The 72,089-nt window shown below is 37.7% G+C and overlaps 1 protein-coding gene and 1 pseudogene across 1 annotated transcript; one reads left to right on the top strand and one right to left on the bottom strand.

Annotated features, from left to right (window-relative positions):
* The first annotated feature begins 5,202 nt into the window (after positions 1 to 5,202).
* LOC101602065 lies at positions 5,203 to 10,953 on the top strand (annotated as a pseudogene).
* A 2,220-nt stretch (positions 10,954 to 13,173) lies between these two features.
* On the bottom strand, positions 13,174 to 40,196 carry Slc5a7 (solute carrier family 5 member 7). The gene is made up of 9 exons (XM_004651798.2): positions 40,160 to 40,196; positions 38,700 to 38,932; positions 35,888 to 36,001; positions 34,842 to 34,997; positions 28,484 to 28,632; positions 25,085 to 25,228; positions 19,647 to 19,800; positions 17,120 to 17,337; positions 13,174 to 15,472 (listed from the first exon to the last, which is right to left on the bottom strand). Exons 2-9 carry the CDS (start codon positions 38,875 to 38,877, stop codon positions 14,843 to 14,845), a joined length of 1,743 nt encoding a protein of 580 aa, XP_004651855.1. The 5' UTR covers positions 38,878 to 38,932; positions 40,160 to 40,196; the 3' UTR covers positions 13,174 to 14,842.
* Positions 40,197 to 72,089: the final 31,893 nt, after the last annotated feature.

The following is a 72,089-nucleotide window of genomic DNA, read 5'->3' on the forward strand; positions in this document are numbered from 1 at the left end:
TAAAACAGTAACAGAGGCCAGTAAGCTAGAAAGGAGATATAAAGGGAATAGAAAGGGAGGGAAGGGGTACTTAAGAGGATTGTATTGTATATATGTAAGTAGAAGTACAGATTAATGGGGATGAAAAGTCCCAAGTGAGGTCAGGGGAAGAGATTGAGTAAAGGAAAGGTGGAGGGATGGCTAATCAAAATCTAAAAGAACATAAATAAATCATATGGAAACCTACTTTTTTGGACAATGGAACACTCAAAAGCCATAGATTGTTACTAGAAAGGTTTCAGTGCTAGGGATGGGATATCTTCCAGAGAGTTATTGGCCAGGGAGGTCACTGGTACCCCCAAAACATTACAGAGCATTGTCGAGGTCCTTGGTTTCCCACTAGATGGTAAGACCCTATTGCTGAAGACTCCACATGCTTGGTCTGCAATCACTGAGAAATCCTGCTGGAGCTGAGCTGAAAACCTCCTCCATGTAGACCAGCTGACAGAAAGCTGGAAAAAAGCTATGTTGCATGCAGCTCAATGTGGGAGAGAGAAATCACTAGTGGAGATACTCAGCAGTGAACACTGCAAGCCTTATATTTGGCCAGCCAGCTCAAATGAGCCAATGGGTGTAATAGTGACACGTCTGTTATAGGGGAAACCAACTGCCCTCTAATTTGAGTAGAGGCTTATTCCATGGGAGGGAATACACCCCTGATACTGTAAGCCTACAACAGGGGTAGTCATGAGCCCTAGGGTGTAACATCTGCTAATGTTTGGCTAACTGTATATACTATGCTCATCAAACTGCCTAGTAAGCACTTTTGTTAATGTTCATACCCATATATTAATACTAATCTCACTTTTGGTTAGAGAAGCTTCTGTTTTCAGATGGCAGTGACCTTGGGATGACCGGGATGCTGAGAAGAAGTGACAGAGGAGTGCTCAGCACTGAAATATCTCTATCACACCTTCCAAGGTTCAGGGTCCATTGTGGAAGAGGTGGTGGAAAGAATATAAAAGCCAAAGGAAGGATAGGACTCTCCTTACAATGAGATCCTCCAGACACAAAATTGCCTGGATATCCATGACCTCACAGTGCCTGACACTACCTACACATGACCATATGATAGGAGGAAAAAAATCATGACATCAAAATAAAAGAGAGACTGATTGAAAGGAGGAGGTGATATGATGGAGAGTGGAGTCTCAAAGGGGAAAGTGGGGGAAGGGAGGGAATTACCATGTGAATTTTTTTTTTTTTTTTTTTTTTTTGGTTTTTCAAGGTACAGTCTCACTCTGGCCCAGGCTGACCTGGAATTCACTATGTAGTCTCAGGGTGACCTTGAACTCATGGCGATCCTCCTACCTCTGCCTTCCAACTGCTGGGATTAAAGGCATGCACCACCACGCCCGGCTACTTGTGATATTTTTTACAATCATGGAAGTTGTTAATAAAAAATAAAAAATAATAATTAAAAAATAAATATACAAAAAAGCATTGGAATTATTATTGCAAGGGAAAGTGGTAACCTTAAATTATATAAATAAGTATTAGACTAAATAAAAATTTAATAATGGACATTTGTAAACTTTCCATATCTTATCTCCTGGAATGACATAACATGTTAGATGTGTACAGTTATACAGTGATTATATAATAGTCTTACCTAGAAATAGGTAGGTAAATGTAACAGTCTTTGTAATGAAAAAAACTGTTACAACATTTGCATAACAGTTTAGCCTTTCTATGCTTCAAAATAGTATTTAAAGAAAAAACTAAGATGTTTTGTTTTATTTTATACATATTTTAATAAAACTAAATTTTCTTGGGGTGGGAGAGATGGTTCAGTGTTTAAAGGTGCTTGATTTTAAAGCTTGATGGACTAAGTTCAATTCTCCACCCAGTGCCCATGTTAACCCAGATGCACAAAGTGGAGCATACATCTAGAGTTTACTTGCAGTGGCAAAAGGCCCTGGCTTGCGCATATATATATGTATGTATATATATATATATATATATATATATATATATATATATATATATATATATATCTTTTTCCTTCCCCATATTCTAGGTAGGGGTTTTTGTACAAAAGGCCCTGGCTTGCGCATATATATATGTATGTGTATATATATATATATATATATATATATATATATATATATATATATCTTTTTCCTTCCCCATATTCTAGGTAGGGGTTTTTGTAGGTTTGGTACTTTGCTTTGCTGACCAAGGATCGAGAGTAAAGGTACAGGATTGCAGAAGAAACTGATGATTGAGCCTTTCCTAGGCAAGGTAGAGTAGGCACAAAAAGAGGCTGGCCAGAAAGTTTGAAAGCAAGGCTTGGTTCAGGTACTGAGGGGGATAAATTTTGGCTATCTATTCTGTGAAGCATAATTTCCCCTTTTGTTTTCTCTTCAAGGTGGCATATTACATTGTTTAAAAAGTATGTTAGAGTTGAACTTGTCTATGGACATATAGTTTACATCTAACTGCCTTCTAAATATTAATTTGTTGGGCTTTGAGAGGCCCGGACACGAGGCCTAGTGGAACTTCCTGAGCCTAGCTAAAGTTTGGCGACCTGTCTCTAGCCAGCTAGGACTCAGCAGGGCGCCTAATTGCCTCTGGCCTGCTACCTCTGCAAAAAAGTTAGAATTCCCGCAGGTGTTTAGAACCAATCATTTCAAAAGTCATGATATGCTATTGGCCCTTACCCCTCATCCTTTCCTGAGATACTTGCCTTTGTTCTCAACATTATATAGGCCACCGCCGGTAGCAATAAAGCAAGTTCCTGCTTTGACAAGACTCCCAACTCAGAGTGGTTTTTCTCTGGTGACTAGGAGAGGTTCTGAGCCGTCAACACTCATCCTCCTCCTCAACCCCTTGGTAGGAATCAGCGGGCCTGGTCCTTCCTCAGCACTACTTGCCAGGGGAGCATGGCATCTGGTGCCTAATGTGGGGCTACAGGAACCCGGCAGACTAGTGCCCCATGAGAGGCATTCTTTGAGGAGGTCAATTGGTGTGCGGGTGAGTGTACCCTCATAAGTTATGAGGCAGTCTTCGTATTTAATGTGCTAAACTTTGCTTCTATAACAACATCTCTTCATTCTCTTTCTCTTTCCTTTCACTTTTGGTTCGCCAGCAAGCTGCATCTGTGGCTTTTGCACAGCATGTTTACCTATCTTTTGGATCCTTGTGTTTGTGTTGTACTCGTGTGTCTGTGGGTTGCTATTTCCCTAATTATGCGGACATTTCTCTCTCAACTTCATAATATGGGACAGTCTACCTCTAAATCCAATCCTGCCTTAGAATCTCTCAGGGCACTCCTAAAGAGTAGAGGGCTTGATTTGACTGATAATCAGGCTCGAAAGACCTGGGATTGCCTTCTTAAGCTGGCACCATGGCTGCCAGAAGGAAATCTCTTTGATTGGGACACTTGGGATAGGGCAGAGGCCCTTGTTTGTTGGGCACATGTGGAGAAGGGTCAAATACCCCCCTTAGGGGTCCTCTCTATGATCTCAGCCCTCAAAGACTGCTTCCCTCCAAGGCCAACCAAACATAAACAAAAGACAGAGGAAAAAGATACTATACAGCCTGATCTGGCTACTCCTCCTGGAGATACAGCTTTAAAAACCCGAGAAAAGGGTACATCTTTATACTCCTCACTTGATCCCTTTGAGAGTGCTCCCTGGCCTTCGGCGGGACCTCCTCCACCTCCTCCATTGATTAGCCCTTTCTGGGCCCCCTTAGCCCCTCCTTCATATTTGGCTGCCAAGCCACAGAAAATAAAGCTACTTTTTTATTTCCTATCAATCTAAATCCTGGGGGCAATTGCCCTGCTGCCTGGTATCCGTGGGAAGCTCAGGACCTCGAGGAGCTTAAAAAGGCGGTCTCAGAGGATGGACCCAACTCTCCTTGGGCTGAGACCCTGTTACAAGGACTTGCCCATCAACCTTGTCCAACCCAAGATTGGAAAAATATAGTCAGGGCTGTCTTGTCAGGTCCCCTATTCATTAAGTGATGTGCCTCTTTTACAGATGAGTGCCATACACGGGCAGAATGAAACCAAAGTCAACATCCCCCTGTGCCGATAACTTTTGGGATGCTCTCCAGTACCTCTGATCAATATGCTGCAGGCACTCAACAGGCAGCTATACCTTACCTGTATAGGGACCAGGTCAGATTCTCCAATGGAGAGTGAAGTCAACACAGATAAAATGGGCTAACTGTTATTAATTTAGAGAGAATTTGGTGGGTGTAGACCCTCTTATAGATAAGATTAGTGGGAGCTTGATATTGGAAAGCAAAATCACTATCTGGATGTGATTCTGACTTGTTTTCTAGTTCCAGATGTGGGTTCTTTTCTACTGAGTGGATCTGTTAGCCAACCCAAGAGCAGTTGGTTACCCATCATGGCTGTGTGCCACTATTGCACTTGGGTGAACATCTCATTAGGTTGTTTCTGAGTAGCTTAGACCTCAAGTTGCTCAGACAAATGTTGGCCACTTTCCTCTGGTAGCTCATGTAGCACCTTCCAGCACTAGATGGGATAATTGTCTAAGTATTTATTTTTATGCCCATGGTTAGAGCTGTGTCAGCTTTGGCCAGAGAAGCTTCTTATTTCAGTGGGTGGTCATTTCTGCTGCAGATATTCACAACTGATAAAAATACTGAGAATCATCCCTAAATAGAGAAGCTATGCCACCTCCTCCAAGGCTCAGGGAATATTTCAGAAGAGGGAGTACAATGAATATAAGAGCTGGAGGAAGTGGAGGAGTGTTGTGGAATTCTGTCATCCAGATATGACATGGTCATTGTACTATGAAGTCATAGCTGTGGTTATCTGTACAAAACCTACATAAATATAAGACAATACTACACAAGATTATACCTGTCAGTATTCCATCATGAATGGGAGGGGGATCATGTGGTTCTACCCCTTCCTGAGGAGATATTGACAGTTAGTTGTTGCTTGGGAAGGGATTTCATTTTCTTCAGTGGTAATGGTTACAGATAAGCTATCTATACTCTGGTAAAGACTTCTTCCCATCCTCATACAAGCAAGGTAATTATCAAAGTCACCATGTCACCAGAAAAACAAAAATAACATCAAAGTAGAAGGAAGTTCACTGAAGCCATGCTTCAACTTTCCCTCAAGTAGCCCACTTCTACACTTGTGACAGCTACAAAATTCTGAACAACAGATCCTATGCCATGCGCTACTCCCACATCTCTGCTGAAAAGCGAATCTCTTGGTGGAATGGTAAGAAGTTATGAGGGTTCTAGTGTTAGCACAACACTGTATGGTGGTACTGTCAAGAAAGCCAACACATATCCAGAGCATATGCCTACTCTTGTCAGAATGAGTAGCTTGCTCTTTGGAGGGGGTGGGAGTGGGGAAAGGGTCTAATGGAACAGACGTGGCACAGGGTAGCCTCTTGGTTTCCTCAGGAAATGATACCATATTAGGACTCGGTTTTGTTCTCTACCACTAATAGGCTAGACTAGGCAGTGGTGTTTAAATTAGTATGACCAAGAGGAAGTTTGTGTGGTTGGTCCTAGCACATAGTCTCTTTACCCATCTTGATCTTTTCCCAGTTGATTTAACACTACTCTCTATCCTCAGCTACTCTGCTTCCCTCTCACTTCTAATCTTAGTAACTAGAGTCAGCACTGGGGTGTTTTATGACTGTGAATGGCTGGTATCTTATTGATTTGGTCTTTACATCTCTTCCTGGGTGAAACTTTCAGATGGAAAGACACTTCTGAGATAGGACTTATCACCCTTGCAAGAATCCTTGAACATGGTATGAATGCATCACTGGAATGGCTCCTAGAAGCACAAACATTTTGACCTAACTCTATGAAGTAATGTCAGAATTACTATGTTAGATAGGGGATGGAGAAGAGGGGATTGAATATCTGGAAACTGCTGAAATGGATATACTAAATAGTGCTGGAAAGCATCAGATAATGTCCTGTGGGAAGATCCATAGGAGTGACTCTTGGCCTGAGCCATGAAAAATGTGCTGATGAGGGTACTAGGAATGTCAGTGCAGTTTTTCCCGGATGATAACAGGGCTCACTAATAATCAGGATGATTTGATCCCCACACTAGCATCTGGTTCACTCCAGGGTCTTCAGCTACTGCAGATGAACTTCAGAAACATGTGCCACTTTGTGCATCTGGTTTACATGGGTCCTGTGGAATTGAACCTGGGTACTTTAGCTTTGCAGGTTAACACCTTAACTGCTAAGCAATCTCTCTAGCACACTTCCAGATGTTCTTTGTCAGACTATGGTCCAATGTGTTTTAAAACCTTTCAGGAAACTCTAATACACATTTGGATGGAGACCCACTGCTCTGTATACTAGGGTCATTCAACAGATAAGGATGCAGTCCAATCTGACCTTAAGCACATGAACCACATATTCTAATGGCTACTAGCTTCCACCTGTAACTTCATATGAACTGGTCCAATAAGTATCACCAGCTCTCCATGAGTTCTATGTTTTCTATGCCTATGGTGTCAACTGACTGGTGTCATGTTTCCATAAACAAAAGAGTATGACAAGTATTTCTACAGCATTAACTTTGCATTAGATGTTCTCCATAATCTGGAGATGATTTAAATGATAAAGGAGTATGTGAATAGGCTATATGAAAAACACCATGACTGTTTTATAAAGGATTGTTATATCATGGATTTCAGTAAACTTAGAGTGGCAGATAGAAGGAGTTCTGGAAACATTCCCTATGGGACAACTGTACATAGAAAAGCAAATCAACCACTCTCCACTAGTCCTTCCGCACTCATCCTAGTAGGTTTAGGATGTCTTTGGAGCTTATCTCCAATCCATTCTATCCTTCACATGCATAGGGCCACTGCCCTAGCTCAACCTTCCTTCCCTAGGCTCTTATCTCCTTTTATGTTTGTTTCCAATCCAGTATTTGCATTGGTTTCTTCTTTTTTATTCTTACCTGTATTTTCACATAGCACTTCATGTAATTCCTAAAACTTCTCCACCAGGCATGCGAAGTCTAGACAACATTACAAGTGAAGAAAGGTGATCATAATGAAAAGTATGGGAAGATGTTGTAGCTTGATTATAATAAGGTTCAATTAACCAAGAAAGTATGGTGATGCAAATAAATGGAAGAAAGCTTTTCATAAGATTATATAATCAGGACTCAGAAATAGAAAAGTGGCTGTAAGAAAAATAGTGTGAAACAATTGACCACTTCCTCTATTGAGTTGTGCTTTTCCTGTTCTCCACCCTGACCTGTTAGTGTTTGTCCATTTCATCTTTGGAGAGGTGTATTTTTCTCATTCCCACCCTGACCCATCACTGTCTGCACTTTTCAAGGCTGCTTCTTAGAGGCCTCCCATGCTTATCTAGTGCAAAGTGGTCTTTCATCCTCTGTGTAAGCAACTATAAAAATCCGTGCATTTTCTTCATGAATTTACATGATTACTTTGGCAGTTAACTTATTTTTTGCATGCGTGTGTTATGTGTGATGGATGCACATACATCCATATATATGGATGGATAAACATAGGTGGCAGATGGGAGGAGTACTGTATGGGTGTTCTATGTGGTACTAGCTGCAGCCAGAGAAGAACTTTGGCTGCCCCTCTCCATCACTCAACAGCATACTTCCTTGAGACAGGCCTTCTTCCTACACCCAGAACTTCAGATTTTGGTCAGCAAGCACCCGTGATTCTCTGGTTTTCACCTACCTCCCTTGTATGCACACAGAGTGGGATTAGAAACATGACAACATCTGGAGGAACCAAACTCAAGTGGTCTCAGGCAATCCCAGGCCCTCATGTTTATGCTCAAAGCACTCTTAACTACTGAGCCATTTCTTCAGACCCCTTGACAGTTAACTCTTGTCTTTTTTCTCTACTTAGGAAGATTATTACTACTAACTAGAATTCGAACTATGAGGACAAGCACCTTGACATCTTTACATGTGTATCCTCAATTCCTAGAACAGCATATGGCTGGTGTTCAATAAAATCTTGTTGAATAAAAAAATGGAAAAACTCATATTTTTCAAAAGTGTATGGATCTTAGTTCAACTTTGCCTAGGAGGCAGATATTCTAGAACGGAGTAGGATAGGACAGCAAACTTAACGGGGTACCTGTTGGGTAAGTTTGAGTTGTTTAAGATATTATATTTTGTTTGCTGAGTAGATAAGGTGAAAAGTATAGTTTTTCAAGTTTTAATAGCTGCTGTCATCTCCACATTGTTTGAATACATGAATGGACATAAACTGCTCATCTCTATGATGAGAGAGTGGGATGTGGAGGGGAGCAGGAGTGCTTCTCCCTAGTAAGCCTTATCTACTTAGAGGGAAATGTGTGGTTACTTAGGGAAGGCAGTGTCCACAACTGCTGGGAATAGCAAAGGGCATGAGGATGGATATATTTCAAGTCACAGCAAACACTGAATGTGAGGTTTGGAATTAACTCACAATTTTCCAGTATGAATAATGAAGAGTTTCTGGGTGACACGGTACTGAATGAAGTTGTTAAAATTTCAAACTATATACATGTGTTAAAGATTATTTGTAGTAATTTATATATTTACAGCAAGTACTCAAGAAACATCAATTAACTAAACTATCAAATAGTTAAGAGAAAGGCAAGAATTGAGGGAAACATCTAAAAACTAGGTTTAGGAGATAAAAATAAAATACTAGTCTCTCTAGTGAACTCCAATAGGCGAACAGCACTAATGTTGAAAACTTGCTCTTATATTGGATATCATTTTTAAAGATTTATTTTTATTTTAAGTTAGAAAGTAGAATGTATTACATTTAGGTTGTTTTGCTATTTGTTTTATAAGCACATTAAAAATATGTATGGTGTCAGAGCTTCTTTGTTTATAATAGGTACAAAAAGAATAAGAGGCTAAAAAGTAATTTGAGAAGCAGTTGTTGATATGTTTTTATTTGATACACATTTTACTCTATGAATTAAAGGAAATGAAAAGGAAACTGTTATAAAACAGAACCCAATGTAGGTTAGATTTTTCCTATGGGCTGAATTTTGTTAACAGACGCTGGGTTGCATGGTGTCCACTGTGTATGCATGGGTTCTGTGAACAGGAACAAATGTGCTTGGGACTGTGGTGGCTCAGCCCGCATTGTTCTCTGCACTTAGTCACAGCCCACATTTATGCCAATGGCTATCAGTGCCTGAAACGTTTCAACCTATATTGAATTATATGATTTTTAATACTTTCATGACCTCAGTGTTTTCAAATTTCATTTTAACCTTGCTTTGATAGCCATCAGCACTTGTTTCCCACTTTACCACATGCATACACATTTAATGGCTTAAAGTCCAACTTTGGTTACATTAAAAAATTTATGGTTTCAGGCCAGGTGTGGTGATGCATGCCTTTAATCCCAGCACTCGGAGGCAGAGGTAGGAGGATTTCCATGAGTTCAAGGCCACCCTGAGACTCCATAGTGAATTCCATGTCAGCCTGGGCTAGAGCAAGACCCTACTTCTAAAAACCAAAACCAAATATATATATATACATATACATACATATACATATACATATATATATATATATATATATATATATATATATATATATGTAGATAGATAGATAGATAGATAGATATAGATATAGGAGATTGAAACCATATATATATATGGTTTCAATATATATATTTCAATATATTTCAAAGTATGAAACCATATATATATATGGTTTCAATCTCCTATATCTTTATAATTCTTTAACATTTTTGGAGATGGCTGTGATTTAAAGAGCATGGTGTGGGACCCTAACATGGGATCCTCAGATATACCTCAGAATTCCAGTTCTAAGTTGTAGATTTAGAAAAATAAATTATTTATTTATTTATTTGACGGAGCTTTCTCTAGAGACACACAGAATGGGTGCACTAGGGCCTCTAGCCACTGCAAATGAACTCCAGATGCATGCATCCCCTTGTGCATCTGGCTAATATGGGTCCTGGTGAGTAGAACCTGGCTCCTTTGGCTTTGCAGACAAACACCTTAACCACTAAGCCATCCTCCAGCCCATAAGTTGTAGATTTTATACACACAAATTTCCTGAAGTGGCAGATGTAGTGATGGTGAATGTCAGGTCCATTGCTGAAATGGGGGTTTCTGTCATCTTGTTGGAATATAACAACATTGAAGGCATGATTCAATTTAGTGAATTATCCATAAGATGTATCCATTCTATAAACAAACTCATCTGAATTGGCAGGAATGATTGTTTAGTTGTCATTAGAATGGACAAAGGAAAAGGACATATTGATTTGTCAAGCAGAAGAGTATCTCCAGAGGAAGCAATCAAATGTGGAGACAAATTCTTCATCAAATTACTGAGGTGTTGGAATATAAGGATGAGCAGCTGGAAAGCCTGTTCCATAGCATTGCCTGGGTTTTTGATGACAAGTACAAGGGACCTGGGTGTGGTGCCTGTGATGCCTTCAAGCATGCAGTCTCAGAACTATTTTGGGTAGTTTGGATTTGAATGAAGATGAACGTGTGGTACTAATTAACAATATTAATAGGTGTTTGACCCCACAAACTATAAAAATTTGAGCAGATATTGAAGTGGCTTACTATGGTTATGAAGACATTGATGCTTTAAAAAAAGCTTTGAGAGTAGGGTTGAATTATTCTATGGAAATCATGCCCATCAAGGTTAATCTAATAGCACCTCCTTGATAAGTGATGACAACACCTCTGGAGGAGAGAACAGAAAGCCTCTCTGATTTCAGTCAAGCTATGGCTATCATCAAAGAAAAGAAGGGTTTCTTCAATGTTCAAATGGAGCCCAAAGTGATTACAGATATAGATGAATCTGAACATGCAGGACAGCTGGAAAGGCTTCAGAGAGAATATGCAGAAGTGGATGGAGATGATGATGCTGAAGAAATGGAAGCCAAAGTGGAAGATTAACTTGTGGACAACAGTCCAGATTAAGGAGCAGGAAGCAGCACTCGAACTGGAAACACTTAAAATGTTTTCCGGTACTGAAAACTTCAAAGGTGAATATTTTTTATTTCCAAGTATTTAGGTATCCTACAAACTGGAACATGAAAGACCCTTGTAGATGGCACAGAAGCTCAAACACATCAAACATTTTTAAGGGAGTAGCTTGGTTTGACCAAAACCAAATTTTTTTTTTAACAACAATTCTAGAATTGGGCTTATGATCTCCATTTCTGATATCTCCAGATTGGCTATTTGTGGGACTTAATGACGGCCAGTTTGTGATTCCCTGATTGGCTATGTGTCTTGTATCACCAACTGTCAGACAGCTGTACTTTTTAAGGATATGTATTTTTACATTAACAGAATGGATAGTTTCTCTACTGATTTCTTTCAAAGAAAGGCCTGTGTATTGCAGAGGAATGTTTTACCCAAAAAAGATAATATTCAACTTGTTCTGAGATATGGTATATGTCCACAAGACTTATACAAGTTGCAGTTTTCCACTTGACATCTGAATATCCTTCTATAATTGGGATACTTTATGTAAATTTTATTGTATAATTATCTACAAGTACTATTTATATTTAAGAGAGGACCTTAAAAAGTGAAACCTAGACAATAATATCCTGAGTTGCAACAGCACAATTTAATACAATACCATTACATTTAAACACATAAATGTACAGTTGAAAATCTACTTATTTTGAGCATAACTTTATATAACATTTTGACAGACAAAAATATATGTTTTAGAACCATTATGTGCATCTCTCTATTCAATAACAAACATATATAAGTTATATATGATTCTAGAGTAAATTTTCTAGAATGATCAAAAGAAATGATAATTTATGTTTAACATATAATGCTAATTCATTATTTACAAATCAAAAGATAATAGCCATTATATTAAATTCACATATTTCAAAGTTACAATCTTATAATATTCACATAAAATTTATTACTTCTAAGTATAGCAATGAAGTTGGATTTTGATACTGAGTATTTTGAAAGATTGTTGACGTACCACTCCAGCTATAAGCTTGATGTTCTGGATCTATGAGGGGGAAAAAATACCAAGATTACCTAAGGAGCATGTTATGGTCATTGGTAAAGTATGAAAATAAATATCTGTTTTACTTGAATGCTATATCTACAGATATTACCTCCTAAGGAGGATAGGTTTGGAAAATTAGGTCCACTGAATGAAACTGAAAGAATTCAGCGCTGACTCCATGTCAAAACCAAGCAATAATTCTCCATGTTGAAGCTGTGGTTCTTCCTTAGAAACTGGGGAGAGACTGTGCATGGATGTGTACAAATAAATAACGACCTTAGGATTGCTGTTTCATTATTCTGGTTATTTTTTTTTTGTACTTTTAAATATCATTTCACTGACACTTAGGAAATGTTTATGGATAAAATGATTTTTTGCATATCTGGTTTGACAATATATCAGAAATAATAGACTAAATAAAATACATTGTTTATTAGCTTAAATTCATGTATAGTTTTAATATTTTGGATAGCACAAATGTTTATTTTCTAATTACTATAAGTTTCACTTGATTTAAATATGGTTATTTGTTTGGAGAGTTATTGACCAATAACATTGCAAAATACAACATCTGTAAGGAGACTACGTTTTGCTGCTGTGTTCTATGATATGGCTGATTTGCTTAGTAGTGTGCATAGTGGAACGGAGGGAAACCTTAGGGGATGGGCAAGTTATTCTTTAGGTAGGTGTTGGGAAGCCCGGCATATCTGAAATACCATGTTTTCTAGAGGCTGTACTGTCCACCAATTAGTTACATTTATATGTCCAATGTTTTATCTTTTTTCTCATTTTCCTTTGCAGATCTTTTTTCAACCTATTTATCCAGAATCCTGGACTGCCAAACTGACAGTTTTTAAATGTACCTACTCCTCGGAAGTTCTCTAGTACTGAGTTGATCCTAAGTAAACTAGTGAGTAAAAGGAATTTTCTGTTCAGGTAGGAGTATATTTAATAAAAATTTTAAATGCAATGCTATACTCACCTTCAAGTTTTGCTAAAGGATTAAAAATATAAAGTATTGCAATTTGAAGTTACTTAATTTTACTCTTAAACTTATATTAGGAATTAATTTTTTTAAACAAGGGTACATTATCTGATGTTCTGAGATAATTCCAGTTAAATCTATAAAAAAAGAATTATAGCGTTTGGAACACAGCTTTTATACTTAATGCTTGGAATTTAATCAATGCCACTTTATTATTGTAAAAATTACTTTTTGAAAAGTGCTTTTCTTTTTATTATCTAGACTGGTTCCCTTCATTAGTTAAAATTCCCAGATCATTTTTCATTTTGTCAGTTCATTCTGATTTTGTTGACAGTTTTAGTTATTTCTATAATGTGTGACTTGTGGAAAGGCATTTGAAATTCTATAATGAGTACAACCCATTCCATATATTCTTATTTATATTTACATATATTTTCTACTCTGGAAAAGGAGCAAAATAATATTTAATAATTGACCTCTTGAAAGCAATCTAAACAAGTATTAAAAATGATGGCTTTTTCCCTTTAGGACTTAATTTACTTTTTAAATTACATTTCAAAATTCAATGTATACTTGTTTTGGTGGCAATCTGTCTAGTCCCTAAAACTGGCTTATGCAAAAGAAAATCCGCAAAGTAGAGCCCTTAACACCAAACCATCCCATTAACGAGCATCCAAAAGTGTCAGGGGTTAATTTTTCTAGTTACACTGTAAGGAAGTGTTTTGGAAATTGCTGGAAATAAATATTTGATGAGCACATGTTAACTTAGCAATTTCTCTCATCAGCCACTTTTTTATATATGGCTCAATTCAATTTTAATACTGATGTAGATGGTAAGCTAAAACATATGTCTTTTATGTATTTTACCTGGAGATAAATATCTGTTCTACCTGTTCTTTATTGTAGTGTTTTTCCTGATTTATTGCTGTAACAATGCCTGATTATCTTCCCATGCTCCAGGCACTCTTATCTAAGCATATGGCAATTATGCACATTCTCAAGGAGTCCAGTATTCTCCCAAATGGACTCTATTTCTCATCATCTTGCATATTAAAATTTACTATGAGATTGCTTTTGTGTGTTAGTGTTGCTTGTGCTTAGAATAATATATGCCATTGCTAAAAGAATAACAGAATGTAGGGATGGGGTTATAACTCAATGGCAGATCTCTTGTCTCATTGTGCAAGGTCCTGGAATAGAATCCCAGGCACCACTGAGAGGGGCAAATGATAGGGAGAGGGAGGGAGGGATGGCATGTAGGAAAGGATAACACAGTGCATATTTAGAAAATGTAATAATGATTTTAATATATATGAAAGAATGGGCTCATTAACATAGGAAGACTAGTCAGTAGCCTAACTCATTGCGTCATTCACAGGATAATTCATAGACTCAGTGTTACAATTAAACTGGCTTCTAGTATATTATCTAGCAAAATTGGATTAAGACCATCCAACCTCCTTTCTTCCTTTCTTTCACATATAGTTTCTGTGCTCAAAATAAAGATCAATAACTCTGTTTGTTTGGGGTTTTATTCATTTTTTATATTCCTAGAAAATATGTTATCAAAACTGAAATTACTATGGATGAGAAATAAAGTTGCTGCTCTCATAGCTGTTTCATTCTTGCCTGGTGTGTGTTTGTGTGGTTGCGTTTTTTAAATTCCTTCTTTACAACTCATTTTCCTCTCTGAAGAATTTTTGTCTCCCTTAGTTTATGTTTTTATATATATATCTTATATACTACACATTTCTTTCCAAAGCTGCCCTACTATAGTGCTCTGTTTGCAAGAGTATTTTACTCAGATGGGGTCAGTGTAAATTGTCTTCAGTGCCAGACCCTTCTGGACTGGAATCGACATCAAGAAGAGCCTCTTTATTGGTGAAAGTTGAACTGAGAGTTAGGCTCTGGCGAGGTTTCACAGGTGCAAGTTCATTTAATTTGATATTTTCATTTCTGACAAGGATTGTCTTATCCATGTTCTCTTCACTGTGCCTTGCAACAACTGCATCAAATACATCTAATTTTGGTGGCAAAGTTCCACTTTCAAATAGATATTTGGCTAGGTAAGAGACACAAATATTGGTTAAGAATGAGGTAACCATGGAAAGAGTTTTAAATGGGAATCGCTGATTATATATACCATTCTTATCAATGTAATAACCAGGGTAGAAGATCAAGGGCTGCAGGTATAGGTATGGCTCTCCTCCAGTAATTCTCAGGAAAAGTCCAAAAATGTAACCTGCCACAGCCCCATACGTGTTGGTTCCCTTGATAAAGAGTACACAGAGCAGCTGTGGGAAGATGATGATGTAGACAAGGTCTGAGCTGAGGTACCAGAGCCCATAGACAGTCTTTGTCAGCAAGGCCATGGCTGTTGCAGATGCTCCAAACACAAGCACTGTGATCCTCATAACCCAAACAATTTCTTTGTCTGATGCCTGTAAGAAATCGACACAGGTTCAGCTTTACATTCCTTAAATAATGAGCAAGATACATGTCTATGCTTTAAAACTTGTCTAGCAAAGCACCCTGCGTCAAATGCTTCAGGTCAAAGTCAATGTAACCTCTATCACCTGAAGTAGTATGAAGTAGAGCCGTGGAGCCTTTCTCTGAATGCACAGATGGAAAGGTAAGGGGTTATAAAGCAAAGGCAAAATTTACTTGTAAAGGTAGGAAACAGTTCTGTGGCACTGAGAGCTTGGGCATCCTTGCTGCTTCTCTTTGAAGGACCATTGCAGGAACATACCATTATAGGGTATTTTCAGGTCATTCCTTGGTAAAACACTACTGGGCCCATTTTGCTATGATTTTGGAAATTTGGTGAGAGGCCAAGCTTTAATTGAGAACAAACAGATCTCTAGTGGGGCTCCTTGTCCTTTGGGGCCCACAAGAGCAAGCTGGCCTGCCAACATTTGATTCAGTAAGAAAATAATCAAACTGAGCAGGCATTTTATGTCACAGATGTGCTTGGGAATTTAAGTGAAGAGCACTACAGATGTTACAGAACTATGTGTGAGATAATTTGTCATGTTTCCTGGCATATTTAATCATATTGCATGTTTCTGAAGATATTTGAAGCTGTATTTTCTTTAATCAGAAAAATAAGTTTTCTATAGTAACATGGTAACCACTTGGGAATTAGAAATATTGATTTGTTCCCTCTAGTATTAAGACAATCTTTATAACATGCATAAGTAAATTCATTGTTATTTAAACTTTTAACACAAATAGGGCTGGACTCTCAATATGTGTATATAGATTTTTTTTGTTTTGTTTTGTTTTTTTGAGGTAGGGTCCCACTCTAGCCCAGGCTGACCTAGAATTCACTATTGAGTCTCAAGGTGGCCTTGAACTCACGGCAATCCTCCTACCTCTGCCTCCTGAGTGCTGGGATTAAAGGTGTGCACCACCACGGCTGGCAGATGAGTGTTCTTTATCCAAATGCTTGAGATAAGAAGTGTTTGGGATTTCAGGGTCTTAAATATTATTATATTTTTTGGAATACATATATATTTGTAATGTGATATGTTAGGGATGAAGAACATCTAAAAAGGCAGTTAATTTATATTTCATACATACCTTATAGATATAGCATGGTGGTAATTTTATACATTATATTTAATAATTTTGTGCATAAGAATTTCATAGTATAGGGATGGAGAGATGGCTTAGCAGTTAAGCGCTTGCCTGTGAAGCCTAAGGACCCCGGTTCAAGGCTCGGTTCCCCAGGTCCCACGTTAGCCAGATGCACAAGGGGGCGCACGTGTCTGGAGTTCGTTTGCAGAGGCTAGAAGCCCTGGCGTGCCCATTCTCTCTCCCCCCCTCTATCTGTCTTTCTCTCTGTGTCTGTCGCTCTCAAATAAATAAATTTAAAAAAAATTAAAAAAAAATTAAAAAAAAAGAATTTCATAGTATAATCTATTTGTGGCATTGTTTGTTTTTTAAAAGTTTGGAATTTGGGACTTTAAAAATTTAATATTTTCAATTAGGGAGATTCAAAGTGAGATTGTAGACAGACAGTACATACTACAAAAGCAATGATATTATCAACAATAAAAAATGGCTAACTAAGAAACTGATCTTACATTTTGTCTGAAGGAAAGCTGGTAAATGTTCCGAGCAAACATTGAACTTGCTGACAGGATGGAAGAGTCAGCCGATGACATAACCGCAGCAGAAACTGCACCAAGGCCAAAGAAAGAAATGTACACAGGACAGAGGTACTGCAGAACAATTGGGAGAATCATGTCTGCTTCCTCTTTGCTCTTGGGGTCTGGGAACCCATAAGCAGTCTGGTTCCAATCTGTTGAGCAGAAACAACAACCATAATGTCAACTGAGAGCCACATGCTCATCTGGGCCTCATGCTGTTTCCTAAGTATTTTGGGGACAATTCAGAATCCCATTTCATTCTACTTGGGTGGGATATCCACATGTTGGTCATGTGCAGATGTTTGACATGCTCTGGCTCCTGCAGGTATTGGAAGCATTCACTCTTACTCATAACATCTGCCCAGAGTTGGGCACTGAGCTATATGCTTTTGTTCTGGAATTCTGCAACATATTACATTTTGGAGAATCACGGCAATGGATGCTCTTAAGGTGAACCACAGAGTTTTCCTTCAAACCACTGGAGCATAAAGAATATTTGTACTCTCTTCTATAGAGCTAATTATCCATGCATAAAGAAACCACAGTTGGGTTCTTCTCACACCTCCTTCCTGAGCACATGCTTGGCTTTGGAGAAACCTTACATTAATTTTCTTCCAACTACATTGCAACGCACACAGTTTCACCCTTGAGAAACAGGAGGCAAATTATATTCAAGACTGTCCATTTTGATTCATGAGGCTGAGATTTTTGGGAAGTCCTGGACTTTAGTACAATAAGATGACTTCAAACATCAGGTTATCTTTGAATATTTTGTTTCTTTACTGTTTGGTTATGTACTGTGTTGAAGAAGACAAGGGACCTGGAAATGCACATTAATACAGATTATCTTTACATTTGTTGAGTTCCTTGATGTCATGATGATAGAACCAGCAGAAGTGGTTTCTTCTTCTTCCTCTTATTTTCAATCAAAATAGCCATAAAAGCCCTGCTTTGATGATGTGAACTCTAAGGCTTTAACTGAGATGGTATATTATCAAAAATCACAACCAAGAATGTATACCTAATCCAAGAACAACATAAGCTATACACTATCTTTTGTTAACCTGTTGTCCTAACACACACACACACACACACACACACACACACACACGCTTACATACTCACTCTGTCTCCTGCTTATGAAAAAAATCACCCCCCCTTTTTTTTTTATAAAGGCAGAAGCTATACACCACCTTTGTTAGGAACCTTTTAGGTGATTATTTATGTGAGAGATGAACAAGTGGAAGGTGAAGATTATGCTATCAACCATGATTGCTCAAGTAAAAACAAAAATACAAGCCAAAAAACCCCCCAAGATAATCCAATAAAGTACTCTATTAATTGACAAAGTTGTCATGTGGGCCTCAATCTGAATCTTCTCTATAAAATATAACAGGATGAAAGGAGAACACCTTCTCATCTGTTTTCATTACCTTTACACAGAGAACTGTTTTCAATTAGGTTTAATGTGACATGTTTCATTGAATGCTCTTAGAGGTTGTTTTCCAATCACATTAGAATGACCTTAAGGTAGTTCTGAAGTATATAAAAGGTTTCAATGACACAAATATCAGTTCATATCACTATGTTGGCTGTGGTCTGAATGAAGTTCATGCCCCCACTAATTCCTTTAATCTGTAATTCCCAAGATGATGACATTAGGAATTTGACAAGGACATTGTCAAATTGGTCACAAACACAGAGTTCTCATGAATGTAATTAGCATCTTTACAAAAGATCTTACTTCCTCTTTCCTTCATGAGGAATGTAACACTCAGTAATAATTAAGTTGAAATAAATGAAAAGTGAGATTTTAGAAAGGTTTCCCACAGAGTTCAATAGGGAAATAAACATTTCCTATTGTTCTTTTTGTTGTTTTGATATTCAGTTTCTGGTCTGTCTTAACCCATATACTTATTGCTTGGTTTCTACAAGGGTAAACTCTGCTTTGTTAAAGATAGACTCTCAAGTTCATGGGGTTTCTTAGGTTCTCACAGTAATGACAGACAGATTGCTCCTAAACCAGTGGCTGGCAACTTCTGGTGCACTTTGACTCATGATATGCAAAAAGACACTATGCCCATCTCTATCTTAGTTAATAGTTAACTTCACCATGGCATCAGACAGAAATGAGTATTTTTAAGTTCCTCTCCATATGCCAGGTGATGTCAGTGTGCATCATGGTTGAGAACCAAAGTGGACAGGATGCAAACAGCTGGTAACACACCAAAGCTGGTGAAATGTGTTCAGAAATGTTTTACCATCAGGCGAGCAAGCAAAAACCCATAGAGACCTCTAAACTATAATTCAGTATGCTGAATGCCTTCACAAAGGCATAGGTGGAATCATGGATGAAGAATAATTTACTACATAGGGGTGAGAGGCAAGTGGGACTGGGAGGGCAGCTGTAAGGGGTTTGGGAAACTAACTTGCAACTGTGGTGAAGATGCAAGAGGTTTACCTGTTGAAGCTCCGATGGCCCCAATGCATATGGCTGGTAGAGCCATCACCAGACACCCAAAAGCTGCCAGGAAGGACAGCACCTGAGCATAAGCAGCTGAGGATGAAGAAAGGACCCTCTGGAAGTAGGCTTGCCATGGGATTCCACCCAGCATCTGCATGAGAACCCCAGGGAATTCATAAACAGTGAGTTGGGAGCAATTAACATGTTAATTTTTCAAGAGATTTATGATAATTGCACTTAGAAGAGTGATAAGCAGGGCATGAAATATGGACAATACTCTGTAGGCTACAGATTTCAATATCTTTGTGTGTGTTTACCATGTTCTGAACTTTTATGCCTTTCCAAATTTGTCTATTTAAATTCTAATCTCCAATGTGATAGAATTAGGAATTATATGGAGCCACTGGGAGCAATGTAGGTCATGACAGTGGAGTTCTCATGAATGAAACTAGTAGCCTTGTTAAAAACAAAACAAAAAACCAAAGACACCCAAGAGAGCTTGGACCCTTTTCCCTCAGGTGAAGGCATAGCAAGAAGAGGCTGTCTGTAAAGGGATGGCCTTAGACACTGAGCCTGCCAGTGCCTTCATCCAGGTCTTCCTGCTTATAGACTATGAAAACTAAAGTCTATTGGTTGTAAGTCACATAGATTATGGCGGCTTGTGAAAACAGCCAGGACAGAGACAGAGACAGTGTGTGTCAATGTATGGCACTTGTCATTCTTTTGATTATATACATTTCCTCAGATTATTTTCCTTTGTAATTACATAGGGAAGTCCTTTCTTTTCCTTAATATCCCTACTTTTAGCTTCCTTAAAATAACATATAAGCCTTCAGTTTGTTCTAATGCAGAAATTTCAACCATCATATATTTTTGTCAAAAATAATTAAGATTCTAGAAGTAGGAAGGGAAATCTGAATCAATGCAGTCTAATAAATATTTATAGACTAATCACATACTGGGCAATGTAATGGTTGCAAAGATAGAGATGACATCATTCTTGCTCTCCTCTGGGAGAGTCAATGCACTGTGGTACTTTTGCTCAGTGGGGTATACATTTGCTAAAGTGGGGCATTGAAGAGACTATTAAAACTTCTATTTATGCTTATTCTTACTTTATCTGTAAGTGTTAGGTGGTTTACAAATATTAGCATAGCATGAGTAAGCTACTAATAAATTTACATAGGTGTGCTGGAGGTATGCTTAACATTTCTATTGAAGACACATTCAAAAATGTTGGTGGCACTGAATTACAATGTAATTGGTTACATGTAAACAAAAATGAGAAATAGTTAATTTGGGTGACAAATGGGGGTAGCTGCATGGCAATGAAGACATGACATCTGAATTGGTCCTTAGGGATGGAGAAGACATGTCTAGGTGGAGAGCACCTAGGAGAGTTCCTTGAAGAGAAACTAATATGTCAAAAGTAAAATCTCAACAAAACTCAGGCTGCTATGGGATCACTGCACGTATGGTGTGAGCAGAGCTCAGTATGTACTGAAGTGTTTAAGAGAGGAGGCTGGAAAATCACTCATTTTCCCAGGATCATCACCACTTTTCTCATTGGAAAGGAGTTGCAGAGCTGGTCTTCATTAGATATTTATTATATAAGTGAGTGAATTGATAAATGAACTTACTATTTCTCAATGCATTAAAATTTCTTTAATTGCTCACCTTTCCCTTTGGGCCTTAATTTATGAATTCCTGATATGATGACTTTATTTATCATTATTTCATCTGTGACAAACACAGTGTCTGACACATACTGATTCCAGAGCATTTTCCTTCCTGTTAAAGATATGCACATTCAAAAGCAAAAAAAAAAAAAAAAAAAAAAAAAAAAAAAAAAAAAAAATAGAAAACTGAATTCTAAAAATTTATAATTCAAGCTGGGCATGGTGGTGCATGCCTTTAATCCCAGCACTTGGGAGGCAAATGTAGGAGAACTGCTGTGAGTTCGAGGCCACCCTGAGACTACATAGTGAATTCCAGGTCAGCCTGGGCCACAGTAAGACCCTACCTCGAAAAACAAAAAACAAACAAACAAAAAAATCATAATTTTATTCCTTAAGTCTATTGTCTCCCAAAGTCATTTTACTTTTTTTTTTGAAACCTATAAAGCACTATATCATTAATATCTTCCATGTGAATGACTTATATGAACCAATTCATCAAAATTTATAAAGTAATCACCCTGGACTATGTTATATCACCAGAAGTTTTTAAGTAAGATAAAATATGATCTCTGTTTATAAATGGACTGAATGTGTCTGCATCCACCCCATAGTTCATATATTGAAAACACTAATATGAATCTCATGGTACTTAAAGTTTGTGTTTTTGCAAAGATAATTAAGATGAGGGGTGGGAAACTTTCACAGACAGAATCAGAGCCCCTTTAGGAAGGGGCCAAGAAGCTCCTTGCCACTTTCTTCCCTGTGAGGGCACAGTGAGAAGACAATGGTCTCAAAACCTGAGGAAGGCTTTTGCCAGAACCTGCTCTGACCTCATACTCCAGCCCCCAGAATTATTAAACTTAACAGTACATTTTTTGCATTTCCTGACTAAGACAGTGGGCAATTTGGAAAATGAGATTGGAGAAATGACAGGTGGGCAGCTGCCAACAGTGAGACTAGGTGAAGAAAGCCAGGAATTAAATGAAGAACTTAAGTAGGGACAGTGGGGCAGGGCGAGACTTAAACACTATTGTAAGCAGGACCTAGAAATTATGATGTGGGGAAATGTGAAAGACCACTGGAAGCTTAAAGACCATTGGTGGAATAGTGAGGCTTTATTTTTCAATGGATTCTTCCACTTAACATTTGGTATTTGATTTCCATGTATCTTACAACTGGAACCATGAATATGACTTTGAGCTGGAAGATACTTAGAAGTTGTTGGATATAATGTTTTATTTTACAGATAAATGGTTCAAAAACTTAAGTGTGGTTGGGGGAAAGAATAATGAGCTCTTGGCACTCTGCTTTAACCCCTAGCACAGACAAAGTGTGATGGCCCAAAGTTTCCTGCCTTGTTGCCCCTCATCACCTCCATGTAACAGAAACATACTTGTCATACAGGTGTTATTCATTTGCATAGTATTTAATCCATTACTCCTCACATTCATAGTTATCAACTATCCCAAGAAAAGGAAAACTGAGGCATTTCTTCACAATCTTTAGGGAGAGAAATAATCCAATATACTCGAAACATATTCCCACTTCAAATTTTCCTGTCTGGTTACTGAGAAAGACAGATTCATTATGGGCACTGAGGCATTGCTAAAATTCAGCAGAGTGCCACCAACACCAATCATAAAATTATATCAGTCCTGTAAAGACAAGATAAAAATAACCAATTTCTCTATTCACTTTGCAGCAAGAAATAACCAATTTTTTAATGGTGAAATTAAGGGCATTGCATTATTTTCATAGGTAACCTTTCTAACTAGTCAAATAACTTCTGTCATAGCTGATGGCAAACAGCAAAAAGAGAGTGAGCTAAGCTCTGGCAAGTAGCAGCTGGCTATAACATCCCTAAGCCCCATGAGTTTATGGGGGAACATCTAATTCAAGCCACCACATTCTGCCCCTACCCCCATAGGCTCATAGCCATCTTGATGAAAATGCCTTCAGCCCAACTTTTAAAAATCCCGTTTTTTTTCAATCACAACGCTCTCCAAACTTCTCCATAGTGCAAGGTCTATTAACTGTGAGCCTATAAAACCAAAAATCACATAATGGCACAGAGTAAACATTTACACTGCAAAAGATGGCATTGCAAGTAAAAAATGGAACCAATGCAAGCTCTAAAACAAGTAGGACAAATATCAAACTTCTGTAGTTCCAAGCGCAACATCTGTAATGACCGGTGGAAGTCTCTGGGATTCCAGATCCACTTCAACATCTGGGCTACCCACAGCCAGGGAAGGGGGACTCCATTCCAAGCCAGGAACTCTCATTTGCAACCATTCTATAGTCCTAGGAATTAAAAATTCCTGATGTCTCCACTACAGCACACAGTTTGTTCTCATGACTCCCCACCAGAACTCTCACAACTCTGCCCATGGCATTTTCCCCAAAATAAACTGTGTTGCAAATCCAAATCCAATGACCCTTTCTTCTGGCATGTGTTACACTCGAATAGTAAGAGGTGGACTACCAAATTTATTAACCCATGATGAATAAAGCCACCTTTGAAGAATAGGAAAACTTCAGTTTTCCTCCTATGTACTCAGTGAAATTATCTGGCCCAAATTCAATTATGGAAATCTCTCACACAATTGAATGGGTGATGTCTCCTGCCCAAAACTTTCATTTCTTTCTGTGCCATATCTTTCTGCTCACACTGGTCCATTTCTTCTAAACTAAACCCTGCTTAAGTTCTTATGACACAGGCAGAACACAGCAAACCTCTCACACAAACTGCTTCTAGCCAGTCTGAACAAAGCTCTTTATTCCTCTCATAAGTCAACTCTGTAAATCCATTGTTCTTTCTGCATTTAAGACTTTCAACCCTCAACAATCCAGCTCTACTTACAGGATTGCAAAGCATCTCTTAGTCTATAGTTTTAAATCCTTCCACATATTTCCTTCAAATAACTTACAAAAATAAAATAAAATCAAAAGCCACACAGTCATGTTTCTAGAAGTAATGGCCCCAAGCCTCTAGTACCATTTGTTTTTGTTGCAGTTTCCTTCTTGTTCCTCAGACAAAGCACCCAAACAATAGCAGTTGATGAGAGAAAACGGTTTGTTTTTGCTTACAGTCTTGAGGAGAAGCTTCAGGAGAAGCAGGGGAAAGCATGGCATGAGCACAGGCTGGACATCACCTCTGCCACAGCAGGAGGAAAACAACAACAAAATAAGTCCTGAAAAGTAGGAGCTGACTATAACATCCCTAAGTCCACTCTCAAAAGCACACCTTCTACAGCAAGGCTCCATCTCTCAAAATTCCACCAGCTGGGGACAAAGCATTCAGATGACATGAATTTATGGGGGACATCTGATTCAAGCCACCACATACCTCCTGTCCCAACTTGCTTCAAGCACTTAGAACCTATTGCACCTCTAGTTGGCTTGCTCTGTAATTCAAGACTAAGTTACTCATTTTAAAAATTGTCCTTTAATGCCTTAATCCAAGATTAAAATGTTCAGATAACTTTGCTTTCCCATTAGGGAAGGTCTTTGTGATAGGGTATAGGATTTCTAGATTTAGGTGCTTCTTTTATTGCAGAAATGTGAACCTAGTATGGATGTTAGACCTTTAAACCTCCTTTTGCTTTCCACTTTATGGCTCCAATTTTCTAGGATAGGAGTCAATTCAGAAATAGCCATGACATAGTATGCAAAGTTTTTAGGTATAAGTTAGAAAAATGCCTTTGATTTTTAGGAACAATTAGACCATATTTTTCAGATCATGGCATCACTTACCAGTAGTAGAAAATTATCAAGCCAGGTGTACACTTCAATGGATTCAATGGTCCCCAGCCAGGGACTTTGGTATTTGGTATGCACAGCGGTAAACCCGATGTCAGTGACTGCAGGATGTGACAAGGCAAAGGGGACACTGATCCACTGGAAAAAAAGAGCAACATTGGAGCCTTGGCTATAATCTTTAACTGTCCCATATACATAATTTATGATCCTAGTTTATTTATTTATTTTTTACCTCAGTTGGCATAGCTAGATAATTTCTCAGAGAAGGACCTACAACCAAATTCTCTATTCATCATCATAAAATACTGATTTAGAAAAACTGAGATAACACATTGTTTATGTGTGCTTGACTATACCATATCATATAAACTATAGGAGCAATCACCTAATCCTTTGAGAAGAAAACATTACATTTGAGAAACATGCCTACTCAATTTTAACCTTTTTTCCTGTGTGTAAATTGTGGCAATTTATCCAATCATTAAATGGAGATAAGTAAAAAAAAAATTGAGAAGTTTGTGAGAGCAACAAGCCTTGAAGGATGTATTCAGGACAAGTAGGAAGAAGAGAAATTTAGGGTGATGATGGTGGCCAGGGGGCAAGAAAGTAAGAGTAGAAGAATGGAGCTATTACTCAGTTTATGGGAGGCTACAGAATAATCAACTCATCACAAGGTGAGAACACTGTAAGTCAAGAATGCATTTAATCCATGTGACCTATCAAATATTGTAGCTCAGCAACACAACACACTGTAGAATGTCAGTTGTTCACATACATGATTGTGTGGTTGACTGGCAACCGTAGCTCTCTGCCACTGACCAGTGTCAGAGAGGATCATATTGTATTTTGCCAGTCCAGGGAGCTCCGAATTCAAAATTTAAAGATAAGTGTCTTAGCTTTAACACTATTGTAAATTCAAAAAATCATAAGTAGAAGCATCAAATGTTAGCTACTTGCATATGTTTTGTATGTGTAGTGTATGTCCACATCGGCTGGACAGCAAGGCTTTCTGGCAGGGGAGTGACTTAGGGAAATGGAAGAAATAAAGACAGATGTGTGAAGAGGGCCGTAAGCTATAAGCTAAAGTATTTGAATTTTGTTTCGTAGGTAGTTGGAAGCTAGAGGATTTATTTTTCATTTTAATGTCATGGATATAAACAGTGAACTTAGACAAAGGGAAAAAATAGGAATGTCATGGGTAGTGGATGCCTCCTGAATGAAGGTCTGTAGTCCAGCAGTGACACTGGGAATTGAAAAGTTCTGGCACAAGGAAAATGTCGAAGAGAACAAGCAGCCTCTAGACTACTGCAGGGAGAGGAGCCAAGAAGGAAAACTAAGCAGAACTCAGTGTTTTGTTTGGAAAGCCAATGGTGATATGAAATCCACAGAATTATGGAATCTTATGAGGGATGGCTTAATGTATAGATTGCTTAATTGTGTATGCATGAATTGGTATTAAAGCTTGGAAAAAAACATATTTAGTGAGTCAATTCAATAGTACTTTAAGTAAGTAACCTACAGAACTTCATTCCTTATCTATTGTCTATTTTATAGCTGAAAACATTCCAATGTATATTAGCCCTACTATTTTATACCTGCATATTTGACTTATGTACCCATGTGTCTTAAAATTCTAGTTGAGACATCACAGATATCATCAGCAGAGAGAGTTATCCCCTGGGGTTGAGTTTCTTGGAACATCAGTTGTATCAGTTACGGTAGCTGCCATTATCAAACTAACCTTGCTTCTGAGATTCTGGAGGGAGGTTTTTTTCTGTGTTCTTTGTCTCCTTGTAGTTTATGATTATGCTTGGTAAAAATCAGAATTTCTGCACTGTTCGCTTAATTTAAGTAAGTTACAAAATAAAAAAGGTGGGAGTTTTTGAACAAATTAAATTTAATCAAATGGTGAGTGAATGAAATTTCATGACATGTAAATACAAGGTGTAGGAGAAGAATAGGGAATAGGGATATGCAATTTTTGCTATTATATAAACTTATAGTTAAAAGGTAAGTCTAATTTTGGTCAGTTTTTAAAAATTTCTCCAAGATATTACTATAGATGTCAGGAAGTAAAACAGAGAAAGTATATAATTTATCCTTCATTTTTCATATCTAAATGTCTAATGTAAAAATAAAGCTAGAAGGAAAAGTTTTCAGTATAAGAAAAATTAAGAGCATCAAGGAAAATCAAGGATACTTTGACCATGTCAGGGAAAAATAAACATGCTCTTTCTGTGGCCTCTCATAAGGACAACTAACATCTTTGTGCTTGATGGAAATCATGTGCCTATTACAGAGTAGACATACATTTTCACTTAACTTCTTTTGATATATGTGTTGGATAATATGCTTAATTTTAATCTCTATATTTTAACATGTGAACTTACAAAGATTCAGAAATTGACTACCATATAGGTAACACATACATAGATGCTATTATGTTTATATTAATATAAATTGATAATAATGTTTCATAATTACACAGTATTCATTATTCAGTACAATACACATGTGTAATGTAATTTAATATAGGAATTAAGAGAAATAGTTAATCTTTCTAATTAAGCCAATTGTTTTTAAGTACCAGATAGTAATAATTAATACTCAAAACCTATAGCATTTCACATAGGATATATTTTTCTTATTTGGCATGCACATATGTGTGTGTGGTATGTATGAATGAGTTCATATGTGTATAGGTGCATGTGATATATGTGGATATTTGTATATGGGTGTGTGTGTGGAAGTCAGAAATTGACAATGGGTATCCTCCTCAGTCACACTTTTACCTTACTCTTTTTGATACAGGGTTTTTCACTGGGGGATCATAAATTTGGCTAGACTAGCTATAGGGTAAGCCTTTGCTTGCACCACTAGCCAGCATTTTATGATGTTTCTGTGGATCTAAACTCAGGTCCTAATGCTTATATATCAAGTACTTTACCCACTGAGCCACCTTCTCAGCCTCTAATGAGAAAATCTCTATGCTCTATGAATGGTCTAATGGATAATTGAACTAACTTACCGACAGCATAAGAACTTGTCCAGCTTACCACTGAGCCTTAATTAACTTGAGGAAACTTTGTTACCATGGATTCTCAAAGAAGATCACATGAACATTCTCATCCTATCTAAGCATGATGGAAAATGGGGCCCATGTTTTTTCTAAATGTTAGACACTTTTTGTCAACTAAAAAACTGACCAATGTTTTGGAAAACATTCCAGTTCATGGAAAATTTTACTATTCAAATAGTATTAAAATTTACTGTACATTATTCATGAAGAAAAACATTTTTTCTGAGTATACATTGCTAGCTTATCTTTTAAAATGAAGGCAAGAAGGAAATGAATGAATAAAGAAAAGAAAACGTCAAGGTTGCTTTACTTACCAATCCTATAAAAATGCAGAATAACTGGACAACATCTGTGTAGGCCACAGAGTAGAGCCCGCCCACCAGGGTGTACAGAATGGCAATGAGTGCAGAGACGATGACAGATGCATGCACATCCACGTCAATGATCACACTGATGGTGGCTCCTGGAAGAAGAAACAGGTGATCTCTGTGGTCAAGGTGTTCATGTGAATTCTGCTTCCCGTGGAAGGGCATTTTCAAAGTTCAGTGGTAGTGGGTATTTTCCCTGTCTGCCATGTAGCATATTGGATGAAAATTGCTATATTGAAATGTAACACTGAAAATTTTGTACCATAGTAAATTATGCATCTCTCCACATCTATCACTAGATTCTTTCTGAAATTAATGTTTTGCTATGTAATGTAAAACATTATCATAAAAACACACCCTGAAATACCAGTGAATTTAATTTTATCTAAGTACTTGTATTGATTTCAAAATCTGAAATTCTGACTTAAATATATGCAATATATCTACTCAAGTCTATAAGAAAAAATGTCTACATAAGCACTATTTCTACACTGTATAATGAATATTTACTTGCTATTTTGCCCTATGGTATCCCATAATAATTGGCAAATCCTATAGGATATCAAAGAATTGAGACAAATTTGCAGGATAAAATCATAAAATTGTTAAATTGTTTCTATTACCCCTGTCACTCCTAAAGTCATGAGGATCACTTTTATGTTGTTTAAGTAGTGTAATGTCCAAATTCTACTCCTAGAATACCAACAGATTAAACAATCCTGGCTTTGAAGATCATATTTTAAGTCACTTTTATCATCACTTGTTTTTGCCTCTCCTCCTTTATGACACTATTTTTTGTGTTTGTGTCTGTATTTCCACTGAGAGTTTCAAGACACGGCTAGTTTGGAACACTGTAGTTTATGGGCAATGCTTCCTAACTCACTGTTTTTACAAGCCCCTTTCCCATTGGTGTCAGTAGTAATGTTAGATATTGTAAGAATGCATGTGATAAATCTTTGATTTTTTTTTGTATCATCTAATGCCACCTGTTGTCTCAGTTTTTCAAGGGTATGCTAATGGTGTACATCATGGACCAGGATGGACTTTCATTATTTCCGAAAGCAATTCAGATAGATTTCCAATTGCAATACAAAATAATTTTGAGCTTTGGCTTGGTACTAAAATAAAATCATTTCCTTGAATAAAAACCAATTAAAAAGAGAAATGTAATAAGGTGATGTGATTTAAACACAAAAAGGGGTGACTTACTTATGTGATGTTAGACAACTGGCTGAGTTATTGTACAAATATTTAACAGGCTATTTTTTTCCTGAAGCCTTTTTTGATGTTGGAACTTCAGTCATGTCTCTCTGCTATTTTTCTCTTTATATAGATCTTTGCCATTTTCAAGTTATAGTCCCATGAACTATAAGCAGCTTGATCACAGAAGAGAGCTTATAGTACTAAGGTTTATAGTCTTTAAAATGGTTGTATCATTTGGTTGCAACTCAGTGATTTTAGAGAAGTCACCTGCTTTGCTATCACAATTGCATTTGAGTTGAATTTTTTATTAAAATATTTTCTAGATAATAACATTCATGACTGTGAGCAAAGGAAAATTATATTCCAGATATTCTTGGAGAAATATTACTGTTATTCATATCAAAGTAAGCATGCTATAAAATTATGAAACAACTCACTGAGTTTGAACTATTAGAAGTACAAGTACACATTTCTTTCATGTCCTAAGATGTTGTCCAGCCATACTAAACAGATTTCCATATGGAAAAGTGGAATGATAGCTTTTCTTTTAGGTCAAAGTGATGAACAGGCTTGACCTAAGCAGTATGAAAACAGTAGCAGGTAATACTGGAGTTGGAGAAAGTTAAGCAGGGGTGAAGACAAGGAGATGGGTGAGAATAGGAAGTGAGGAATGGATAACTAAATCTTAGGAGATATAAAAAGTACATACGAAAACCTACTACTTTGTAAACTTAATAAAAATGGACAAAATACAATAGAATGAATGAAGCCATTTTACACAGCTGGGTAATGCTGCTCCTAGTAGCCAAGGCTTATCAAACAATAATACCAATGCCAGGGATACCTCTTTGTGAGTTGTGGTTCAGGAAAGCCTATGAGACTTCCATATCCAGGATATTGCCATAAATGCCTCTCAACATCACCAAAATTGCTAAGCCACTATATCCAGGACATAGAGAAATCAAGTTGGATCCAAAGTGGAATCTTCCTTTCCACTGGTTAGTTTTCATAGTGCTATGCAGACTTCTGGCAGAGAAAAGTCATGATGATATCACCCAGCAGCGAATCTTACATCCTACAGTGCCAATGTATTAGGTAAGACATGTCCTTTAGTGCTACAGTGACATGGCTATTATGAAAGTAACCCACAGATCTATTGGATTTGAGGCTAGCTCCACAAGAGGGAACTCTTGTCTGGTATTGAAAACCAGGTCAAAGCCTAAGAGTGGGTGTTATAGGCTTAGGGAAAAATCTACCATTGTTGTTGCTCAACTGTTGTCAAACTGCTTCCTAAACAATTAAGTTTCTACTCATAGGTATAAAGCCCTAATCAGAAAAGCTGTTTCCTTTTTCAGCAGTAGGGGGCAGAAAATTCAAAGAACCATAACTGGTCAAGAACTGAAAATACATAACCAACCATGAATGCTTGGATCTACATGGGACTTATACATAGCCCTCTCCAGAGCTCAAGGAACATCATGGAAGTCGGGAATGTAAAAGTTAGATAATTTGGAGGAGCACTGTGGAACTCTGTTGCCTAGACATGACAAGGTCATTGAGCCCATGAACTCATAGTTGCTGTGGTTATTCCAGAAGACCTATATATGAAAGGGCCAGACAGCATTCTGGGATGGGTAGAGGATGGGCTTGCGAAGTTACTCACTTCTCCAGTAACCTAATGACAGAGGTGAGAAGAAGGAGAAGGAGAAGGAGAAGGAGAAGGAGAAGGAAGAGAAGAATAAGAAGCAGCAGGAGGAGGAATAGAATAGGGCTTAGAGTATAAAAAAAGGATAATGTAGAATATATCAAAATGCAATATATATGCATGAAACAATTAAAAACAATTGAAAAGAATGTCACAATACAGCAGGATTCAGTACTCTAATATAATATGATATGATGCATTTATTGAAGATGAAGGTGCAACATAAGCTATACAAAGGGTTCCTGAGAATTTTTATAATAAGAAGGTGTTTTCATTCAGTGAACATGAGTGTAACCATTAGTCAGATTTTTCTCAAACAGCAGTGGGAAAAATGTGAGAAGGATAAATTCTACCTTGAGCCATACCTGAAAAAGGTTATTTAGGAAAGAGTAAAGAGAGAAGGATGGGCAGATAAGTGACAGTGCAGATAAGGTCTGTAAATGTTGCTGTCTTCACATGTGAAGTTGCTTATATTTGGAACACACGCCTCTAAGCCCAGGCTGACCTGGAATTCACTATGTAGTCTCAGGGTGGCTTTGAACTCATGGTGATCTGCCTACCTCTGCCTCCCAAGTGCTGGGATTAAAGGCTTGCACCACCATGCCTGGCATTTAGAATTATTTCTTCTGCAGTGGTACTGCCTTAGATAAATGTCTATTATATTCATGGTTACAAAGGATTTTACTTTGCTTTCATTCACTATACACAATCACAATGAGGTTAAAATAGATGTCTTCTTAGGTATCCCAATTTATTCTTTATAAAACACTAATTTTGAAATATATCCAGCAATTACATTTAAAGAAAAATAGGCAATAATTTAATACATATATATATTTATATATATATTTATTTTTATATTTTTATATTTATATATATTTAATAAATATAGTCACACTCTTTCTCTCTATATATTTATATATATAATATATATTTATATGTATATTTTTATATTTATATATATTTAATATATATAGTCATACTCTATTAGACATTTTAAACAAGAAGAGTAATATATACTTCTATATATGTGTGTGCATGTGTGTGTGTTGTTTGCTATGTGTGTGTCTGTATAGTGACTTTTAATGTGTTTTACATATGCACTGAAATAATACAGTCACATAAACATATGCAAAAACAACTAATTGTATCCCATTCAGAGCTAGTCACTTTTTTCATGTTTGTAAAATACCTTAGGAGCATTAGCTGGGTAGTTCTATTCACCTTTCAAGGCTCCATTAAATAAAGTGATCTTTATTCAGTCAGAGTGAACATTTTGTATTCTTTTAGATATTTAGCCCACTCCTTTTCTTCATACCTCAGCAGGCAGTTTGTTCTTAAAACTAAAATTTCTGGTGGTAATACCAATGGCAAATAAACTCCCATCTTCTCTGGCTAATGAGAGCAAGGTGGGAGAAAGGTGTATTGTAATATATTATTTCATTAGGGTTTAAGTTGAGAAGGATTGTTATCTATAACCAGAAAAGTACATTTTTTAAATTGAGTTATTATTATAAGTACCAAGTTGTCTTCTATTCTACATTGAGTCACTTCTCTCTATCTATAGCCAGAGAGCAAGAAAATAATACATAGGAAGGTGGGAGAAAAGGGAGACAGAGTTAATGTAAATGAACTTCTGATATTACCAAGACCACCTAGTATGATAGTACAGAAGCCAGAAGATAATGTTTGTACTCTGAGATGTACAAACATGGGAATAAGTTCATCTTATTTGATTTTTTCTCTGATCACATAAAAGTCTGGCTGTAGTCTTAAGCCCTACATTTTAATTTGTAAGAAGAGATGGCAGAATTTCATGTACATGAGTGCCCAGCAGCCAAAAGAGAGTGATTCATCTCACTGAAGGCTGACACAAGTTTGCTCTTGATAAAAAGGTGCAGAGGTGAGTCTGAGGATCTCACAAACTCATGGGATGAGCCCAAAGCAGGGCAGGAGAAGAGGAACAGAGTTCTGGAAGAAGGATAAATGTAGATGGAATAATAGCAGAAAACACAACCTAGGTCATATTCATGGGTCCTGTTACAAAATTTGGTTGTAAACAGAAAAGAGACATGGTAAGATTTGACTTTAGAAGAAGACTATCATGTGGAACCTATAGAGGAAGGCAGATCTGCAAGCAGGTATACTTTAGCATCAATACCTCCTAGGGGCTGAGACAGAGGTGGGAAGAGGTGAGGAGCGTGGCTGATGGAGGAACAAGGTGGGGCAGTGAGCAGTTCAAGATGGTCATAGAGCTGAGTACCCTGAAAAATGAAGGTGGATGCACATGGCAGTTGAGGCTGATGGCATGTTCACATGAGGCTTACATTGCCCAACTGCTTCATTAATCTCAGGCAGGCTCGCCAGACTTCTGAGATTGCAATTCAATGTTATCTCTACAAGGCTCATGCTCAAGAACTGCAATTGAGTAAAACTAATTCACCCAACCTTCTTACAGTGTTTCAAGTAAGCTTTTGATCTTGTATTGGACCACATTCAAAGCTATTCTTGGCTGCAGGTGGTCTGCAGGTTGCCCACTGGATGGACAGGCATTAGCAACAGGAACAGGTGTTTCACCTGTAAACTGCTTCTCTAAGAGCTGACTGGAAATGAAGAGAAGCTCAGGAACAAGGTTGGTGTGAGTTATTATGAAAACAAATTGATGGGGAAATCACTGCTGTGTTTTACTGTACTTACTTATCCTTCTAATCAACCAGAGCCTTGTGCTTTTGCAATGGTCAATATGTTGACACATCTCAAGTCAGATGGCCTTGCTTGAAATAATGGTCTATTTAGTCACCATGTCAGTGTTATCTCATTTTGATCGTATTTACTGTTGGGACTCACACTTGGTTTCATAGTTGTCTTTAATTATATATACTTTATGCAATACTCTAACATCTCTATAAATATTCGTGCTTTAAAAAATTCTTTAAGGTGTTTCATTTTTCACATTTTTATATCAAGTAACAGCAGTAATTAGAAACTAAAATGGGGACAGTTAAAAGTGCTCACTTCATAGAAAGGAAGGAATGAAGGCATATCTCATTTATTTAAATTTATTTTCGTCCCTGTCTCATGGACACAAGTTTAAAATTTTTCTTTGATGTAAACCACACCTTTTAGTTATGCTCAATTAATTAGATTTGATTCAAAATAATATGAAACTTACAAAAACTTCTCACAATCATTGTGATTCATGGTCATCATCTGATGCTACAAGTCAAGTCAGAAACATGAAGTTGAGATTTTTTAACCTCTGCAGCTGTACGACAGTAAATATGGGATTTCCATTGAGATTTTATGAGCATAAATATGGCTGAGGATATGGTTTTAATAATTTTAAGAGGCCAATGCTAATGTTCAGGAACTGGAAGATGCAGCTAGAATCCTTACCTAATGCAGAGAAAATTGCTGCAGCCCAGAACATCTCTCCCATTAGGGCAGGGATGAACAGGAGCCCACCCATGCGCTTTCCATAGACCTGTTGAAATGGGTCTAACATGGTCACATATCCCTTAGAACGCATAGGTTTTGCAAAGAACAGACCACCTAAGAAAAATGAAAAAGTGATTATGAGAAGGAAAATCACAGAATTATATAGCATTAGTCAACCTTTAACTATGTGATAATTTTTCAAGGAAAATAAATTTTTTGAAGCAAATCTGGCATACCTTACCAGAAGTATTTAACAACCTAATATAAATTCTTTAGTACATTTAATATTGTATGTGCCCAACAGGCAGTTGGGTATCAGTGAAGTATGAGAATTGAAAAATAGGGATTAGGATAGTACTCATTAAATACCTTTATGTATTTGCATCACCAAACATAACATTTAGACATTTGATTAAGTACAAGGTCCAATAAAAGAATTTTGTGTGTTGCAGCTGGGCATGGTGGTGCACACCTTTAATCCCAGCACTTGGAAAGCAGAGGTAGGAGGATCCCTGTGAGTTCGGGGCCACCCTGAGACTGAGACTACATAGTTAATTCCAGATCAGCTTGGACCAGAGTGAGACCCTACCTCAAAAAACCAAAAAAAAAAAAAATTGTGTGTCATAAAGACACACAAATATATATATATAATGCTCAAACTTTCATTAATTTGAGTTATAAAAGAAACTCAGGTGTAATGAAGTGAACTCATTTTTAATGATATATCCTTAGTATTTTTGAAAGAAATAAAATGTGATTATGGTAAGAAATTCACTGTTCTTGTAGTTTTTTAAATATATTTCATAATCAAGAGAACAAATAATCTAAGCATTAATATTTTACTACATACCAATTTCTGGTAACTGCTACTTGGAAATTTCTGGTGACATTTTCTCCACAATAGTTATTCACATTTTGTGACTTGTAATTCCACTTGTTATTTATACCCCATATTATTCTTTATGCCTTAGTGAATGAGTCACTGAGATTTAAAACTCACTTACCTACAATCAGACTAAGTGAATATCCAATTGGTGCCTGAGCCCAAGCTAGACCACAACCTGGTCCATAAACTGCTTCAGCTGTCCCATTGATGTAACCTCCTCCAACCCAGGTGGCTGAAATAAAACAAAAAGTGAGGGCTTGCCACCTACCATACCCTAGGCCAAACTGTCCAATGCAGCAGCTGCTGGCTTCATGTGTCTGTTAGGCACCTGCAATGTGGCTGGTCCCCACTGGTTATCCTAAAAGAATATGTTTTCTTCAATATATAAAATTTTGTGGCATAACTTCTGAATGAAAGAAATTTAAAACCCAAAGAAAGTACATTTTGGTTAAACAAAATTGAGCCAAGAATGATCTATACTCTATCATATTCCCTCACAATACTATAATAAGAGTATAGTTAGAATATTCAAATGACCTGTGTTTCTAGTTTATATGAAGTGATGAAGGTACTGGGCTAGTAAGAAGCTTATCAGACAGGAGACGTATTTCTAGGCTGGATCATCCCAGTGAGAATTCAATGTAACTGAAGAATTTTCTTAAATCTCACAGGGTGTATGTAAAAGAAATCATGTCTATGACCCTAAGACAAGTTGTTCTCATGCCAGAATTTTATCTACCTTTTAATTCAACACAGAGCAACAGAGCATTGAGATTAATACCACTTTTTAAAACATTAACTTGAAAAGTCTTTTCAAGTGAGTAGTCAGTACTCAGAAACCACTCTCATTTTCATAGTAGCTTTATATTGACTGTTGACGAGTAACAACAAACAATGGCTTTCCTCTGTCTTTCTCATTCTAAACACTGTTGAAATATTCGAGTTTTCTTCCCCTCCCTGTAACACTGGGTGTGTAAACAAGGACCAGAAGACATAAACTTTTGAAGGTTCAGAATCCATGACTATATCTTCCAGCTAAGGTAACTAAAGCTGCTCAGATGCCACAATGTGTAAAGTACAAGACTCCATGATCTAAGCACAAAGCTGATTAGTGGTCCTTTTTTGTTGTGTAGCAGCTCTGCTGTTCCTTGTCCCCAAAGAAAACTGGTGCCCTAGTGATTATGCTTACTATAATGTAGAAGTGAAAATGGGGTTACTTACTACTATTGAACAAAATATGCTTTTTATCATCAATTTTTTCCTTTCTGTGCCAAAATTTGTTATCCATATTTGTATACTTTGTATCCAACAATGGGTGTGGACACCAATTCTTTTAAACTACATGCATTTAAAAAGGGTCAACATTTTCAACCTCTATTTCTTATGAAATACATGCATATGTGACTCTGTCCATGCTTAAATAATGCAGCTTAGATTGTAAATGAATGGTTAGAGTTACCAAGGTTCTTCTGAGTTTTGAGAAGAAAAATCATTAAAAAGACTTGTAAGCTATAGCATCATTTGGATATTTTCTTTATACTTTAATAGTGTAACAGGTTTTAAAAATCACTGTACATGGCAAAGAAGAAAATTCGGACATGTTGTCTTCATGATCATATTGGATAGAATATTAAACTAGGGTAGCATAATATAATAATTGGCAATGAGTAAAATTCTTTGTTGTTCAGCAGCTCATTTATTCTTATGTTTTTGTAAACTAAGCATCATTATGAAGAAACAGTGTGCCAATGAGAGAGCTACCCACAGCACAGTGTGCCTGAGCCCAGAGTGCAGCTCTGACCTGGCTTTGGTCCTTGCTAGCCATGCATGTCTGGATGTGTCCTTATCCTTGGAGCCCTTTCATAGTGCTCTTGTAAAGAGCACTCAAAACCATCTATAGCTGGTAAAGAGCTCAACACAATGCGAATGACTGAAGGGCACAAATCTGTTGTTCCTACTATAGATTTCAGAGAGCCAAAGTTAAGATATTCAGAACATGGATACCATCTTCATAGACTGGTGAGGTAACTATTTGACATACAGAATTAATCATGTCTAAGCAGTACTTCTGGACTGAAATTGACCATCATTTAGATACAAATTCCAATAAGCTATCTTTCCAGTGAGCACTCAAGAGCTCCTGTTAGCAATGGATCATTCAGCAAAGGTCAAATGCCTACTGAGACTCAAAAAGTATGTTAGTCAAAGTGCAGCCAGTCATAGTAAAGATACAATTTTAAGATATTTTCAAACCAAGACAAACATAAAAAGGAAAGAGATCACCCTGACAGCAAAGAAAGAACCACCCAAAGAAGATGTGAAAGAGAGAGCTGCAGCTGGTGGCTGGGGGTTCCTGTGAGGGCACACCCCAGCCTTTTCCCTTTTATACTAAGGTTCCTGAAAAATCTTGTTTTAACACATGATTACTTTCTATAAGGAATGCATTTCTTAAATGAGCATGCTAGGTTGCTAACAGGGCATAGTTTGTAACTGTACTGCACTGTACGAAGAACGATGTTCTCAGGTTAAAACCCACATCTAGTTAGTACTCATTTGTCACTTAAGAGAACTCAGTCACAACCTCACCTTATGCATCTAATAGATGAGACACCACCACACTACTTAACAGATGCTAAACTTGAAAAGACAGAGTCTTCTCTCTCTACCTTTTTGATTTTATTGTTTTCACCCAGTAACCAGTCCAGGCACCCTTCATTTGTTTCACTCATATTTGATCCAATGATTTATTCTAAAATCATTTTGGTCAAGTACTACTGCGTTTAAACCAATTTGCTTAAAAATGAAACATAATATTATTTTAAAATATGTAACTGGTGAATGTAAAGAATTCCCAAAGGACAAAAAGCATGGTATACTTTGTCTGTCAAACCAAGGGTGAGCCTCCCCAAGCAGGGAGCATGAGAACCTACCTGTCATGGTAAATCCACCCACCAACAAACCAATGTCTCTGCCCCCAACTATTATGGCTTCACTGCGCTCTTCTGCGTTGCCACTGTTCTTCGTTTTCCACGCAGCCCATATTCCAACCAGAAATATAAGGAGGTAGAACACGATGATAGCCACCAGTCCTTCCACATGGAAAGCCATTTTTATCTAAGGCAAGGTGCAGCTCCTTCTGCAGCTGGTTACTTCATTAAGACTTCTGGAAAAAATACAGCAATGCTTTATAGAGCAGCCGAGGACTGTGCCCACACAGGCCGCTAGGTCTTATGCTGCTGGTTCAGGAGATCTCTGTGCCACTTAAAGCAAGCTGTCCTGAAATCCCTGTGAAACTGTCCAAGGCCAACAACTGTTCTACTTAACAAGTTGATAACATTTCGAGTTTAGAAGAAACAGGAAAGAAGTGAGGGGCACTGTTACCACATACAATCGTAGACATTTTGTGTTTAATGAATTCTTTCAGCTTAAAATGAACCCTGGTATTTTAACTTAGTAATTCTGACAAGAGATCATTTTTCAAAGGTTATGCCTATATTAGTGTTTTTCAAAATGAAGTTGCTATTCTAGAATTAGCAGTGTGAGGGTATCATACAGGAACACCCCGAGAATTACACGAAACTGTTCATCATGTCATCCCTCTACTCATCCTTTCAAATGACTATTGGGACTAGTTCCAAAAGTGATCTGATATGGAACTATCTGGGATAAAAACTTCATTTAAAATTAAAAAAAATGCATCAAGTTTATATTTACAAGTTCCTGTGGGAACTAAAGATGCTTTTTGTTGTTTAAAGGAAACATGCTGTTGGTCTTCCTTCATCCTTCTTTCATTTCATACTCACTCCCAATTAATAGTTTTTGTAGGTAAAGAATTAAAAAATCCCATTCTTAAAACACAGCAGCATCAAGGATATTTAAAACGAGACTCTTAGAAATGCAAAGTTCCAAAGCTTTGTCTTCTGGAATTCTTGTTCTCTTTTATTTTACCCTGCTCATGACCAGCGCTATTTCATGCACCCCGATTCACACACATGTTGTGTGTGTGGGGGGGGGGGTAGACATTCGTGGCAGTTGGGTGGTGAGATGCTGGGGAAGAGATCTCACCTCGGGATCCGCCTGCCGAGCTGGCTCCCGTGGGCTGGGTGGGCTCCGCCTTTGTGAGCCAAGGAGCACTCAAGTTCGTCCTCCCGCAGCGCTCAGTCTAGGCGCTTGCTGCCCCTCCAAGCCTCTTGGCCGCCCCTTTCTCTTGCACCCAGACTTACTAGCCGCTAACACCCAGAAGCCACAAGTGCCTCACCAGTGACCCACCCCCCGTGCACCACACCCCGAGGCCAGAATCGCGTCCCTCCGCTCTGAGACTTCGCGGGCTGCCTGCCCAGGCGTCCCCGAGGGCGCGTCCCCAGGCTCGGTGCCCGCTGCTCTCCCCTACCTGCTGCGGTCGCTGCGAGGGGATGCTAGCCTGGGTGGGGCTAGTGCGGGGCTGTGGACCCCGAGGCCGCGGCGGCCGTGTGCGGGATCCGGAGACCGAGGGGCGGGTCCGGGGAACAGGACAGAGGACCAGCGGCCGGGTCGGGGCAGCTGCGGCTCCTGGATTCGCGTGCTGAGTTCCCGCGAGCGCGCTCAGGGGTGACAGGTGGGGCGCTCCGCGGAGGGCGCGCGGCGCGTGGCGAGGATCGATCTAAGTATTGGAAAAGTCCCCTTTATAAGGGTGGCCAGCGGGGGCGATCTTCAGAGCTCCGGAGACACGGACGTCAGAGGAAAGCGGTGCTGGGTGTGAGCTGGGACCGTGCCCTCGCGAGCGAGTGGGATGCGAAGGGAACCTGACCTAGGCTTGGAGCCTTTATTACTATTACTCACTTTGGTATCCCTATCCCGAGGCACGTCACGGGGAGCGCTCCCAGAAAGGAGGGCGCAAGTAAGTCTGTAAGGTCATTCTGAATCTGACTGTCCTCTCTTGTCATCTCCATACTGGAGGAGCTGGAGTCCAGCGTAGTGGAGACATCCCAGGCCCAGTTAATCAGACACCAAGTCTTGAAGTGTCTTTGTGAGAGCTCTGTGTGGGCAGGACCTCCCGAGCTCTGGGTCTCTGGTGGACCTAGGGTCTGCTGATGGGCACATGTGAAGAAGGATTAGAAAGTCCATTTCTTTTTTCTTTGTCTTTTGGTTTTTCGAGGTATGCTCTCACTCTAGTTCAGGACGACCTGGAATTCACTACGTAGTCTCAAGGTGGCCTTGAACTCACTTGGATCCTCCCACCTCTGCCTCCCAAGTGCTGGGATTAAAGGCGTGCACCACCAAGCTGGCTTCTGAAAGTCCATTTCTTTTTAGGTTATATTATTTTCTTTTTATATTCCTACTTGTTGCACTTAAAATAAATGGGGTTATAGGCTGGAGAAATGGCTCAGTGGTTAAGGTGTTTGTTTGCAAAGCCTAACGACCTGAGTTTGATTCTCCAGCGCCTAGGTAAGGCCAGATGCACAAACTGGTGTATGCATCTGGAGTCCATTTGCAGTGGCTGGAGGTCCTGGTGTGCCTATTCTCTCTGTCTGTCTCTCTTCCACATCTCTCTGCTTGCAAATAAATAGGAAATATTCTCAAAAATTATTAAAAAGAAAGATTCTAGCACAAGAGTTTATAATATAAGCCACACAAAATAGCTTTCTTAGCAGAGCCAACCAATTAAGTTGCATGCTCACTTAAAGATTCTGTTCTAGCTTTAGGAAACATTCACTGTCTCATAAGACATATTAAAACCTATCTAAATATCAGTATCTATTTCAGTACACATATCTATGTACTGTTATGCCTGGATTATTTATGTACTTGATATAAAAGTACACATCTTTATAGTTGTTTTTATATATACAGCTTATAGATTGTCGATAGATACAGATACGTGTGTGTGTGTGTGTGTGTGTGTGTGTGTGTGTGTGTGTGTGAAGGATACACAGGAAAAAAAATAGTACAAAAGAATTGCAAATAGTCACTGGAGCCCTGGAGCCACTATTTCACTTCTTTCCATATTCCATCAAGCCTGTTCATGGGACAGTGAAACAGCTCATCTGATAACTGGTGGGATGAGTCTGAGGACTCATTTCATCTCCAAGTGGAGAGGCTGGAGGCCATAGAGTGGTGAGAGCTGTATGTAGGCAGGCTGTTGAGCTGCTGTCTATGTCTCTAGGGCCAAGCTACAGATCAGCTCCCATCTTCTAAACTGGATTTAAAGAGGATCTTTCAAGTTTACATACTACCCCTTTTCTTTGCTCCCTGTGTAAAGCAGTAACTGTGCCCAATTGCCTTGTGTGAAGTGAGAAAGCTCAGGAGAGTTCAAGCAGAAATTAAGGCAGGGTGAAGGCCTGAGTAGACAGTTATCTGGATCGAGTTTTGTGCTTTTCTGGAACAAACAAACAAACAAAACTGGCTTTAAATAACACTATTTGTATGCAAGAGGGGTGTGAATAAGATATCTTACAGGACTGACAGAAGAGAAATGTGGAATTACATATAACTCCTTGAGTTTTTAAATGAGTTTCATTCATTCTCTTATTTTATTTTTGACACTTATTAATCATTTTCTGATTCTGGACTTAGGCCATAGATTAATTTATATTTTTTCCTCTAGAATGTACTTAAAGGTGATGAGCAAGATTTAGTTGCAACAGAGCAGGCATGAGCAACGCAGTGTCTAAAATAATACCCAGGGCTAAGGTCATAGTGTGAGTCAGGCCCAAAGAAGAGGCTGTCCTCAGAGAATGTCACTAGGTGTTTCAGGAGGAGAATTCGGAGTGCCGCCAGGGCACAGGCTTTGGGGAAGGGTGGGAGCAGGGGACTTAATTCACTTTGAGAAGCCAAGCATGCCAACCTCTAGACTCAGTGCCAGATTTGAGTGGGTACAGTGACCTTGAAAGTGCTCAAAAAAATTTCTGTCTTGGCTGAGTAGCTGTCCTTCATGATGAAGAGCACCAGTTGAAAATGACAACTTCTGATGTATTGAGTCTAGTTCTGGGGAGACATTTCCTCATCTGCCGAGGCCTGTGAGCTCCTGTGTCTGCCCCAAGATGACACTGCATGTGCTTTTTGGTCTCAGCCTGCCCTCCCTGCTTCCATTTTTTCCTTGCCTTCACTAGCCACCACTTCCTCTATTTTCCTGAGAATGTGAGCATGCCTGGAGTTAGGGAAATGCATGTCACTGGCAGATGAATTCCAGCTTTAGGAAATGAAAACCACATTTTGCATTTACAATCACTTATTTATTGAACACACATTTCCTAACAGGCTTTTATGTTCCAAACACTGTCCTAAGTTACCTGAGGATAAATGTAGAAAATGATCTATAGCTTCTGCCCTCAATAACGCACCATCTCTGAAAGGAAAGAAGAAACAAACCAAACAAAGCTGTAGTTTGGTGTTGATTGTTCAGGCTGGGAAAGGCACATCACCTTCACACACCCAAATTATTTATTTATGTTGATTATTTTTTATTTATAATTTTTTAATAAGTAGAAAGTTGTATGGATACATCATATGTTAGTACCATCATTTCATTCTCCCTGGACCCATTCCATTGAAGGCCCTCGGTGGGATTGTTGATATTCACCCTAGGTTTTCAGGGTATAAATGTGAGAGTATTAGTCAGTCATTGTAAGGGCAGAGGGACTGCCTCTGGACATCCCTACACCCAAATTTTAAGGGCAGCACAAACAGCTGTTAATTAGACTGAGGTATGTTTCTTGGGGTGTTTTTTTTCATTCAGCAAAGACATGGGAGCAACATATGGGGGAATTGTGACAGGCACTTGATTCCTTGAGTAAAAGAAGCAAAGAAATCCTTTAAAATCATGCTCTTAATGATCTTAAATCTTATGACTTTTCATTGTTTCATTCATGAGACAATAGCATCAGCAGCTCTTTAATTTCTCTGAAATCATTGGTACTCCGAGAAGATCATCACTTGACATGTACATGTTGCATATGACTCAAATAGTGAGCATACCCCGTCACTGAGGTTTGGGTACTTATTTTTCATAAGCCATTACCTTTCCTAGCTTCCCATTATCCCTGTACAATTTTAACTTGGACTGTTCACGATTTAAAATGGCTACAGTTGTCTTTAATTGTAATTGGCCAGTCATTTCAAATCAGGGCAGTCAACAAAATTATAGAATGCTTTAAAAATTACAAATGCTGGGCTGGAGAGATGGTTCGGTGGTTAAGATGCTTGCCTATGAAGCCAACAGACCCAGATTTGATTCCCTAGGACTCATGTAAGCCAGATGCACAAGGTGGCACATGAATCTGGAGTTCATTTCCAGCTCATTTCCAGTGGCTGAAGGTCCTGGTCCACTTACTTACGTTCTCTCTCCCTGCCTCTTTCTCACAAATAGAGAAATAAATGAATAAAGTTTAAAAATGACAAATGCTAAGGTCACAGAGTAGTAATTCTAATTCTGTAAACCTCAGGCAAGGGTCTGACTATCTGTTTTTTTTTTTTTTTTTTTTTTGTAAGCCTTTCCTGGTGGTCCCAATGACCTTTTAGCTTTTAGAGGAGACTGCATTTCAGAGTGAAAAACTTTGAACTCAAGCAGACATTAGGTCATATTGACTGGTTATAGGATCATCATCACAATTATTCTGTCTTCTTAACTACTGATTTTCTTATTTGTAAAACTGAAACAAATGTGTAATGTTAGTACTAACCTTACACATTTGTTTCAGTTTTACAAACGAGATTAATAGGTGTGTGAGAATTAATTAAAATCATACAAAGTGGTGCCTAACTTGTGATGGTTTAACTAATGACTTAAACTTTACAATGGTATTAAAGGCATGCACATTTAGCAGAAACTGAATTTTCAAATAGGACCTTACCCTGAGCTACCAGCTACTGACCTGTCATGTAATCCTGCTTCCTGATGATGAGAAGCAGGAGAGAGACACAGTTCCCAGGATCATGAGACAAACAACTAGTAATACACACTGTATTCAATAGATTTCATGGGGTATGCAACCCTTTACTATTAATGGTCTTTCTGTTAGATGATTTTGCCCAACTGTAGGCGACTATTGATGTTTTGAGAATGTTTAGCTTTAGTTAGGCTAAGTTGTGGTGTAAGATGGGTTAGATGTATGCAATTTTTAATTTATGCTGTTTTTAACTTTCCAATGGGTTTGTTGGGAAGTAACCTCAAGGTAATTCAAGGACTATCTACCCAGTATTTAAGAGTACTTATTCCAACCTGGTTACCGTTCTGGTGTCACACCCTGGCTATCTTAGATCTCCCCTAAAGCAACCTTTTTTTACTTCCCCTTCCTCACCTTTCCCCAACTGAAGAGCTCTATGTAGTCCTCTGTCTGTGATCCCAAGTCGACTGCTCTGCTCTTGAGAGTCAGTCCTGGCAGCTCGTGTCTTTCCTGCATAAAAGCTTCCACCTTTGCCTCTGGGGAAAAATAAAAGAGTACTTAGTTCAATGTACATTTCCTCAGTTGGGCTCTATAATAGATGTTAGACAGTATGCCCATGATAGCCTGTTGTTTATTGGGCTCATTCTTAAATTTGCTGATGTCTCAGGCTTGGGTGCCAGTGTACGTGGCAGTACAGTATATGTCCATGCCTCCTTGTTAATCTTGATTGGTTAAACTTGGTTGTCAACCTGACAGGAGTTAGAATCACAATGGAAACAAATACCTGGGCATGTCTGTGAGGAATTTTCTAAATTATCTTATTGAGGTGGAACGACTCACCTTAACAGTGGGTGGTATAATTCCCTGGGCTGGGTATCTTAGGCTTTATTAAAAGGAGAGAGCTTGCTCATTCATGTCTCCTTCCTGGCTGTGGATATAATGTGACGAGCTGCTTCATGCTCTTGCTGCCATGTCTTTCCTGCCATGGTGGAATTGTACCCTTTGAGCTATGAGTTGAAATAAACTCTTTCTTCCTCAAGGTGCTCATGTGTGGTATTTGACACAGTAATGAGAGAGTAACTAACACACTTCCTTTTAATGTTAGAACTATTTTTATCTCCAATACCCTCAAGGTGTTTCAGGGACATGAGTGCTATATATATATATATATATATATATATATATATATATATATAGTTTTTTTGACAAGTTGGTATCAAAATCAATTTTGTATCTTTGTCAGTTGAGCAAGGAGGAGAAAGAGTGGCAATAACATACTTGAGAGAGATGTTTTTGAAAGACACAAACCGTTTCTATCTCAGCCTTTCTCCTACCCCTGATTAATACTCAGTCCTCACCAACAGTACAAGCTCCTTTTGAGTGACATCCTCTTTGCCTATGCTATGCTCTTTAAAGTTAAACCTTTTCCTTGCTTTAGACTCGTCACAAATATGGATGAGAGAAACTCCCATGAGCTCTGACAGTGCCAGACTGAGTAATGTGCTACTTTTGGTGGTGCTTCTATTATGGATCAGCTTTCTACAGAGAATATACTTGTTTCTCCATTAGTCTGTGAACTGGAAAAGGGGAATTCATGCTTCAGTTATCTTTATATACTAGGTTGTTAGCATCATGCTTAAACTATAGCTGTTTAAAACTTAGTTGAAGCCAGGTGTGGTGGCTCACGATGGCGCACATCTTGAATCCCAGCACTAGCAAGGCAGAGGTAGGAAGATCACCATGAGTTCGAGGCCACCCTGAGTATACAGAGTGAATTCCAGGTCAGCCTGGGTTAGAGTGAGACCCTACCTTGAAAAAACAACAACAACAACAACAGAAAAAAGAAAAAAAACAAAAACAAAACCAAAAAATGCTTAGTTGAACTGAACTGTTTTTTCACAGAAGTAAAAAAAAAAAAAAAAGAGAGAGAGAGAGACTCAAATGGAAGGGAGATCTTGGAAATCATAATCTTAATGAGAAAATTGAGAGGCCATTCTAGAAGAATTTTTTGTGTGTATTTGTAAATTTAATTTGTATTAATTTGCATATGGCTATATAATCAGTTAACAGCAGATCTATGGTTTCTTTTGCCTCACTGATGAATAATTTTTTACTTTATGAAAACTTTATGCACTTTTATACATTCAGCTTGATATTATAGTACCAGGAATTAAACCTAAGGACTTGCATCTGCTAGACAATCACACAGAGCTAGGTCTTGTTTAATTTTTATGTTTATCCATGATCATGCTAATTTTCCCATGCTGGTCATGAACTCACTCTGTAGACCACATGGTCCTTAAACTTGAGTTCCTCCTATCCAGCTCTCAAGTAGCTGGGATTTTAAGCCTGTGGCACTAAGCTCAGGAGGTTTTTCAATTATTGTATTCAAAACTGAAAGAAAAAAAACAAAATTATAAGTAGAAAAACAGTGTGGCAAGACAGACTTAGAATAAATGGTTTAGGTATTCAAGTTAGTAAGGCAAGCTGGAATACTTTTGGTAGGATCAGTTATATAGATCTGAGGATATTATAATAGACCTGCTTGTGCTGGCAATGATATTATAATTAATCACTTGGACACAAATAATTTTGATTCTAATGCAATTGCCCTGCAAATGGCATTTTTCTTGTACTTTTATGTTAAATGGCAAATGATAATTAAATTTTCATATTTTGAAAATAAGCAGTTACTGGTCTTATGTAGTTGTATAACTTCATCATGATTAGAAGTAGCATAGGAGTTCTGAATGATGTATTGTAGGGTGAATGGTTTCTTTCCATTCATGGCATCATAATCATCCTATATAAGCATTGCTATAGTTCTGGTCATCTCAGAGCTTATTTTTCTTTCTAGTTCTTTTGTAACATTTATTATAAAAAATTTAAACACATGTCAAGGTTGAGAAATGTATCATAGTTAACACTTATATACTCACCAGTTAGATTCAACTATTAACATCCTGTGAATTTCATACCTATCTATTTTTTGTCTATTTACTGGTTATCTCATTTACTTGAGGGATTTCAAAATAAATGGCATAAATACAATTCATCATAAATACCTTAGGAAGTAAAGTATCACTAACTATCATTCACTAATTGTATATGTATATTTTTCTGTTGAGATAGAACTTCATATGCAATGAAGTGCATAAATTTGGGCTTACTGACTGAATTTTGATTAAGTACAAACACCAGAGTATCACAATGCTGACCTTGTATCTATTCTGGCACTCTCTATCTTTTATGCTTGGATTGTGTAATCCAGTTATCTTTAAAGTAGTCACTAGTAAAAACAAAATTTTGTTTGTTTTATTTTATTTATTTTTAAGATAGGGTCTAGCTTTGTAGCTCAGGCTGGCTTTGAACCTGAGTTTCTACTGCCTCAGCCTTCCAAGTTCTGAGATTATATGCATGTATCACTACACCACTTCTGATATTTGTTAGTGGAGTATTCAGTTCTAAATGAGACATCCCTCTCGCTATATCCTCCTAGATGGCTGTATTTAGTGGTACAGACTTTAAAAACAATCAAGGTTAAAGGAGCTAATGAGAGTGGAACCCTTTTCTGATATGATCTACATCAGGTATTTCTTTCTGTCCTTTTCATTCATTCATATATACACATACATATACACACATACATATGTATACATACATACATATACCTACATATATATACATATACATACATATATGTATATGTATATGTATATATATGTAGGTATATGTATGTATGTATACATATGTATGTATGTATATGTATGTATATATATATATATATATATAGTGGATTATTTAGCTATAAAGAGAACAAAAATATAATATGTGAAGATAAATAGATGGAACTGAAGATGATTATATGTTGTGGTTTGAATGTGAAATGTTCTCCATGGAGTTATGTATTTGAACAATTAGTCCCTAGCTGTTAGCACTGTTTTGGGAGATTGTGAAATCTTTGGTAGATGAGGCCTAGCTTAAGGACATGGGTTGCTGAGGATCAGGCCTCCACCAAACTCTTTGTTTGCTCACTCATAAATATGAAGAAATGGCAGTGAAAAGCTTTCTCCTCCACACTAACATGTTTCCCCCACATAACGACTATATGCTTTAAAATGTAAGCCAAAATAAACCTCTACTACACTAACTTGCTTTGTGGAATATCTTTTTCCCAGCCATGAGGAAAGTAACTAATGCATGCTTAGGAATTTAGAAAGACTGACATGCATGATTTCTCTCAGATGAAGAGTATAGAGAAAAACGAAGACATATAGAAGATATGGAAGGAGAATTATTATCCAAGGGGAAAGGGACCAAAAGGAAGGAAAGACTAAGAGAAAGAAATAGAGTTGGATATGTGAATGATATGAATGAGAGAGGGAGGGAGAGAGGGAAGGAAGGAGGGAAGGGGAGAACAGGAGAGGGAGAGGTGCGCTGGTATTCTTTATTGCTCTGAGCTGGTATTCAGTCCTAGATGAAAATCTGAGTGGTTTTCAGGATTTTTATGACACATATATACTCATTTTGATATTCTATGGGGAACATCAGTTTAGTGTGCCGTAGTCTGTAACTTTGTTGCTGACAACATTTCTCTTGGTCTCATAATTTTGGAGTATTATATTTTCACTTTTTTAGTCTGTTAGCATTTGTTGATTTTTCTTTGAAGTTGTATAATTTGTCATTAAATGTATTTAATTTTCATGTGGTATGAATTTTCCAGTTTCCTGCTTTTATTGATTTCTAGTTTCATTCCATAACGATTGATAAAATACTTTGATTCTTTAGTCTTATAAAATTTTTGACTTATTTACTGGCTTCACATACAGTCTAATCAGGGAAACTTTGAATGTGTACTTAATAAAAATGTGTGTTATGCTGTTTCTAAGTAGAATAGCATATATATATATATATATATATATATATATATATATATCCACTTGGCATGATTAGCATGTGGTGGTGCTACAGTTCCCTATTTATTAATCTTATTATTACTATTATTGAAAGTGGGCTAATGAGTTCCATTATTTTAGAACTATTTCTCTTCTTTATCTGTCATTGTTTTATGTATTTGGGGATTCTGCTGTTTGGCACATGTGTTCTTTAATCTCTTGAGCTTATAATTTTTATATGAACTTCTTACTAGCATGTAATGACCTGTTGATTCTTGTAAAAGTTTTGACTTAAGATCTATTTTGTCTGGTAGCATAACTTATCATTTCTTTCTGAGTTACAGCTCACATAGAATGTCTTGCTCCATTTTTTGTCTCTAAATTATTTGTGTGTTTGCATTTCATTTGGGTCTATTATAGATAACATCTTATTGGGTTATACTTTAGAAAATCTGTAATCTAAGTGCTAACCTTTGAATTTTAATTAAGTTTAACTTACTGTATTTAATCTAGTCAGTGATATGGAAGACCAAATTTTACTATTTTATTTTATGGTGGGCATATTTTTATGTGAAATGCTTAGCTCAGAAGTGTTTTCAATAAAATATGTTCTGGAGTTCGTATTATTTGCATGTAGATACTTAAATAATTTTGGTATGGTACCCTTGTTTAAATATAAAATTTAGCCAGGCGTGGTGGCGCACGCCTTTAATCCCATCACTTGGGAGGCAGAGGTAGGAGGATTGCCATGAGTTCAAGGCCACCCTGAGATGACAGAGTTAATTCCAGGTCAGCCTGGACCAGAGTGAGACCCTTCCTCGAAAAACCGAAAAAAAAGAAAAAAAAGGAAAAAAAAGAATATATATATATATAAAATTTATGTTTCACATACACTTTGAACATAGCCCAGAAATAATTTTCATTAATACTTTTAAAAATAATTTTGTTGGTAAGGTATAATTTTTCTTAAGTCTCATTCATTCCTCAGTTTCTTTAGTTCTTCTCTTTTTTCACTTTTTCATGCTTAGCATTTTAAATTTCTCTGTGAATCATCTTGTTCATACCCTAACAACTACAGTTGACACACAAAATTTATAAAATCTCAGCTGGGCATGATGGCATACACTTTTAATCCCAGACTCAGAGACAGTGGTAGAAGAATTGCTGTGAATTTGAGGTCACCCTCAGACTACACAGTGAATTCCAGGTTAGCTTGGGCTAGAGAGGAACCCTACCTCGAAAAAGAAAAAAAAAAAATTATAAAACCAATCTTGAATTTATACAATTTACATTCAACATGGCATAAGATCTTTGTTCCTATATAGTTCCTCCTCTCTTCTATAAGCCAATCTTGTCATAACTTATACTTTTATATGTTACACATGGATATGTAATCTATCATTGTTTCAAATCCTACAAAAATAAAAGTAGAGATATAAAAAAACAGAAGTTTAGCTATTTTATTGGAATAACATTCACTTTGTTGCTATAAGCCTTTTTTCCAGAGTTCTGACCATTTTGTCATTTTTGACACAGTCTATGGAGTTGTAGGAATTTGCAAATGTCATTCCATCATTTTGCTGACATCCTTCTTTTTATGTTTTTCCTTTTTCCCAGTAAACAGATAAATTAGAAAGCATAGAGGATAAAATCATCAAGACACAGCCAGGCAAAAAGTTCTTAGACTTTATATCAAAATGGGTCCAAAAGGGGATGAAGGTGAAATATTGTTAAAAGGATGAAAAGACAGTCCAGAGAATGAAAGAAAATTTATAGACCACACATCCGTCCAATGACTAGGATATAGAAAAAAAGTAAATATCCATATATTAGTTCCTATAACTAATTGTAAATATATAGTTGGTTTAGGGTTGGAGACATGGCTTAACAGTTAAAGCACTTGCCTGCAAAACCAAAGGATCCAGGTTAGATTCCTCAGGACCCAGGTAACAATGCAAGGTGGCACATGTATCTGGAGTTCATTGCAGTGGCTGGAGGCCCTGGGACATCCATTCTCTCTCTCTCTCTCTCTCTCTCTCTCTCCATGTCTCTTTCTCTCTCTTTCAAATAAATAAAAATAAAATATAGTTTGTTTTACAAAATTTCAATGAACAATTTTTAGTGTGCATTTTATAGACTTGCTTTTCATATTTTTTGAGGCAAGCCCAACAGACTAGCCTTGACTATGACAGAGAGAGTGGGGGGGGGGCAATTGGCACGCCAGGGCCTGCAGCCACTGCAATCGAACTCCAAATGCATGTGCCCCCTTCTGCACATGTGCAACCTTTCACACTTGTGTCACCCTGTGCATCTAGCTTATGTGGGATCTGGTGAGTCAAACATGGGTCCTGCTTTGCAGGCAAGCACCTTAGCTGCTAAGCCACCTCTCCAGCCCCATTTCTTATTATTTTTGTTTGATTTTGTATTTATTGCTAATTTTAAGTTAACATTAATAAGTAATGGGTTCCATAAATACATACCTTTCAATAATAACTCTTAATATCAGTGCCTCAATGCCCCAACCAAAAGACACAGGCATACAGACTGGATAAAAAAGGCAGGATCCTGCCCTTTATTGCCTCCAGGAATAAAAGGTAGATCCTGTCTTAGAGTGAAAGGATGGAAAATAGTGTTTCAAGCAAATGGGCCTAGGAAACAAGCAGGGGTTGTTATCCTAATATCTGACAGGATTGACTTCAAACCAACATTAGTGAGGAGATACTGTCTTAGAGTGAAAGGATGGAAAATAGTATTTCAAGCAAATGGGCCTAGGAAACACGCAGGGGTTGTTATCCTAATATCTGACAGGATAGACTTCAAACCAACATTAGTGAGGAAAGACAAAGAAGGTCATTTTATACTGATTAAAGGAACTCTCCAGCAGGAGGACATTATAATCCTAAACATATATGCACCTAACATGGGGGCTCCCAGTTTCATCAAACACAATTAGACTTAAGCTCACAGATAATATCAAACACAATTTTAGTGGGAGACTTTAATACCCCACTCTCATCAATTGACAGGTCATCCTGGCAAAAAATAAACAGAGAGACGTCTGAATTAAATAATGTCATGGAACAAATGGGCCTAACAGATATCTACAGAAAAAGTAATGGGTTTCATCGTGGCATTGTTTACTTATTTTTTCCAAATTTCCTTGCATAAATATATACTATGTGTATACAAATATGTGTATAGATAATGTGGAACATATTTCTCTATGTCCTATTTTTACTCATTCTTTTTTCTCCCCTCCGCCTTCCATTACCATGTTTGTTCCCCTGGACAATTTCGTTTCTACTTATATACATGATTTAATGCTACTATACAGAATCTAGGAACCACATATGAAAGAAAACATACATTTGACTTTCTGAGATTGGCTTAATTCTCTTAATATGATTGTCTCCTGTAGCATCCCTCTTCTTTCAAATGATATAGCATCATTCTTCTTGATGGTTCAAAATGTCCATTGTTTATACATAGCACATTTTAATGCACAAAAATTTAAAATTAGAAGGAAATTTAAAGGATATTTCACTAAAGAAGGTTTAGAAAGAGCTAATTCATTATTTGAGAAATGCAAATTAAAACCTCACTGAAATACTACTACCATGCCATGACTAGAATGACTGCAACTTTAAAAAGAAAAAACAGCAGAGAGTATTGGCAAAAGTATGCGGAGAGTGCTACTTTCATGTAATATTGGCAGAAATGTAAAATGATACTGCCACTTCATAAAAATGGTTTCCAGGTACTTAAAACTTCAAAAAGAATCATAACATATCAAACAATCTATACCACATTTGGGTTTGTATCCAAAGGAAATGGAAATGTGCTTCTAAACAATGATGTAAATACAAATATTCATAGCAATATTATTCATAACTGCCTAAAATGGAAACAAATAAATGTCCATAAACTAGTGAATACTCAATATTTATCATAACTTTACAATGGAAAACTACTCAGTAATGAAAATAATGGGCAATTGGCATATCCTATAGCATAGACAAACACAAAGAACATTTAGTGAAACTAAACTATATTCAAAAGACTTCATAACAATATGAGTTTTTAAAGGAGGAAAGGTATTTTTTATTAAGTAGAAACTTTGTATGGACACATCATATGTTGGTAGCATCATTTCCCTCCTCCCTGCCCCAACTCCTCTAAGGGCCCTCCTTAGTGAGATTGCTGGTATTCCCCCTGCAGTTGTGGGTTATGAGTTGTGAAAGCAGTGGTCAGTCATTGTGGGGAGGACAGCAATGCCTCTGTACATTCCCTCACACCTTGTGGCTTTTACATTCTTTCCACCCTATCTTCTGCAAAGTATCCTGAACCTTGGTGGGTGTGCTTTAAACCTACTTTGGGTTTGAGCTCTCAGCAGCTTCTGGATTTCTGCTTTGGTGTGCTTTGAGTATCCTCAGTGTTTGTCTTCATCACCATTATCAGGCTCCCCAATGGCAGCAGCACTCTATTTTATTTTATTTTATTTTTTTATTTGACAGAAAAAGGGGGGAGAAAGAGTAAGTCCAGGGCCTCCAGCCTAGAAGCAACACTCTTGTTCTTCATGACAATTTCTCTGTGGTTTCACCTGGGCCCTAGCTACTGTGGTAGGAATAGTTCATCTGCAAGGGAGTTAGCTATTTATTTTTGTCTTGTTGGTAGATTTCAGTTGTCTTTAGTTCTTGCTGCTTTCTGAAAAATAAAAAAACATCCTTCTATAAAGAATGCTATCAGGACAGATTAAAATGTATAAGTATTGTTAATTTAGAGAGTACTTTGTGGGTATAGCACCACTTTTGGCTAACTATTGGGAGTTTCTCATTGAAGTTGGTGATCCTACTCTCCATAGGATTCTGGCTTGGTTCCCATTTCTGTTATGGGTTCCTTTGCACTGAGAATATCTCCTTCCAGATTCATCCAGACCTCAAAACAAGGCAGGCTTCTGTCAAAGCACTTGGTTACCCACCTGATATAACATGTAAGACCCTATTGTTGAAGACATCACATGCTGCTGATGCAGAACATGGAGAGATCTGGATGAATCTGGAAGGAAGCCAGTTCCCAGATGGTTAGCCCATATAGTGCTGAAAAGCACTAATGAGCTGCTGGGGGAAAATGGCCAACAACCTTGTGAGTAAGCAGGGGACAGTGCTATATGAAAGCAACCAGCCTGACAAGATGTACATACCTTTGCAATAGGAGCACACAGCCTACATGGGTAACAAATAGCTCTCTGATTGGCTGTGGTTTCCAAAGTGGAACAGCTTGAGTGTAGGCATACCTGGCAGATAACTCAGGGGACAGATAAAAGAAATGTAAGGGTTTGCAGTGAGGGGAACAGGAGAGAGGGGGAGATATACACAAATTCAAATACAAAATGAACTGGTACCATAGAATACTTCCTCCTGGATAGCAGACTAAGAGTTATACCTTATAGCTTGTTGTGGATTGTAATCAATTTCTATTTTAGGGTTAGGCTTCATTCCACCCTCTCTCCAGGGTCTTTCTAACCAAATAATCCCTCCATGCTTCTATTAAGGGGTATAACTTTTAGTCTGCTATCCAGTTTGGAAACCACAGATGAGGAAGAATATGTAACATTTCTCTTTCTGTGCTTGTGTGAGTTCACTTATATGATCTGTTCCAAGTCCATCCATTTTTCTACACATTTCATTATATCATTTTCCTTACTGCTGAGTAAAACTCCATTGTGTATATGTACTACATACATCTTCATTATTCAAGGTTGCTGAACATTTTATGAAGTATTAGCTTTTCATATTTCTTCCTTTGAGAATTCCCTATTCAATTCTCTGCCCGATTCTTTGAGTAGATTATTTGTTTTCTTTTTAAAGTGTTTTTTATTTTTTCATCTGTTTACTTGAGAGAGAGAGAGAGAGACAGAGACAGAGAGAGGGAGAGAGAATGAGGCAGAGAGAGAATAAGCACTCCAGGGCTTCTAGCCACTACAAACAAACTCCAGATGTATGCACCCCTTTGTGCATCTGACTCATGTGGATCCTGGGGAGTTGAACCTGGGTCCTTTTGCTTTGCAGGGAAATGCCTTAGCCACTAAGCATCTCTCAAGCCCAATTTCATTCATTCATTCTTTCTTTTTTTAAATTGCTTAGTTTTTTGAGTTCTTGGTAGATTCGCAATATTAGGCCTGAATTGAATCAGGCCTAATTAACATTTGAACATTAACATTGAACATTGAATCAGTCAATGGGAGGTCTATTGGCTTTGTTTATGGTATGTTTATCTGTACAAAAGCTTTTTAGCTTCATGTGATCCCACTGGCTGAGTGATTGCTCAATTTCCTTGGCTACTAGAGCATTATTCAGGAAGTCATTTCCAACTCCTATATTGTGGAGTCTTCAGCCTACTTTTTTCTGCCAGTCATTTAAGAATTTCAAGTCTTATATTGAGGTATTTAATCCATTTTGAGTTGATTTTAGGGCATGGTGAGAGAATTGGGTCTAGTTTCATTTTCCTACTTATAGTTTTCCAATTTGTCCAGCATCATTTATTTATGATGTTGTCTTTACTCCATTGTGCATTATTGGCTCCTTTGTCAAAGATTAAGTATCTCTAGGTGCTTGAACTAAGGTTTCTTCAATTCATTTGCATTTGCTTATATGTCTGTTTTTATGTGGTTTTGCTACGATTGCTTAACAATATAGCTTTAGATTGAGTATAGTGATACCTTCAGAGTGTTTCTTTTGCTGAGGATATTTTTTGGATATCTGAGGCCCTCTGTCATCCCATATGAATTTTGAGATTATTTTTTCATCCTCTGTGAAGAATGATGCTGGGATTTTTATTGGTATTGCATTGAATCTGTATACTGTTTTTGGTAGAATTGCCATTTTCACAATATTAATTCTATTTATCCAGGAGCATGGAAGGTCTTTCCATCTTCTCATGTCCTCCTCAATTTCTTTCTTGAGTATTTTTATGTTTTCATTATAAGGGTCTTTTACATGCTTTGTTAGTGTCATTCCAAGAGATTTGATTTTTTTTTTTTTTTTTAGCTATTGCAAATGACACAGCCTCACTGATTTGTTTCTCTGTATATTTGTCTTTTGCATATAGTAAGACTATTGGTTTTTGTATACTTCCACTTTGCTGATGGAATTAATGACATTTAGACATTATGGTAGAGTCTTTTGGGTCAGTTATATATACGACCATTTAATCTGCAAATAGAACTAGTTGATGTTTTTCCTTTCCAATTTGTATCCTTTTAATATCCTTTTAATATCTTTCTCCTGTCTTATTGCTGAAGCTATCAGTTGTGAGAGTGGGCACCCCCATCTTGTTTCCAATATCAATGGGAATTGCTTGAGTCTTTCCCCATTAAGTATGATTTGGGCTTTAGGTGCTTTATGTATAGCCTTTATTATGTTGAGATATATGAATCCTTCATGCCTATTTTTTCAGCATTTTAGTCATAAAGTGATGTTGTATTTGGTTGAAGGCCTCCTATGCATGTATTAAAACCATCCTGTGGTGGTTGTGCTTAAGATTATTTATGTGGTGAATGATATTAATTGATTTCCTAATGTTAAATCCTGGCATCCGTAGGATGAAACCTATTTGAAGTGGATAATACTTTTGATGTGTTGTTGAATTTGGTTTGTGAGGATTTTGTTCAGTATTTTTGCATCCAGTGTCATCAGGGATATAGGTCCATACTTTTCTTTTGTTGTACCTTTGTCTGGCTTTGCTACTAGGGTGATGCTACCTAGCTTCATGGAATAAGTTGGGGAACATTCCTTGTTCTCCAATTATGTGAAAAAGCTTAAGAAAAAGTTGTTTCAGTTCTCCAGTGAAGGTTTGGTAGAATTTGGCTGAGAATCCATCAGGTTCTGGACTTTCCCTTTTGGAGAGGTTGTAACTACATTTTCAATCTTTATGGATATAATAGAGTTGTTTAGGAGATTTATCTGCTGTGAATTTAGTTTGTAGGTGGTATATGTTTAGAAATTTATCCATTTCTTCCAGATTATCCAATTTTGTGAAGAACAGGTTTTGGAAATATGTCCTAATGACCAATTTCATTGATGTATGCTTTGATCTCTTCCATTTCATTTTTAATCTTGTTATTCTGAGACTTTGTTTTTTTAAATTTGATCATACTGTTCAAGGATTTATCAAAGTTGTTTATTATTTTCAAAGAAACCATTTGTTTTGTCAATTTTCTTTTTCTAAAAATATTTTTTTGTTTATTTTATTTATTTATTATTTGAGAGCAACAGAGGGAGGGAGGGAGAGAATAGGCACGCCAGGGCCTCCAGCCACTGCAAACGAACTCCAGATGCATGCGCCCCCTTGTGCATCTGGCTAACGTGGGTCCTGGGGAATCAAACCTCGAACTGGGGTCCTTAGGCTTCACAGGCAAGTGCTTAACTGCTAAGCCATCTCTCCAGCCCTCAATTTTCTTAATTGTTTTCTTAGTTCCCAATTCACTAATTTCTGCTGTACTCTTAATTATTTCTTTCTGTCTGAAACTCTTAGGTTTGGATTGTTCTTGGTCTTCCAATGCCTTTTGGTGGATGGTTAGGTTATTAATTTGAGATTTCTGTGTCTTTGTTATGAAGTAATTAAGTGCTATAAATTTTTCCCTTAGAACTGTCTTCATTGTGTCCCATAAGTTTAGGTATGTTTTGTTTTGTTATCATTCAATTCTAGAAAAGTTACAATTTCCTTTTTGTTTTCTTCCTTGGGACATTCATTGCTTAATAGCATATTGTTTAGTCTTCAGTAGCTGGTACAATTTCTGTTGTTCCCTTGTTGTTAATGTCTAGCTTTAAAGCATTGTAGTGCAATATAATACAGGAAGTTACAACAATTTTTCTGAATTTATGGAGGCATGCTTTATATCTTAGTATACAATCTGTTTTGGAGAAGGTTCTGTGGGCTGCTGAGAAGAATGTGTATTCTGTAGAACTGGGATGGAATGATCTGTAGTTGTTTGTTAGTTCCAATTGATCTATGATGTTAAGATCTATTATTTCTCTGTTGATTTTCTGTTTGTATGATCTGTCTAATGGTGATAGTGGGGTATTGAAGTCCTCTACTGTGATGGTATTAGGATTTGTTCCTGATTCACTTTCAGGTAGGTTTTGCTTTATAAAGTGTGCACCCATGCTTGGTGCATATAGATTTAGAATTGTCATGTCCTCTTGTCAGACTGTTTCCTTGATGAGTAAAAAGTGGCCTTCCTTGTCCTTTTTAATTAATTATCTGTTTAATCAGATACTAACATAGCCACACTTAGTTGTTTTTTTATTTCCATTTGCTTGGAAAAATCATTTTCCATCCTTTGATAATGAGGAGGTGTCTATCTAACAACCCACTCACAAAATGGGGCAAGGAACTGGACAGGAAGTTCACAGAGGAAGAAATACAAATGGCAAACACACACCTAAGGAAATGTTCATCATCCTTAATCATCAAGGAAATGCAAATTGAAACTACTATGAGATTTCACCTTACCCCAGTAAGGATAGCTAACATCAAAAAAAAAAAATTGAATGCAAACAAATGCTGGCAAGGATGTGGAGGAATAGGAACCCTCACCCACTATTGGTAGGAATGTAAGATGGTACAACCAATTTGGAAAGCAATATGGAGACTCCTAAAAAAAACTAACAATAGAGTTCCCAATGGACCAGGTTATTCCCTTACTGGGTATGTAACCTAAAAGCTCCATGCCTTAGCTCAGAGAGATTTGTTCAACCATGTTTATAGCTGCTCCATTCATAATAGCCAAGAGCTGGAATCAACCCAGATGTCCATGATTAGACGAATGGATAACTAGATGTGGTTTATGTACACAATGGAATTCTACACAGCAGTAAGGAAAAACAATACAATAAAACAATAAAATTTGAAGCAAAATGGTCTAACCTGGATTGCTCAGTGAACTCACCCAATCACAGAAAGATAATCACCACATAGTCTTACTCATCTACAGCTCCTAACTTGAATCTAACCAAGTTGCCGACATAACTACCAAGCATCTCGAGGACTTGACAATGGGGGGGGGGAAGGGAGGGGAGAATAAGGGAGGGAGGAGGGGGACACAAAACTTGACCTGAAAGGCAATGGTATCATAAAAATCTATATCTGAATAAACAGACCAAATGGTTCAACCTCCAACAGGCCCTTCGAGAAAACACTGGATTCACAAGGCCCTGGAGAGGGTATGACAAAAACTGTCCATTACCTTCTGCCATTTCTGATTTTTTTCTCTCTCTCTCCATCTTCTTCTCTTTTATATCACATATCCTGTTCTTCCTTCTCTTCTTGAGCACAGGCCTGTAACTCCCAGTACCAGCAGGTGGTTATCATCCACAGTGAGCTTCTGATCACAGAGACATACAAGGTCTCCCAAAAACAGACAGATTTGTCAGAGCACTTGAGGACCCACCATAGGTTAGTGGTAAGACCCTACTATTGAAGACATCATGGACTGTTGGTATGCATCATAGAGCAACATGGTTGGAAGCTAGAAAAGAGTCAGTCCCCAGACAGCACATCTAGTGCCAGAAGGTGCTACATGAGCAATGTCTGCCCAAGCAATGCATGAAATAACCTACTTAACAGCAAACAACCTGTTGTAATGCTCATACAAGTGCAATAGTGGCTCATAGCCATGGTGGGAAACCAACTGCTCTCAATTTGGCCAAGTGATCTGCTCAGTGGAATTAGAACCCATGCCTGGAGCTGGGAAACAAGTCAGAACCATATCCAAAAATGAACCTGCTCTCCATTAAACTGTCTCTAAAAAATAATGGTTACCACATTTACTTGGTGCTAACTTTAATATCCATCGGAGAATCTGCTTCTCTTTTACAGATCCTAAGGACAGAACCATCCCATCATACTTCAAAAATGCCCCATCTGAAACTAAGAATAATTGAGGAAACATGCAAGAATGCTGTTTTCTGGGCGAACCAGGACCCAGCACAATGGTGAACGAGAAGGACTCAGAGAACAATGAACCCCTACCAAACCAGATACCCAAAGACACAGAGACACCCAAGATCTCAATGCAGAAGCAGACCTAATATGAACCCAATGTGGCTCAGGGAAATGTGTGGAAGAAGGAGTGGAAAGAATGTAAGAGCCATGTGTTGGGTCATGACATGCAGAGACATTTTCTCCTACCCAAAACTAAAGGCTAATCCCACAATGCATGACCCATATACCCCAACAAGGAGGGTCCTTGTTGGGGGGGGGGGGGAGGACTGGAAGGAGGCTAACAATGGTACCAACTTGACTGTATTCACTGACTACAAAAAAAAAAAGACCTCACTCTTACATCCTGAAAAAAAAATTCTCAACAAAATATTTACAAATCAAGTTCAAGGACATATCAAAAGGAACATCTATGTCCCTCATTGGCATAATGCTGGAGATGTAGAGCTGATTCAACATATCTAAGTCAATAAATGAAATCCATCACATTGATAGAATCAAGGACAGAAATCACATGATTATCTTAGTGGACATAGAAAAGCCACTCCAAAAGTCCACCTATGACAAAAACATTGGAGAGACTAGGAATGGAGAGATAATATCTTAACATAACAAAGGCTGTATATGTATAACAAATTTATGGCCAATATCATGATAAATGAAGGACAATTTAAAACATTTCCACCGAGATCTAGATTAAGGCAAGAGTATCCACTGTCTCCACTACTACTTAATATAGTGCTTGAAGTCTTAGCTAGAGCAATAAGACAAAAGAAAGAAAGAAATGGATACAATTAGGAAAGGAAGAAATTAAGCTATCCTAATTTGCAGTTGATATGATTCCATATAAGAAATCTTAAAAATTCTGTTAGAAAACTCCTAGAGTTGATAAATGCTTTCAACAAAGTAGTAGAATACAAGATTAACACACAATAATCTGTTGCCTAATTATAAGCCAATAATAAATAGCTTCTATTTTGATGTCATAATTCTTGGATGACCACACACTATCACATTATGCTTGCTCCTGGAGATGGGAGCTACTCCCACTGCCATGTGACCCTACCGTAATAGATTGAATCCTCTGAGCCATGAGCCAGAAATAATTTCTTCTTCTCTTATTTTTTCAGGTATTCTGTCACATCCACCAGAAAAGTAACTAATTCATCATGTAACCTTACTCTGAGGAATACAAAGTGACACTGCACAGTAATGTCTGTTGTCCTCAGAAAATAGAGGTGGTGGTAGGGACTATGGCTACATTTAAAGGAAGTGATGGCTACTTTATCCATCCCAGCATTCACTTATGGAAACGAACCATCCAAGATAGCTGTGATGGTTAATATTAACTGTCAACTTGATGTGATCTGGGATCAACTAAGAGACATGCCTCTGGGAGCACCTGCAAGGGCATTTTCAAGAAGGAATAACTGACGAGAGAAGCCCTCCCCTAAAACAGTGATGAGTAATGCCTTTCAGCGGGCTGACACAATATAAAGAAATCATAGTGCTGGCCAGGTGTTGTGGCACATGCCTTTAATCCCAGCACTTGGGAGGCAGAGGTAGGAGGATTCTGTGAGTTCAAAACCACCCTGAGACTACATAGTGAATTCCAGGTCAGCCTGAGCTAGAGTGAGACCCTGCCTTGAAAAAGAAAAAGAAAAGGAAAAAGAAAAAGAAAAAGAAAGAAAGAAAGAAACAAGGAAAGAAAGAAATCATAATGCTGTTTGATTACTGGCCTTCACTTCTTGCTGGTAAGTGCATCTATTTCATTCTTTCTGTTGCTGCTGAATCTGCAGCCACTGCCAACGTTGTTTGCTGATATCACAACCGTTTCTTCAGCCTTCCAATGTGGACTGAGACAAGTGGCTCTCTTGGAATCTTTCAGTTCTTTAGCACCAGACTGGGGCTGCTGAGGCATCCAGATCACTGACTGAGCAGCTCCCAAGTTCTCAGCCCCTCCAGGAGGCAGGTGCCATTGTTGAACCACCAGACCCCTGTTGATTAAGCCAATTTATTAAATCCTCCTTTAAAACATATATCCAGTCAGATCTGTTCCTCCAGGAAACTCTTGAGAAATCTGAATTTTATGTGAATTTTGACTTTCAGGTGTTCTGACGTACCCAAATTTGTGACCTAAGTAAGACAGATTTTTTTTTTTTTTGCTTACTTTGTGACATTTATTTTTTAAAATATATTTATTTGATAGAGGAGAAGGAGAGACAGAGGGAGAGGGACAGAGAGAGACAGGACATCAGGGAGAGAGGGGCACTATGAGCATGCCAGGACCTCTGCCACTGCAAATGAACTTCAAATGTATGCATCATTTTTTTACATCTGGCTTTACATGGGTATTGGAGAATTGAGCCCTGGCTACCCAGTTTTGCAAGGAAATGCCTTTAATCACTGAGCAACCTTCCCAGAGCTGTGGCATTTATTACACCAAAGAATTATGTTGAAATAAATATGTGTATTCCACTGATTTAATTCAATACAGTGGAAAAGATTCAGAAATGATACTAGGAAATGAGACACTGAAATGAAGGAGACATTATATTGCTATCATGGTTTGGTGACTATAGAAGAGTTCCTTAATGAGTGTTTTCTAATTCAGTTTACATTATTTAAAATATGGTTGCTTTTGCCATGTGCAGCATCATAATTCCCTTGGTCAAAACTGAATTCTGCATCTCCCTGTTCTTTAAGGTATTTTCATTTTTGATAAATCAAAAGAAAATCCAGTCTCCCAAAGTCAAAAGTTATTTTCATTGAAAACTGTACCCAATTTACTAATGCTGTTGAAAATACATATTAAAATTACCATAGTAGCTGATTTGTACAGGAGAATAACAATATGTTATTGAGGAAGGTAATTCCTAGTAAGAATTACAGTAATGTCTAATGGAAAGGAAAATTTTATCAGAGAAAAATAGCTCAATTTATCTGTTGTTATTGAAACATTAGTCATAGTCAATAAGTTTTACCATTGATAGATTTATAATATTGCTAGGAGCAGAAAATAAAAAAAATGTAAACATCTATCTTCAAGCAGGCTTTAACGTCGCCAGCCTTCAACAGCTTCATTATACATGGTGGATTCACAAAATGGTGGGTTTCTGTTTCTTAATCCATCTCTTGAAAGAGCCCACAGGCGAAAAGTCAGTTCATAAGTCACAGTGGCAGTGGCTTTAGCTGTTGATCTCAGAATTTGAAGACATAAGTGATAGCTGTGTTGAGAGCTTTGTAATTCTCAAGGGGATTGTGGATTGGCTGACACACTGTTAACGACAAAGCCAGAGACTCTCCATTATGAGGAAGCAGAGCAGAGCTAAAGAAAAATTCTATGGCTTAATTTGGAGACCAGTAATGACAGTCAGGAAAAGAAATCCTCAAGAAAGTAATCAGAGCTTGCCTTCTCTGAAACATGGCTGTATTATTGTTCCCTGTTTCTCCTTAAATTATTCCTGCATGAAAATGTTCTCAGCAGAACCACAAGAATGACACAAGATCAGGTGAAAAAAAAAAAGTAAACATTTAATAGCTTTTATGGCTTGGGAAATGTGGTTGGATTGCTTTTCACTATTGCTATCCCTTTCATCTATAGACCATAGTTCAGATTCACAAGTTTTTAAATGATATGACTGAATTATCATCTTTAATACTTGCAATTAGCAAATATTAAAAATCATGCAAGGGTTAAATAGTTTTATTTTCTAAACTCTTTTTTCTCTGAACTAGTAACCAGACTGGAAAATGTTTCCTTTACATATTTCTTCAAGCAAATGATCTTTGCAAGTGATTTTCTTTTGTCTTCAGTCTTATCTATAAATTATCTTCATTTCATAGTAACATTAATATGAGATTTCTGGACAATAAACTAAAGGCCCTATTGTCAAGGCTGAGTGATTAATTGCTACTCAAAGACAATACCTCTTAATTTATTCTTTCTTCCCTAAAAGAGAGTTTAACATCTCTTTTAATATCACTATATTCCAGTATATAATCATTGTTAATGGGTTGCATGATGATGTAATTTTCCAAGTGAAATAAACTAAGACATAGATTAAACTGACTTATCTATGATGTTACATGACTAGGAAAAAAGAGAAGAAAGAAAGAATTTATATAAGTTGTTTCATATTCATTAAATATTGTGGTCAACCCAAAGCATCCTGTATTATTGATTTCTGAACTTTTCAAGAAACAACTAATGTCTTCTTAAAATTAAATAACTTGTTCAAAAATTGCACAGTTGATGGGTAATGTAATTGGGATTTAGATGCAGTTATCCATGATTCTAAATTAATGGTCTCTCTGGCCTTTATAATATCTTTGCATGCCCTATATGGAATTTATCTTCTTTATTTCTGGAATCAGACTTGAGTTCTCCTTGGGTCCTTCTCACCAACATGAATGTGTTCTGAGCAGTTGCCACTTTAGATGTTGGAATACTCTGTGCATGCCAATAACCCAACCTTTAATCACATCTCCAGGGTGGAACCTCTGAGTAGCATTACAAATAAGTACCAGATACCTAGTATAAACATACTTATGTGGAATATAATTGTATTAGGGACTCAAATTAAGCTGTATTAATATTAATGTATATAACTATGTAAAATGGAGATGACATGTTTAGTAACAACAGGCCATTTGTTGAAGCTCAAAATTGAAAGAAAAGTAAGGTTTATGTTATATTTCTTCAAATTGATAGGCATTATGGGAAAAATAAATGGGAATCCTGCTGTTAAGTTTGAAAAATGCTGGTTTAAAAGGTAGAAGTATGTATTATTCAGGAAGGACAACTGGAAGCCCTTGATCAGCTAAAATAATTTCAAAAGGGCATTTGCTAAGTACAGTTGACTATATAACTTTATCTTTTGATATTGTTTAGCACTTTTGGAGAAACTATGCTTTGTAATCACTATTAGGGAAATATTGGTTTATGCTGAAAAAGAGAAAAACTAACTTTCCATCTGTTTCTTCCTTTCATCTGCAACCCCATTAGTGAGACTCACTGTTGCTCCTTACTATCATCCATTTAATTCCACCACTCTTCATGCCCTGTTCTGAAAGTTGTTCATAAGTTCTTCTGAGAAGAAAGTACCTGGTGGGTCTCAACTCATGTCTTAATAAATTGCCTTTTGACTAGTTTCAGGAGATTGCATTTTATTAGGGAAGCTCTAATGCTGGCAAAAATCTATTTCTCACTACACACAACTTTATATTTTCATATCTTTCATCCTCTGGCTGTTCTAGTCCTATGTGGTTTAAGCATGATCCAGACTTTTGTGACTGATGATAGATAAAACTTTCTTGTTGAGCAAGGATTGTCAGAAGTAGAATTCCCTTGAAATTAAGCCACTAATACAGATGTGAAGCCTTCCCTGTGTTACTGTCATCCATATTTCCTTGAGAGATTTCTATGCCAATATGTAGGCACAGGGTTTTTATTTTTGCAAAGAAGAGTCCAATGTAAGAAACTTAGTGTTAGAGATCACCAGAAATTCTTCCTTTATATTTTGCCAAAATGCTATATCCACTAGGGCTCAGGACTAATCAGCATTTTTCAAGATATTGAATATTGTTTAGAAAAGATAACTTTGGGCTAGAGAGATGGCGTAATGGTTAAGGTGCTTGTCTACAAAGCCTAAGGACCCAGGTTTGATTCCCCAGTACCCACGTAAGCAAGATCCACATTGCAGCGCATGCCTCTGGAGTTTGTTTGCAGTGGCTAGATGCTCTGGCATGCCCATTCTCTCTCTCTCTATCTGACTCTGTCTGTCTCTCTCTTTCTCTCTCTGTCTCACACACACAGTCAAATAAATCAATAAAAATATTTTTAAAAAGATAACTTTTGTTTCTGAAATTTTAAAATGGGAATTATTTACATTATTACTTTGACTCTTAAACTTTTATATGTGACTGTTTTTAGAATTGTCATAAGATGTATCTGTTAAATTCAAAAATCTTTTTTTTTCCTCAAAAGTCTTTAATCCAGGCTGGAGTGATGATGTAGCAGTTAAGGCACTTGCCTGTGAAGCCTAAGGACCCATTTTAGACTCCCCAGATCTCACATAAGCCAGATATATAAGGTGACTCATGCACAAGGTTGCACATGCACACAGGTGACACATGTGCATGGAGTTAGATGGCAGTGGCTGGAAGCCCTGGCATGCCAATGGTCTCCCCCCAAACCCTCTCTTTTCTCTCTCTCATAAAAAAGTCTTTAAGCCTACGTATTCAAATCATAAGGATCACTTCTAGGTATAAGTGAACAAATAACTTGGAAATGTCTTTCTTAGTAATTTTATCAAGGGTATTAGTTATTTTTCTTATTTTTCATTTTTTTTTCTTCTAGGTGTAACAGGGGTGTGATATGTTGCTGCTCCAAGTACCTAGATGGATCTAAAGGAACTGGCCCCTAAACTATTCATTTCCCTGAACCCTTTCTTGCTGTTTTTACTCACATATAGCTGTGACTTATCTTTTCTAACTCTAACAGTATCGTTTTCCCATTACATTTTAAAAATTTTGAGGAAGTCTTCTCTTCCCTGTTCCTTCTTTCCTTTCCCCCTGTGTTCATTCGTTCCTTCTTCCTACCTAATGAGAATATGGTCATTCTCATTTGCCATTCAATAAGCATTCAATATCACAGACACATTGGGAATATCGTCTCCTCTATTTTATTTATTTTTGAATTTTATCATACCACTATTACAATAAACGGGTTGACATATATTTGCTTAGTATACATGCATAAATATGACATCCTTTTAGGTCCTGAGAATTCCTCATGAATGGGATTAGGGCTGTTATAAGCAATGTGGAAGAACTGCTCACCCACACGTACATGTGATCACACAGTGAGAAGGAGCCACCTGTGAACCAGGAAAGAGCCCTTTCCAGACACTGAGTCTAGTTTTGGACTTCCTTTTCCATGTGAGAAATCCAGTTGGGATGTTTCATTACAGCAGTTCCTATAGGTTAAGGTGCATCTGCACCTAAATTACTTTCATTCTGCTTTTAAGGTTATTTTCTTCACCTTTATTTCCATTCCTGTTTATTAGTTTTTAGAGAATCTTTCTTTTTGTTCATAAAATATTTCCTATAGTTATTTAATAGTGAACATATCATCTTCCTTCCCATTTTTGTGATGAATTATAATAAATTTGGATAAAATATGTAAACTTTTAGTTTGCATTGTAATTGGTACTCATAGACAAATTTAGTTTATTCATTTGAAGATTATTAATCTGTTCATCTACCAAATAAAAACGTAAGAATTTTATAAGTACTTCCTGTTAGGAATGTGAAAATTTGAGTCAAAGGATAAAGCTCCTGTCTTCATTGCATTTGTGATCTGATAGGAAGTAAGTAGATCAGAGAGCAGGCCACCATGTCCATGTGAGGTGGTGAAGACTGCTTTGGACATGTACCAGGTACAGGGAGATCAATGGTAGGCATACCACAACAAACTGGAGATGTAGGGTGAGGAAAAAGGTCAATATCAAACCAAACTTGAAGGTCACTAAAGACATCCAGGTACAGAATGGGGAGAGATAACTCCAAGAGGATGGAGTCACTGAGGTATGCCATAAGAGAGCATGATGTATCTACTGAGTTGCAAAATTGTTTGCTTTTATTTTTATTCATTTTATTAACCTATGTGAACTATAATGTACAGCAGTCTGTGTTCTAAGTTTTACTTTATTTAAGAATCTTTCATATATTTAGGACTGCAACTAATACTAACAGCTTGCAGGTCAAATGCAGCCCACCACCTTTTTATGCAAGTACAATTTTATTGATCATTTTCAGTGAACTGACCCAATCACAGAAAAAAAAAAATCGCCACCTAGTCTCACACATCTATAGCACCTAACCTGAATCTACCCAAGATGCCTTACATACCCAGAAAGCATCTCATGGACTAGACAATAGGATGGGTGGGGAGGGAGGGGAGGGCAATGGAGGGGTGAGAAACACAAATCTAGACCCAAACGGCAATGGTGCCATAAAATTCTACTCCCTACAAGGCAGACCAAATGGCTGAACCTTCACCAGGTCCTTAGAGGGAACACCTGAGCCACAAGACACTGAAGAGGGTATGATGAAGACCAATCTTAATCTTCTACAGCTTCAATCCCTCCCTTCCTTCCTCCCTCCCTCCCTCCCTCCCTCCCTCCCTCCCTCCCTCCCTCAATCCCTCCCTCCCCTCGCTCTCTCTTTCTCTCTCCTCTCTAATTCTTGTATATTAGTTATCTGTTTCTTCCTTTTCTTAGTGGGCACTGACCTGTAACTCCCAGTACCAGCATGAGGCTATCATCCACAATGAGCTTTTGATCAGAGAGATCTACAAGGTTTCCTAAAAGAATGACAGATTTCTGTCAGAGTACTTGATGACCCACCATAGGTTAGTGGTAAGACCCTACTGCTGAAGGCACTGTTATGTGGTCGACACTTAAAATGGAATGGCATGGCTGGAAGCTGGAAGAGAGTCAGTCCCCAGACAGTCAGCGCATCTACTATCAGAAGGTGCTACATTAGAGACTGGGGGAAAATGATCACTATCTGTTCAAGCATCTAACCTACTTAGCAGCAAATAACCTGTAGTGATGCCCACACAAGTGCAATAGTGACACACACCCATGGTGGGGAACCAACTGCTCTTGATTTGGCTAACAGATCCCCTCAGTGGTATGGGACCCATAGCTGGAGCTGGGAAACAAATCAGAACCGTATCCAAACATAAGCCCACTCTCCAATATCAAGCTACCATCAACCATGGGTTTCAAGAGAGCCTACACCTATTAAGTTCTCTATAAAAAAGTAAGGGCTATCTCATTTGTCCTGGTGCTAACTTACTCTCTGTTGGAGAATCTGCTTCTCTTTTTCAGAAAGATGTAGATCCTAAGGAAAGAGCCACCCCATCATACCTTAAAAGGGCCCCGGCTGAAACGAAGAACAATTGGCGAAACAAGCAAGGGTGCTGTTTTCCTGGTGAACTGGGTACAAGCACAAGCGTGAAGATCAACACAGAGAAAATCAACTCCTACTATATCACAGAGCCAGAAACCCAGAGGCCCCCAACACCTTATTACTGAAGCAGACCAGAAATGAACCCTACATGGCTCAGGGAAATTTTGCAGAAGAGGGGTCGGAAAGTATGTCAGAGCCACCTGTTGGGTCATGATATGCAGAGACATTTCTCCTACCCATAACTGAGGGCTAACTCCACAATGCATGACCCATCTACCTCAACAAGGAAGGGCCCAGAGTAGGGGGTAAGTCATGGATGAGCCTAATAATGGTACCAAACTGACTGTATTTGCTGAATATAAAACTAATTAATAAAAAATTTTTTAAAAATGAAAAAATTAAAATAAATAAATAAATAAAATTTCCCTAGATTAATAAAAAAAGAAGTCATATTGACTTGTTTATGTATTATCTGTAGTTGCTTTACCACAGGACTGCTAGGGGAGTGAGAGAAACACTTACCAGACAGTAGCAATACCTAATGTTCCATTTAGATGTACAAGGAGCCAGAAACCTCCCAAAGTTAAAACTCATAGTCCTAGCTCGGGTCTCTGTTGACTTTTTAGCAATGTAATTTTGTATTAAATAAAATGATGTTTGGACTGTAAATAAGAATCACCTTTGCATAGATACAAATCTGAACTGCTTCTAGAATGGATGTTTAATACCTTATACATAAATCATGTTATCATCGACTAATCCTTTGACATAGGTAAATTATTTAGGCTTTTTAGGTACTAATTCATGTTATTTCAATACAGTATTTTAAGGATTCAGTGAGATTATAAGTGGTAATAGAGAATGATGTAGAAGTGGGTCTGCACGGGAGTTCAATGAATTCTGTTTTTTATTAAAGAAACCATAGAAATTCAGAGAATTCTCCATATACCCTGTTTCTTTCTATTCTATTTTATTGAAGAAAAGCATGTTAGAAGTGAACAAATCTCACACATTCCAAATACTCAATAGAATACATATCATAAAGATTGAAGTAACAATAGAAGTGTGAATAAATAACAGTTATTGAATTTTTTCCCCTCAGAATTAACATTGGCAAAAGGCAGAAGTTGTTGTTTGGAGAAAAGAAACTGGGAAAATCATCAGATGAAGTTGAAATGGCTTTGTTTTCAATTTTCCTGATGAAATAACAATCGTGAGGAATATGTTCATTCCTGAGAAGGCAGTACTGTGAGAAGGAAAGCACTAGATGCAATATCCACATCAGTCTGCTGGACATGCTTCCCCTTGTTCTTTTCTGTATCAGTTCCCTGATAACCCAAAAAGCAGCACAGCCTCCCAAGCTTACACATGTTTCCTGCCTACCAGTTGAATGCAGAGAATTACTAGAGATTGTCTTGGAAATCAAAGCATTCATATTTAATCAAAACACAGTAAAGAATCCATCATTGAATATGAGCGACCCAGACCATTAAATTAGAAAAGGGTAACACATAGCCAAAAGGAGCATGAAATAGCAGAAGGGATGAGGTCACAGGCTCCTGGAAGTCATAAGTCTTGATTTTTGAGACCTTATTATTTATTTATTGTTTATTTGCTTATATTTCTATGTACATGTGGGTGTGGTGTGAATGAATGTATGTGGGTGTGTTTATATGTGTGTGTGGTACACATGCATATGTTTACATGTAGAGGCCAGAATTTAACATTGTGTGTCTTTTATCACTGTCCATCTTACCATTAAGTATTTTTGAGACAGAGAGTCTCACTGAACCCAGAGATTACCAACTCAGCTAGACAATCTTTCAGCAAGACTAAGACTGGTCTCTAGCCCCCCTTGCCCATACCACTATGCCTGTATTTTATGTGGGTATTAGAAATCAGAATCCAGGTCCTGATGCTTAGAAGCACTTTACCCCCAAGCCATAGCCCATCTCCATTCAAATATTTAACTAAAGCTGTTCACATTTAGCAATCTGAGAAACTCTTGGGTAAACTTTCACTTTCTTTCTTTCTTTTTGGCGAGGGGGGGGGTTCGAGGTAGGATCTCACTGTATCCCAGGCTGACCTGGAATTCACTATAGAGTCTCAGGGTGGCCTGGAGCTCATGGTGATCCTCCTATCTCTACCTTCCAAGTGCTAGGATTAAAGGCATGAGCCACAATGCCCGGCTAGCTTTCACTTTCTTATCATCATCTGCTTCTTGAGATTCTTGAGGAAGTCCCAGTTTATAAATCCCATAGATGTAGGTTCTGGACAGCTATATCATGTCCTTTGTACCCAATAAAGGTGAACCCAGGTGCTGAGTCCTAGAATCCTAACCTCCAGGGCTGCCTCCCACCCTTCCACAGTGTCCATCTGATCATAGTGTTTCCATGAGCTGAGAGAGTATCATGGAGGTGCTTTAGCATATGGGTGAAGTCTGTGACAGGTTCCTGGAGCTGACTGGTGATAAAGGCTGCCAGTACCTGCTGGTCAGGAACATTGGAGACTTTCTTAAAGTTTATGGTAAATCTCCAGAGAACTAGATGAGTTTTCTCTGATGGCATATGATCAAGGGACA

This window comes from Jaculus jaculus, chromosome 4 (genome assembly GCF_020740685.1).
Source record: "Jaculus jaculus isolate mJacJac1 chromosome 4, mJacJac1.mat.Y.cur, whole genome shotgun sequence".
Taxonomy (NCBI): domain Eukaryota; kingdom Metazoa; phylum Chordata; class Mammalia; order Rodentia; family Dipodidae; genus Jaculus; species Jaculus jaculus.

Coding starts and splice junctions, on each gene's coding strand:
- Slc5a7 (XM_004651798.2), bottom strand. CDS start 38,877: ATGGCTTTCCATGTGGAAGGACTGGTGGCTATCATCGTGTTCTACCTC. Junction 19,801..25,084: donor TTGATAATTTTCTACTACTG/GTAAGTGATGCC, acceptor GTTCTCATGCAG/ATGCTGGGTGGAATCCCATG. Junction 17,338..19,646: donor GGCCATCGGAGCTTCAACAG/GTAAACCTCTTG, acceptor TCTGCTCAACAG/ATTGGAACCAGACTGCTTAT.